Source organism: Helianthus annuus, chromosome 11 (assembly GCF_002127325.2).
Source record: "Helianthus annuus cultivar XRQ/B chromosome 11, HanXRQr2.0-SUNRISE, whole genome shotgun sequence".
Classification (NCBI taxonomy): domain Eukaryota; kingdom Viridiplantae; phylum Streptophyta; class Magnoliopsida; order Asterales; family Asteraceae; genus Helianthus; species Helianthus annuus.
This window is the reverse complement of record NC_035443.2, coordinates 138,366,958-138,439,046: the sequence shown is the minus strand read 5'-3', so window position 1 is coordinate 138,439,046 and position 72,089 is coordinate 138,366,958. Positions and strand designations below refer to the sequence as shown.

The 72,089-nt window shown below is 42.1% G+C and overlaps 1 protein-coding gene across 1 annotated transcript; it reads left to right on the top strand.

Moving 5' to 3' along the window:
• Nucleotides 1–40,026: 40,026 nt before the first annotated feature.
• Nucleotides 40,027–43,775, top strand: LOC110890179 (zinc finger CCCH domain-containing protein 30). The gene is made up of 2 exons (XM_022137751.2): nt 40,027–40,434; nt 41,145–43,775. Exon 2 carries the CDS (start codon nt 41,159–41,161, stop codon nt 43,346–43,348), a length of 2,190 nt encoding a protein of 729 aa, XP_021993443.1. The 5' UTR covers nt 40,027–40,434; nt 41,145–41,158; the 3' UTR covers nt 43,349–43,775.
• The last annotated feature ends 28,314 nt before the right edge of the window (nt 43,776–72,089 follow it).

The window sequence follows — 72,089 nt, the reverse complement described above, 5'->3', positions numbered from 1 at the left end:
CACTCGACTGGCTCATCGACTCACAGACCAGGCTGTAGAACAGAACAAACTACCAAAGCGTACTGAGACTGATACTGCATGTACTTCTAGAGATAACAAACGTAGGTGGGATGAAAACCGGAGCACGGGATTGATTTTGGTCCAGCCTCTGACGCAGATGCAAGAGACAGATGACTACCATTGGCCCGGACAGCAGTTTACTAGTAATCATGGGCAGAAAAGATATCGAGGAATTCACCCATGGTGCAACTATTGTAACAGACACCACAGTGGACGGTGTCGCAAGGAACGATGTCAGGGATGTCTCAAGATGGGTCATGAAGCTAAGGATTGTCGAAACTCACGTCCTGTAGGTCAGGAACAACAGCCTCAAGCCCCACAGGCTCAGTGGCAGCAGCAAAATTTCAGAGAATGTCTACAGTATGGTACGAAGGATCACTATGAGAGACACTATCCACAATTGAACTGGAACCAGAACCAGAACCACGACCATGGAAGCAGGAACGGCAATGGGGTTAGCAACGGGGGAAACAATGGTAACAACGACGCCCATGGCCGTGTGATCGGGATGGGTCAGGGTGATGCAAGGGACGATCTTAACGTAATAATGGGTAAGTTTCTTCTTGACGACTTCTATGTTACTATGTTGTTTGACTTGGGTGTGAATATCAATTATATGTCCTTGAAATTAGTCGAATGATAGAACATACACCAACTCCCTTAAACACCCAACGTGTCGTAGTGTTAGTTAATGGTAAGGTCTAGAAGCTGTACTTAGTTCAGGATTGTAAATCTTATCCACGCTGGTCAGACGTTCCCTACAGACCTCATTCCTATAGTTCTGGACAGCACCTATAGCTCACGCACCGTATCGCGTAACTTCAACTGAACTGGAAGAACTGTCAAAGCAGCTACGAGAGCTCTTGGAAAAGGGTTTCATTCGTCCAAGCTCTTCGCCTTGGGGAGCTCCAGTACTTTTCGTGAAAAAGAAAGACGGTACATTCAGGATGTGTATCGACTACCGTGAACTCAACAAGGTAACGGTGAAGAACCGTTATCCTCTCCCGCGCATCGACGACTTATTCGACCAGTTACAAGGGTAGTGCTACTATTCCAAGATAGACTTGAGGTCAGGGTATCATCAGCTGAGAGTCCGGGATGAGGACGTCTCCAAGACAGCCTTCAGAACTCGTTATGGTCACTACGAGTTTCTTGTCATGCCGTTCGGGTTAACGAACGCGCCTGCCGTATTTATGGATCTTATGAATAGGGTGTGCAAACCCTATCTTGACAAGTTTGTCATAGTATTCATCGACGACATCCTGATTTACTCCAAGAGTCAGGAGGAACACGAGCAGTATCTTCGCCTGATATTGGAACTCCTTCGGAAGGAACAGCTGTACGCCAAGCTTTCTAAATGCGACTTCTGGCTTCGTGAAGTCCACTCCTTAGGCCATGTGGTGAACAGGGATGGGATCCATGTCGATCCATCAAAGGTAGATTCGATCAGAAACTGGCCTGCACCGCGTACACTGACGGAAATACGCCAATTCTTGGGTTTGGCAGGATATTACAGACGGTTTATCAAGGATTTCTCGAAGATTGCTCAGCCGCTTACGCTACTGACACAGAAGGGTGTCACCTATCGCTGGGGAGAGCCCCAGGAGACTGCTTTTCAGCACTTAAAGGATAGGCTTTGCAGCGCACCTATTCTCTCATTGCCAGAGGGCACAGACGACTTCGTGGTTTATTGTGATGCATCCATTCGGGGACTTGGATGTGTGTTAATGCAGCGCGACAAGGTTATTGCCTACGCCTCTCGTCAACTAAAGGTTCATGAACAGAACTACACGACGCACGATTTAGAGCTGGGAGCTGTTGTTTTCGCACTTAAGATATGGCGACACTACCTGTACGGTACCAGGTGCACGATTTACACCGATCACAGGAGTCTCGAGCATATTCTTAAGCAGAAGGATTTGAACATGCGTCAAAGACGATGGGTTGAACTACTGAACGATTACGAATGCGCTATCAAGTACCATCCAGGCAAAGCCAATGTTGTGGCAGATGCCCTCAGTCGGAAAGACACTCTACCACGGCGCGTGCGAGCGCTACAGCTTACGATTCAGTCTAGCCTTCCTGCACAAATACGGGCTGCTCAGATAGAAGCACTAAAACCCGAAAACATTAAAGCTGAAGCCTTACGCGGCTCACGACAACGATTAGAACAGAAGGCAGACGGCGCCTACTATGTAACGGGGCGTATTTGGGTCCCACTTTATGGCGGTCTACGCGAACTTGTAATGGATGAAGCTCACAAGTCTCGCTACTCGGTACATCCAGGGTCGGATAAAATGTACCACGACATCAGTACTACTTATTGGTGGCCTAGTATGAAGGCCAACATTGCTACGTACGTTGGAAAATGCTTGACATGTGCGAGAGTCAAGGTTGAATATCAGAAACCAGCTGGCCTACTTCAGTAGCCTAAGATACCTCAATGGAAATGGGAAGAAATTTCCATGGATTTCGTTACAGGCCTACATAGATCCCAGCGTGGGAACGATGCGATATGGGTGATCGTGGATCGACTCACTAAGTCTGCACACTTCCTACCTATAAAGGAAACGGATAAGTTCTCCACTCTCGCAGACGTCTATCTTAAAGAAGTTGTTTCGAGGCACGGGGTGCCCACATCTATCATTTCGGATCGCGACGCACGATTCACGTCAGAGCTTTGGCAAGCGATGCATAAATCCTTTGGCTCAAGGTTAGACATGAGCACAGCATACCATCCTCAGACTGATGGGCAGTCTGAGCGAACGATTCAAACACTTGAAGACATGCTTAGGGCATGCGTTATCGACTTCGGCAACGGCTGGGAAAAGCACCTCCCTTTGGTGGAGTTCTCGTATAATAATAGTTATCATACCAGCATCCAAGCCGCTCCATTTGAGGCATTGTACGGGCGTAAATGCCGGTCACCCTTCTGCTAGGCAGAGGTGGGGGATAGTCAGATCACGGGTCCAGAGATTGTAGTGGACGCCACAGAAAAGATTGCACAAATACGACAACGCATGGCGGCAGCACGCGACCGTCAGAAAGCCTACGCGGACAAGCGTAGAAAGCCTTTGAAATTTCAGGTCGGGGACCGGGTTTATTAAAAGTTTCACCCTGGAAGGGTGTGGTACGTTTTGGCAAACGGGGCAAACTAAATCCGCGGTACGTCGGACCATTCGAAATCATAGAAAAGATTGGCAAGGTAGCCTACAGATTGAACCTACCAGCTGAACTCGGGGCAGTTCACAATGTCTTTCATGTATCGAATTTAAAGAAGTGCCTATCAGATGAAAACCTCATCATTCCTTTTAAGGAACTCACTATCGACGAGCGGTTGCAGTTCGTCGAGGAACCAGTTGAAATCACGGACCGGGATGTGAAGGTCCTCAAACACAAGAGAATCCCTCTTGTTCGAGTTCGTTGGAACTCCAAACGTGGCCCAGAGTACACCTGGGAACGCGAAGACAGGATGACAGAAAAGTACCCCCAGTTATTCGTAACCAAAGCTACCACTACTGAGGCTGAAGCTACTACTTCGGAATTTCGGGACGAAATTCCAGATCAACGGGGGGAGGATGTGACACCCCAGGAAAATCAGTGAACAATACAGTTTACCTAGCTTCCTCAGTGAGTGCATACCAAATTTCGGGACGAAATTTCCAATTAGTTGGGGATAATGTGACAACTCGAACTTTAGACTTGCTTAGATGTAACGTTACGTGCTTATATGACACTTTGAGTTAACGAATGTTATGATGTTACGTATTATGTGAACTTGATTATATAATTATGTGAGTACGTGTGTTATTATGTGCATTGTGTGATATATGTTTGCATGTTAGTCGAGCCAAACCCAAACCGCACATTATAACCGGTCACACAAGCCTTGTGGGCCACACCTTGTATACGGATCCATTAGGCAGCCGAGTGGGCTCGGCCCACTCCCCACTCGCAAACACAAAACCTTTTGGTAAGGGTTTTGATTCTCATTGTTGTTACAAATCACACACACACAAACCCTAGACACCTCTCTCTTGTTTGCTTGGAAACCGACGGCAATAACATTCTTGGTGATCGAAGATCAAGTGCTCGGATCACCCTCTCCTTCGTAGATCATTCCTTGCTTCGGATCAATCCCTTGTTCCCATCCTTATTCGGTTAGTATGTTGCTTATATGATTGATTATTGTGTATTGGATGATGAGATTTAATGTTCATGATAATCGGTTTGCATGCATAGTAGATATAAATCATTGTAGATTTGAAAATAGTATGATGTTAGGAATCGGGTGTTTGATCAATCGGTTGAATTATTTTATGGCTATGCTAGTGTGTATGCTAGTAATAGGAATCACTGTTAATGCGATTGAAGGTCTTGCATGTTCGATTATTGTTCATGATTACGTGTTGATTAGCTTAGGGTTCATATGAATTTGATACTTGATTTCCTTGTTTGATCGATAATTGGTGGTTTAGAAACTGTTAATTGATTTCTATAAATTCGGAAACGTGTTAAATGATTGTAACCGATATGCTAAAGTATGGAAATCAGGAAATCTGTTACAAATTGATAGACCCACACGGTTGCGAGTCGGTACCTCCAGTTGCGACTCGAAACCTCACACCGACACAGCAGCACGAGCCGAAACCATGGTTGCGAGTCATGTTGCGACTCGTAACCAAACCGTGATGAGCCGAGACCACGGTTTCGAGTCCCGTTGCGACTCGTAACTGGACCATGATGAGCCGGAATCATAGTTGCGACTCGTAACCTTCTTGCGACTCGTAATTCTCCGTTGCGACTCGAGACCACCTTTGCTCGTACACTGTTTTGGGCTTTCACTGTCACGAGCCCAATCGTTTGGGCCAAATAATTGGACTTATGACTGTTATGTTATTGGACTGCTTATCTGTTTGGGCTGATATGTCATTTGGGCGGATTACCTTTCGGGCTTAGACATCGGATCGCACAAGGTTACTATGTGGTATATAATTGGGCCGGGTTATGTTGGGCCAGGGTTAGAACGCACAAGTATGCTCCTGACTGCTAAGTGTTACCATGTTCTATGCGTGCTCGAAACATGTTATCTTGTATGTTCTATACGTGTTTTACCTCAGCCAAAACCTGACTTGCATAATAACCATGATAGGACGTGGTTGACCATTTACTTGCTACCTGTACTCTTTGTGTATCTGCCGAGCAAACCAAGGTGAGTTCACACAGCCAAGGCATGGGATTCCCGGGTTGGGAATTGGGTTGGATATGTTGAATATGGAATGATTACTCGTACTTACGCATTCTCTAGACTATAGACCATCGTCCTCAGGTTAGTCAGGACACGTTACGTAAAGCCTGCGTAACCCAGTATTTGCCATTTGTCTCCCGGGTCGGGAGGACACGTTACGTAAAGCCTACGTAACCCAATACCATCCACTGGCTTCCGGGTCGGAAGGCCACGCTGCGTAAAGCCTGCGTAGCCCCCACGCGTACCATGTCCTCGGGGAAGGGCACGTCACGTAAAGCCTACGTGACCCTGTACGTTTTCCTGTTCTCGGTAAAGAAGAACACATGGTCGGAAGTTAGTCTAGTAAGTACCATAATGGGAAGCCCGTTATAAAGGATAAACGTGAGAATTCCTCACCAATAAAATACACTTGCTTGGGAAGCCTTATCAGATGAACTTACGCATGATTATTACAAACTTACTTTCTGTGAACTCGCTCAACTAGTTGTTGACTCTCTGCTGCATGCCTTGCAGGACCTTAGGTACATATGGAGCTTGCACAAGGAGGAGCAGGTCGTTGTGGGATACGGATCGTAGACGTTACGATAAACAATTGAACTTATAACTTTACTTTGGGTTTTCAAATTATGCTTCCGCTACTTAATTTACGTTTTGTTGAACATCAATCATGTCGTGATGAAATACATTAACTACTTTTATTATTAAATGCTATGTTCGATATGATTGGTGGCTTGATCCTGGTCATGTCACGCCTCCAAGCGGTGGTACTCCGCATGTGGATTTTGGGGGTGTGACACCACCCGTTAGCGCGGATCCTCATTAACCATGTCATGATTTCTCATGAATTTTTCTTTAGTTCACATTTAAACAGCTTACAATAATGAGATTTCGAGTCGCAACTACGGTCTCGACTAATGACGTTATGGTTGCGAGTCGCAACTACGGTCTCGACTAATGACGTTATGGTTGCGAGTAGCAACCTCATGGTTGCGAGTAGCAACCTCATGGTTGCGAGTAGCAACCTCGTGGTCTCGAGTAATGACGTTATGGTTGCGAGTAGCAACCTCATGGTTGCGAGTAGCAACCTCGTGGTCTCGAGTAATGACGTTATGGTTGCGAGTAGCAACCTCATGGTTGCGAGTAGCAACCTCATGGTTGCGAGTAGCAACCTTGTGGTCTCGAGTAATGACGTTATGGTTGCGAGTAGCAACCTCGTTAACAGCTGTTAATTGTGATATCATAACCGAAAATTCGAAATCTAAGGGATTAAGAGATATTCTTTCCTGTTTTAAGCTGATCTAATTTTGTCAACATATTTCGAAAATAATAACTGTTTATCTAATAACAGTTTCGAATAAAATTAAAAGATAAAATTAGATCAAACATGGAAAAAAACACCCATTAATCCTAAATCATTCCAAAACATAACAGAATACTTCGAATTTTCTCATGAACATGATGAACCCTAATCATAAAAAATAAAATTCTGGAACCCGAAACCTGAATTTTTTTTAAGACTTCTAAACAGATTTCGGTTGTAAAACATGAACCCAGTTAAAATCGAATGAACATATGATTATTTTTCACGAAAACTAAGATCTCGAGTCGATGTTCATGACTCGAAACGGCTGTTAATTTCATAAAGTTTCAAAATTCCGTTTTCCAAGTTTCAATCCCAGAATTATGGATACAAAACAGAACTGACTAATCAACATATGCTCTGATACCACATGTTGGTTCAGTTCTGTTTATGCATGAAGAAAACAATATAAATCATACCTGTCACAGCAGATAGTGCAGAGGAGAATCCAGTAATGGAGTTCGACATGCCTGTCATCTTGATCTGGTTCCTCCTTAGGGTGCTGACTGATGATGGGGACGTAGAGAACCGAAAAGGGGTATCGGTTATGGAGAGGAGGTTTCGTGATGATGTTATGGCTAATGGGGTGTGTGAATTGTGTAACTGAGTAACCCCTAAACCTCCACATAACTCTCCTTATATAAGCACCCAGGAGGAAACCTAATTAGTTACTAAGGGTAATATGGTCCATCAACAATTACCAACTAATTAAATAATAGGTTATTATATATTTTGATCTCTATAATGTAAATGATTAAGATGGCTATAGATTAAATATTAATACGTAATATATTTAATCTTACAGTGCGCCGTTATGTAATGATATATCAGCCTCTTGGAAAGTATGTGCTTGAAGTTGCAAAGGTAATCAAAAGGCCATGGGCCAGTGCCCGTTGTTTAAGAATAGACCATTTTGATTGTTTACCCTTGGAAAAATATATGCATATAACTTTTTAGTGTTGCAAATGTTATGTGGACTTTTATTATGTAAATTATTATCATTTGTAGTTTTATATAGCTAATACGAGTCCTCAAAGGACATCAATTGGTTGTAACCAGTAAGTTGCATCTTTATATATTTGTTTCAAAAACAAGACTTTACTTTGTTAGTTATGAATTAAAGAAATGTTGTTACCATGGGCTTTTTTTATTAAGTATATTGTATACATACGACTAATGCATTAGGATTTTACGTTGCTTATTATAATATGAACACCGAGAAATGCTTATAAGTTCTCATTTGCTTTATATCTTATATTAAAAGCATTTTAGAAAATAGTAAAAGATTTTGGATCTTAGTTTAAATTAATCATGTAGTTTAAACCCTTACACGTGAAGCCTAACTTTGGAAAGGCCTAGAACAAAAATAATGATCTACATGGGCTTTAATGCCAGTAGATATTATATGTTTCGTTCGGATCCGTGTCCATCTAAAATTAAATAGGTATTTTGTAGAGAATTAATAGTATTGCAATTTCTATTACTTATTGCCATATTGAAGTAAATGCCCTAAGTAATTCAATTTTTGTTTTTTTTTTTCTTATTGGTAAGGTTTGCCAAACATGGGTGTTAGTATGAAAAAGATATCAGCTTATAAATCATAAATAAAAATACTTTTATAGACAGATTTTTTTAACATAGCCCATAACCCGTGAAGGTCATGGGTATATAAACTGTTGGGTGTGCTTTGAGGTTGAAACATTAAGCGTGGGAGGGTATAAAGAGGAGACATTAAGCGTCACGTAGCAGTCACATTAGCAAGGCGGCGTGATAAGAAAAACACGTGGTAGAAAGGACGTTAAAGTGGTGTTTTAAAAAAAAATTCAAAAACCAATAAAATGTTATTATGAAGAGGTTATCCAATTATATGAAATCAAAAACCAGACAAGGAGTTAAACTTCTGATTTTGGACAATGACGGCAAACCTACTAATAAAACGACAAATGTAGTTTACAAAGAAGTATTTCGTGACTTGTGATCTCCATGTACTCATTCATCGTTCGATCATTCATCCCATGTAACTGTTCCCTAAAAATCATCATAACATTTTTTTGAAGTCATTTAATGTTTATTTTTTGTTGTTTTTTAATCAATTTTGTTAATGTAATACAAAACATGTATACTCATACACACACTTAAATATTAACCTAAAATTCTACATAAATAAACAGTACGTTCACTTATAATTCGCTATCCATTATCTTCCATAAACACAATATTACACAAATTTGCATCATCATGTATCTCGAGATATTACATTATTTGTCTCATTGTAGTTTACTAATTTATTATTACTTGAACGGTTATTTAATTCAAACGATTACTTCAATAAATTAAACTTATTCATTTGTGTTTTAGTCCACCCGCGAACCTCGCGGGTTCTTAAACTAGTTAATTATATATGATTTGCATTACATTTTCATAGTTGTCCTAATAATATCAAAATAATAAAGATGATTCATAGTATCCGACCACGTATGGAATGACACTTTATATGCCCCACATCACTCTCATTGTGGATACTACATGGCTCCACAATTGCCACATGTGCGACTCTACTTGCATCATATTGGTGACTCCAAGCATGCCACCACACACTTACATTACACAAACATTATCTACAATATATTGTGTACCACCTCAAAAATCTTTTTATGTTACCAAAATATTTCGTACACTTTTGTTTACAAACGTTTTGTTCCTTTTCACCTTTTTCCCAAATGCCTTTTTTATAAACATATATTTCATTGTTATACTTGTTAAAAAGGATGGGTTAAGACAATAAACATATTGTATAATATTTTTTTAGAATTTTTTTTTAAATTTTAAATTACCACTTATACTATAAACAATATACGTATTTAACTCATTTAAAACTTGCGTTCGTTAATTTAGAAAAATGAATATGTAGCTGTGTTTAACTTTTTTTTTTCTATTAAGGTATAATTTTGTTGAAATCGTAGTTGTATTCAAAATAAAGTATTTTTTATAAGTGTCGATACTTTTGACGAACTTAACCAATTCTGATCTAACATTGCCACCGGTATTCCTAGTGATATGTAATCTATACTATATATAATGCATAAGGCAAAGGATTTTAAGATATCCAAAAGCTAAGATTTTTTTTCATTTAATGCATAAGGTACAACCTAAAATAAGGGTAAAATAGTCTGTAAAATACTACTAATTACATTTTAATCCACTCATTTTTTTTTAACAGAGAACTTCATTAGAAAAAAGGGCAGGCCTCAAACCGAGGACCACCACAACCAACAACTACATCATATACAATGGATATCTAGACCAATCTTTCCATTCTATCCTAGCGAAAGAAGATCTATTCTTTAACCATAAAAACGACCATGACTTTATCAAAGCCAACGCCTCAACAACCTTATGTCTCACTTTGTTAAAAACCTTATCATTTCTCAGCTTCCAAATAACCCAAGTAGCGATATACACAATCCCTCTAATCACCTTTTTCGGCCACTTATTACTAATCTGATCAGAAACTTCCAGAAGATCTTTGAAATCAAACACCAAAAACATCGAAACCCTGCACCACGACCCCACTGCCGACCAAACACCATGTGCGAACACACAACCAGTGAAAAGATGCAACACAGATTCATCTCCGGCTTCGCACATCGGGCAGGAAGCATCATGAATATTAATTTGACGTCTGATCAGAGCATCTCTGGTCGGTATGCGGGCCATTTCAGAACGCCACACGAAAATATTCACCTTGATAGGAACCCATGATTCCCACCTCATAACATGTTCCCTCCTGACTTCTGTACCGTCCTTAATCCATTGTTTAACACTAGCCACTGACATCGGGTCCTTCTCTTTCTCTCCCCAGAACCATCTATCCTGATCACCAGTCAGGCCAACATTATTAAGAATAAAGTCTACATCCTGCATCTCCGAGAGATCCTCCACAGAAGACAAACACCGCTTCCACTCCGGAGCCAACCGCCACCCTCCACTTTCCCACACCAACCTATCCGCAACAAATGATTGTTTATTCCGCTCCAAAGCGAAAAGCCTAGGCCATCTATCTTTTAAGACCGTCAATCCCACCCAACGATCAGTCCAAAACTTAACAGAGCAACCGTTACCCACCTTTACCAAGAGAAAATCTCTAAATTTCCTACCATTAATGATCCGATTCTCAATCTCGTGAACCAAGGTATACCAGCAACCTGTAAACCGCCGATTAGCCGGCAAGAAAGACCACCTGCCCCTCCCTCCATGCACCACCTCCACCACTTTAGTTGACCGTTTGACCAAATCAGCCCACTTTTTGCCCATACGAGAAGACTACAAGGTAGAACGACTAGCCCGAATCTACACCGACGAGATCATTTGTAATCATGGTACGCCTTGTGACATCATCTCTGACCGTGATGCTTAGTTTACCTCGCGATTGTGGGAAACGTTTCAAGCAGCTCTCGGTACGTCGCTTAACCTAAGTACCGCATTCCATCCTCAAACCGACGGACAGACTGAAAGAACGATCCGTACTCTTGAAGACATGCTCCGCGCGTGTGTCATAGACTTCAGTGGTAGTTGGAACAAATACCTACCATTAGTCGAATTCTCGTACAACAACAGCTATCATGCCAGCATACAAATGGCACCATTCGAGGCCCTATATGGAAGAAGATGTCGATCGCCTATTGTATGGCACGAGATCGGTCACTCGCAATTAACTGGTCCGGAGCTATTACAAGAAACGACTGACAAAATCCTCCAGATTCGAGACAACTTGTCAAAAGCCCGGGATAGACAGAAAAGTTACGCCGGTAGAAGACGCAAGCCCCTTGAATTTGACGTTGGCGACTACGTACTCCTAAAGGTATCACCTTGGAAGGGTGTGGTCAGATTCGGCAAGAAAGGGAAACTAGCGCCTCGATATGTTGGACCTTTTAAGATTCTGGAAAGGATCGGAAAAGTCGCCTACAGACTCGAACTACCGAAGGAACTTAGCAACGTCCACCCAACTTTCCAGGTGTCGAACCTCTGAAAGTGTCTAGCTGACCAAGATCTCATTGTACCTCTTGATGACCTTCAAGTAAACGAAACGCTACACTTCGTGGAAAAGCCTGTCGAAATCATGGATCGCCAAACCAAGCAACTCAGGCGCTCGCGCATACCTATCGTGAAAGTCCGATGGGAAGGCAAACGAGGCGTAGAGTTCACTTGGGAACTCGAAAGCGACATGAAGGCGAAGTACCCGCAGTTGTTCAAATGAAAGTTTTGATCTGATTTTCAACTTCGAAGCCATTGCGAAACGACCATGCGACATGCGGAATCCGTGAACGTGCGAGACTGAACACAAGAACGTACAATTTAACGTGAATCACGGTGCTGTGCAGCTTTCAGCCTAATTTCGGGACGAAATTCCCTAAACAAGGGGAGGCTGTTGTAGGATCGGATTTCGACCTAAATGAGTCGTTCGGAAGAGCTCAAATCCGTTTCAGCGGCGGAAACAAAGAAACGAACGTATACACAGCTTGTTTCACACTTTAATCCTCTTATATATTGATATTACAGCGATTACAGTAAGAGGAAATACCGGCAGCACCTCGGTATCAGTTCTGAACTTGGTTACAAATGAAATGACAAAACAACCTATATATAGTAGCTGTGAACCGCTCAAAAGACATGCCATAAAGGCGGTTCCACACGTTACCGAAAAAGCGGTTCCACATGAATGACCATATACGCGATTCCACCATTTGTTGTATAAGCGAATCACATGTTGCTGTATCATCCTTTTGTCCTCTTGTGAAGATTGATTTCATTGGCCATTTAATAGGTGAATCCTCATTGGACCATCATTTGGTCCAATCAACACAAGGCTTGAATATGACATTTTATGAATATGATAATTTCTTGTGACTTTAGTAATTAAATCGGCCAACATCATTTTTGTGAAATCATGACATCACTTGTGATGTCACTTGGGTGATGTCACTCGTGATGTCATGGCTGACCGGATCCGCATCGCAACCAGAACTCGACATTAGACGTAGTCGACAGATGACTGCACCAACAGCTGTAACACCCCGTGTTAACGAATGTCAAAGTCAAAGACAAGATGGACTTCTTTGACTATAGTTAGTCTACTTTAGGTGTGCTTTTTCGTTAGTTGTATTATGTGGAGTAAGTGTTATTAATCAAAGTAATCGAATGAATCGAATGTTTATCAACGCGAAACGCTAAACGACTGTGAATAGTAGGAACTAACAATGCGATAAAGTCAATCAATCAATAATCAAGCTAATCGAATCATCATCAAACTCGAAACTCGAATTGTGCAAACTTTGGTGTAGTTATACGTGTGTGTGTGCCTTGTGTGTTACTTGTGCGTGTTTACTTTATGTTATGTGTGGTGCTCAATCGAATCGAAACTCGAACTCAATCGAAATCGAATCATGATAATTGGTGGAGAAGAGACAGTGCAAGATGTAGATGCTTGTATGTAGATATAGTGGTTGGGATTAAAAGTAATTTGAATAGGAAACTCTATCGTATTATTATCGTCTTCAATCGAAATCGAAATATCAGAAATCGTCGCACCGAACGCTCAAAACAGGTTGTTGATCGATCAAGCTCCTAGCCGATCGAACAGCCCAGCCGATCGGACGGACTGTCTGATCGAGCAGGCTGTCCGATCGGGATGCCTGGCCGATCGGCCAGCCCTTTCCTCTTTGGGAAGCCTATAAATAGCCCTGTCATTGTCATTCTTTCCACTTTTGGAAACTCTCTGACCGACCAGCTTGTGCTCCCCTTCTTTTCTCAGATTTCTCTCGATTTCGGTAAGATTTCATCCTAAATCTTGTACTTTCTTGATCAATACACACTCCTACACCTTTCTATCTTTCAAATCTTAACTTTTGACCGTGAAATCATCAAGATTCAAGCATTCAAGGATGATGTCATCATGGTGTTCTTGAAGAACTTCATGTTTTGGCCTCAATCCACCAAGAATAACTTAGATCTAACCGATTTCCACATAAACAAACAAAGATCCATCCTAGATCTAAACATTTACACGATGTAAAGGATTGAAAGATGGATTTTCCATCTTTCTTTCAACTCTTTTACACTCAATGCCTTCAAACCGGTAGAAACGGAGCTTGAGCCAACTCACTAATCATTCTAATAGTTGTGTGGTCCAAGATTCGGATTCTATCTACGAGGTTCACCGATTTTGGGTTAAACTATAAACTCCGTTTCGAACCGTTCACCGGCCGGACTTGGGTGATTCCTGTCCGAGCAGGGGAAACAAGCAAGAACAAAGGTTCCATTGTTCAACTCGTTGTCAAAATACTTCAATATAACGTCAAACCATCACAATAGCCAAGTGTTAGACGAACAGGCCGACCAGGTCAGGATGCTGACCGATCGGACAGGCTGTTCAGCCCAGCCGATCGGACATGTCAGCCGATCGACCAGGCCAGCCGATCGGCTAGCACATGGCCCCACACTTTGACAATTTCATGAAGTCTAGTATTGAATGAAGTGTTGTTCGATCGAACTACGGTTTGGGTTGAATTACTCTTCGGATCATGAGATACTATGCTTCAACACTTAATCGATTTCCAACTCGTTCGACGTATTGGAGTGCCAACCGAGCGAACATGGTGTCTGATCAGGTGACATCCTGCTGAGGACTTATTACTGAAGTACCTAACCGATCGATCGACTTGAAATGTAAGGACACTTCAATGTTCTCAAATACTACAACGAAAACTTCAAAAGGTCAAGCCATCATACACAAACACATCCTACTCAGAGGAAGAAACAATCCACTCGAACAGCCCAACCGATCGAGCCTACCGGCCGACCAAACAGGCTGTCCGAACGGACTGTCAAACCGAACGAACAACCTGTCCGATCGAACCTACCGTTCGATCGACCAGGCTGTTCGACCCATCAACACTTGTAATCATTTTACGCGTTACTCATTGTTATGCTATCGAACTATTCAGGCTAACCCTACTCTCAAGCGTTCCCTTCAATCCATCAATCGCCGTGAGTATACTTGATCCCTTTTTGCTTTTAGCACTTTTGGGTGTTACATACGTTGCATATCTAAAATCACAATCGAACACACTACTCAATTACTTTAAACGCTAACCGTTCTGCATGTATTACGTGACTAAATGAATGCTTGTTGTTATGTTTACACATGGACTGCTGTCTACCTGCCTTAACGACGATAGTACTATAGTTTGGACTCAACACTCGTTCACACGGGGGTTGGTAAGGACAATTACTTGCATGGATTACGGTGGTAATCATGTATTGCGAACTGCCTCGGGCAGTCAACCCACAGTCATTGGTATCGATAGTTCCATGTCGATAATTAACATGCTTCGTTTTCCTCTGTGTACATGCTGGTTATGCGTAAACTATTTCGAACTCTATATGGTATTATCAAACTTGTATGCTCACCTTTACATTTTATGTATTGACTTTATTTTAACGTATGTGACAGGCAATTAGGATGCTTATCAGCTAGGAAGGCAAGCTTAGAATAAGCGTCTAGAGCATAGTTGTCTGTAGACCTTGCAGATCGAGTCTCTAGAAGCATTTGAATAATTTTTATATTTGAATCTGAGTTGTCGGAACAGAACATTTGACTAGTTGTTCTCTGTAATAATTTGTTTTACTATTTGGGATACGGTATGGGACGTATTATTTAAACTGAATGGTAATGATAGTTGTTGTGGAAACTTCTGGACAATCTGTTTCGCTCAGTGCCATGCCCCGATGACTCCGCCATCGGTTGGGGTGTGACGTTGACCCCAATCCCAAACAAAAAAGACTTCTTAAGGTTAATTTTTAGACTCGAGCAAATATAAAAAAACTCTGAGCAACCGATGTCACACCCCCAAAAATCCACCCGCGGAGTACCACCGCTTGGGAGCGTGACTGACCAGGATCAAGCCATCAATCATATCAAACACAGCATTTAATATAAAAGTAAGTAATGTAAGACACCAAGACATGACTGATGTTTCAAAACCAAATACTGATTTAAGTAGCGGAAGCAATGTAAAGTAAACCCAATAAAGTTATAAGTTCAATAATGTTCATGATCCATCTGCCCACAACGACCTGCTCCTTCCTTGTGCAAGCTCCATAAATTACCTAAGGTCCTGCAAGGCATGCAGCAAATAATCAACAAACTAGTTGAGCGAGTTCACAGAAAGTAAGTTCATAACATGCATAAGTATAGCTAGTGGGGGCTTCCCATACTAGTGTGTACTAAAGGTGGGGGTTTCCCATGTTCATCCTGGCTAATGAGGGCTTCTCATTAACGGTACTTACTAGACTAACTTCCGACCATGTGTTCTTCTTTACCGAGAACAGGAATACGTACAGGGTCACGTAGGCTTTACGTGACGTGCCCTTCCCCGAGGACAGTGGTACGCGTGGGGGCTACGTAGGCTTTACGCAGCGTGGCCTTCCGACCTGGAAGCCAGTAGATGGTATTGGGTTACGTAGGCTTTACGTAACGTGTCCTTCCCGACCCGGGAGACATATGGCAAAAGATCTGGGTTACGTAGGCTTTACGTAACGTGTCCTGACTAACCTGAGGACGATGGTCTATAGTCTGGTATATGCGTAAGTACGAGTAATCATTCCACATTCATCATATCCAACCCAATTCCCAACCCGGGAATCCCATGCCTTGGCTGTGTGAACTCACCTTGGTTTGCTCGGCAGATACACAAGAAATATAAGTAGCAAGTAAATGGTCACTCACGTCCTATCATGGTTATTATACGAGTCAGGTTCGTATATAGCGCGTATATAGAAATCACGTATAGTCATGGCAAACATGTACGCACGTAAGCAGATAAGACATAGCATGTGAGGATCCAATTATCTAAGTCCAATCATACCCGGCCCAATGACATAAGCAGCCCAATAACAAAAACAGTCCAGATTCCCAATCGGCCCAGATAGCAAATACATTCAAGTCCATTAATAAACAGCCCACAAATCAAATCATTGGGCTCAATAGATTGGGCCCGTAACAGTGAAGGCCCAACAGTGTGCACGTAATTGGTGGTCTCGACTCGCAACGGGGTTACGAGTCGCAACGAGGATCTCGAGTCGTATCGGCTGGATGCGAGTCGCAACGAGGATCTCGGTTCATCCCGGTCTGGTTACGAGTCGCAATCTGACTCGCAACCGTGGTTGCGGTTCGTGCGGTTGTGGTCTCGAGTGGGGTTCCGACTCGCAATCCGAGTCGCAACCGGACGTGTAACTGATTTCCATACTTTAGTCAATTAAATCCCGTGATTTCAGCTAACAGTTTGGTCAGTTTCGGTAACCAGATCAATTAACATAATTTTCAACAAATCATTAGCATGATATCGATCAATTAGGATAATTGCAACACAAATTCATAAGAACCCTAATTAATTCCATATGAACAACATTAACAATTCGCATGATCCGGTCCGATTACTAGCATACACATTAACTTAGCATAACATCCATACATGAACACACATCAGTCGATTAGCACACGTACAATCTGATATCATCATCCAAATTATCCGATTCACAACAAACATGAAGCCGATTACATTTATCAACATTCAACCCGATTCCTAACATATTATCTTGTAACCACTATTGTTCATCATACAATTCCAACCGGATAACATCAAGTAACACGTATAGCACAACAGAAATCACAAATCCAAAGGTAATACACTAACCGATTACAAGTGAGGTGTGTGATCCGGGCAAGAGTGCTTCTTGGTGCCGTCGGGTTCAAGCAGCCGAGAGAGAGAGGTAGAGAGCAACGCTTCTAGGGTTTGTGTGTGAGTGCTTGATTTGCAAAAGTGGTAAAACAAAACCCCTAACTTGGTTTTGTGTGTGTTGCGAGTGGGGAGTGGGCCGAGCCCACTCGGTTACCTAATGGACCGAATGTAAGGTGTAAAGCCCAAAGGCTTGTGTGACCGGTTATCGTGTGCAATTTGGGTTCGGTTCAATTAACATACAAATGTATCACACAATTCACATAACGACATCTCATAAATCACGTAATATTCATTAGCTCAAAGTGTCGCATAAACACGTAACGTTACATCAAGTAAGCCTAAAGTTCGAGTTGTCACATTATCCCCAACTAATTGGAAATTTCGTCCCGAAATTTGGTATGCACTCACTGAGGAAGCTAGGTAAACTGTACTGTTTACTGATTTTCCTGGGGTGTCACATCCTCCCCCCGTTGATCTGGAATTTCGTCCCGAAATTCCGAAGTAGTAGCTTCAGCCTCAGTAGTGGTTGCCTTGTTCCCGAATAACTGGGGGTACTTTTCTGTCATCCTGTCTTCGCGTTCCCAGGTGTACTCTGGGCCACGTTTGGAGTTCCAACGAACTCGGACAAGAGGGATTCTCTTGTGTTTGAGGACCTTCACATCCCGGTCCGTGATTTCAACTGGTTCCTCGACGAACTGCAACCGCTCATCGATAGTGAGTTCCTTGAAAAGAATGATCAGGTTTTCATCTGATAGGCACTTCTTTAGGTTCGATACGTGAAAGACATTGTGAACTGCCCCGAGTTCAGCTGGTAAATTCAACTTGTAGGCTACCTTGCCAATCTTTTCTATAATTTCGAATGGTCCGACGTATCGTGGATTCAGTTTACCCCGTTTGCCAAAACGAACCACACCCTTCCAGGGTGAAACTTTCAATAAGACCCGGTCCCCGACCTCAAATTCCAAAGGCTTTCTACGCTTATCCGCGTAGGCTTTCTGACGGTCGCGTGCTGCCGCCATGCGTTGTCGTATCTGTGCAATCTTTTCTGTGGCGTCCACTACAATCTCTGGACCCGTGATCTGACTATCCCCCACCTCTGCCCAGCAGAGGGGTGACCGGCATTTACGCCCGTACAATGCCTCGAATGGAGCGGCTTGAATGCTGGTGTGATAACTATTATTATACGAGAACTCCACCAAAGGGAGATGCTTTTCCCAGCCGTTGCCGAAATCAATAACGCATGCCCGAAGCATGTCTTCGAGAGTTTGGATCGTACGCTCAGACTGCCCATCCGTCTGAGGGTGGTATGCTGTGCTCATGTCTAATCGTGAGCCGAAAGATTTGTGCATCGCTTGCCATAGTTCTGATGTGAATCGTGCATCGTGATCCGAAATGATAGACGTGGGCACCCCGTGCCTCGAAACAACTTCTTTAAGATAGACGTCTGCGAGTGTGGAGAACTTGTCCGTTTCCTTAATCGGCAGGAAGTGTGCAGACTTGGTGAGTCGATCAACTATGACCCATATCGTATCGTTCCCACGCTGGGATCTAGGTAGGCCTGTAACGAAATCCATGGAAATTTCTTCCCATTTCCATTGAGGTATCTTAGGCTGCTGAAGTAGGCCAGCTGGTTTCTGGTATTCAACCTTGACTCTCGCACAGGTCAAGCATTTTCCAACGTACGTAGCGATGTGGGCCTTCATACTAGGCCACCAATAAGTAGTGCTGATGTCGTGGTACATTTTATCCGACCCTGGATGTACCGAGTAGCGAGACTTGTGTGCTTCGTCCATTACAAGTTCACGTAAACCGCCATAGAGAGGGACCCAAATCCGGCCCGTTACATAGTAAGCGCTGTCTGCCTTCTGTTCCATTTGCTGTCGTGAGCCGCGTAAGGCTTCAGCCTTGACGTTTTCGGGCCTCAGCGCTTCTGTCTGAGCATTTCGTATCTGTGCTGGAAGGCTAGACTGAATCGTAAGCTGTAGCGCTCGCACGCGCTTCGGTAAGGTGTCCTTTCGACTAAGGGCGTCAGCCACAACATTGGCTTTGCCTGGATGATACTTGATAGCGCATTCGTAGTCGTTAAGTAATTCGACCCATCGTCGTTGACGCATATTCAAATCCTTCTGCTTAAGAATATGCTCGAGACTCCTGTGATCGGTGTAAATCGTGCACCTGGTACCGTACAGGTAGTGTCGCCATATCTTAAGCGCAAAAACAACAGCTCCCAGCTCTAAATCGTGCGTCGTGTAGTTGCGTTCATGAATCTTGAGTTGACGAGAGGCGTAAGCAATAACCTTGTCGCGCTGCATTAACACACATCCAAGTCCCCGAATGGACGCATCACAATAAACCACGAAGTCATCTGTGCCTTCTGGCAATGAGAGGATAGGTGCGCTGCAAAGTCTATCCTTTAGGTGCTGAAAAGCAGTCTCCTGGGGCTCTCCCCAGCGATAGGTAACACCCTTCTGTGTCAGTAGCGTAAGCGGCTGTGCAATCTTCGAGAAATCCTTGATAAACCGTCTGTAGTAACCTGCCAGACCCAAGAATTGACGTATCTCTGTCGGTGTACGCGGTGCAGGCCAATTTCTGATCGAATCTACCTTGGATGGATCGACATGGATCCCATCCTTGTTCACTACGTGGCCTAGAAAGTGGACTTCACGAAGCCAGAAGTCGCATTTAGAAAGCTTAGCGTACAGCTGTTCCTTCCGAAGGAGTTCCAAAATCAGGCGAAGATGCTGCTCGTGCTCCTCCTGACTCTTGGAGTAAATCAGAATGTCGTCGATAAATACTATGACAAACTTGTCAAGATAGGGTTTGCACACCCTGTTCATAAGATCCATAAATACAGCAGGCGCGTTCGTTAACCCGAATGGCATGACGAGAAACTCGTAGTGACCGTAACGAGTTCTGAAAGCTGTCTTGGAGACGTCCTCATCCCGGACTCTCAGCTGATGGTAACCAGACCTCAAGTCTATCTTCGAATAGTAACACGACCCTTGCAACTGGTCGAATAAGTCGTCTATGCGTGGAAGAGGATAACGGTTCTTCACCGTCACCTTGTTGAGTTCCCTGTAGTCTATACACATCCTGAACGTCCCGTCTTTCTTTTTCACGAAAAGCACTGGAGCTCCCCAAGGCGAAGAGCTTGGGCGTATGAAACCCTTTTCCAAGAGCTCTTGTAGCTGCTTTGACAGTTCCTCCAATTCCGATGGAGCTAGACGATATGGTGCACGAGCTATGGGTGCTGCTCCTGGAGCGAGTTCGATCTGAAATTCGACCTGACGATGAGGCGGTAAGCCAGGTAAGTCTTCAGGAAACACCTGAGGGTAATCACGTACAATTGGAATATCCTCCAATTTCTTTTCCTTTACTGATGCGTCTGTAACAAGAGCCAAAATGGCTGTGTGACCTTTTCGTAAGCACTTCTGAGCCTTTAAGAAAGAGATGATGCCAACCACAGCACCACTCTTGTCACCTTGCACTTCTAGAGGTTCCTGACCAGAACGAGGAATGCGAATAACCTTTTCGCTGCATAAGATTTCTGCCTGGTGTTGGGACAACCAATTCATCCCAATCACGACGTCGAAGCTACCCAAAACTATGGGAATGAGATCAATAGAGAAGGCTTGGCCAGCTAGGATAAGATTACAACCCTGAACTACGTGCGTGGCTTCTAGACTTTTACCGTTAGCTAACTCTACTACATGTTTGGTGGGTAAAAGTGTTGGTGCACGTTTTAGCAGTTGACACATTTTCACAGACATATAGCTTGTATCCGCACCCGAATCAAACAAAACAGTAACGTAAATATTGTCGAGGAGAAACTTACCCATAACAACGTTGGGATCGTTCACCGCGTCGCCTCGACCTAGCACAAAAGCGCGACCACGAGCTTCATTGCCGTTGTTGTTGTTGTTTCCACCGTTGTTGTTCCCGTTGCCCTGGTTGTTGTTGTTGCGATTCTGGTTCTGGTTCAACTGAGGACAATCGCGTTTGAAGTGACCTTCAGCCCCACACTGGAAACATCCCCGGTTTCCACGCTGTGGCTGCTGCTGCTGCTGGTTCTGTGGAGCTGGTTGCTGAGGCTGCTGATTCTGATTTGCAGGCCGTGGACTCCTACAGTCTTTGGCCTCGTGACCCATCTTAAGACACCTTTGACAGCGACCCTTGTTACATGGGCCGTGGTGATGCCTGTTGCAGTTGTGGCACCTAGGTTGACTACCCTGATATCTCCTCTGTCTGTGACCACCAGAGGATTGCTGACTGGGACTCTGATAGTGATCGATCTTCTGCTGCTGAGCTTGTGGCTGAACAGATGCTGAACCTTTGCTGGAATCCACATCCCATTTTCTTTTACTGTCACCAGATGTAGCAGGAGTAACTGAGGTGGTGACGTTAGCAGTAGCATTAACACGCTTGGGCAGTTTATTCTGATCCACTGCCTGATCGGTGATACGGTGAGCGAGACGCTGAATCTCCTGGATGTTTTCGAGGTTAGCCGACGTCACGTGGCTCTGAATTTCTGGCGCCAATCCCTTGAGATACAACTCAATGCGCTTGTATGGAGGGTCCACCATAGTTGGACACAGAACGGCCAGCTCATTAGACCGTTTAGTATACGCCTCGATTTCCGATCCAACCATTTTCAAGTTATACAGCTCGTCTTCCAGCTTGTGTATGTCTTCCCGCGTGCAATACTCACGCTTGATGAGTTCCTTAAAGTCGTTCCATGGGGTGGCGTTAGCAGCTGCCAACCCTAAGATCTGGACTTGGGCGTTCCACCAAGTCAGTGCTATCCCTTCCAAAGTGCCAGTAGCAAACTTGACCTTGCGAGCCTCAGGGCACTCGCACATTTCGAATACTGATTCTAGCTTCTCGAACCAGTGGAGGAGTCCAACCGCTCCTTCTGTGCCGCTGAAAGAGTTTGGACGACAGTCCATGAAGTTCTTGAACGTGCAGACAGGCTGCTGCGCGTGTTGACCTATTGTGTACGAATAGGACGAAGTTAAATACGAGTGTTAATGTAGGATCTAAAGATCCTAGTGTGTGCCTATACTGCAGGATATACTACCTGCTTGAGCTGCTGCAACTGCCGCAGCAACTTGAGCTTGAACGAGAGCCTCTAGCTGGGCTTGTGTCATGTTGATTCGTCCAGACATGATCTTCATAGTAACAAGTAGCATACGTAAGAATGGTTCGCGAGTAGGGCGATGACAGAAAAGTGTAGGCATATAGGTGTTCTCATGTAATCAAAGCATGTGTATCTAAGCGTAATGCGAGCAAAGTTCTAAGCAGTTCTAGCAAACAGGCAATAAACATAAACCTTATTACCTAAGATGTCGAGTCTTGCACGTGGAGCGAAGCGTCGTTGTGGATCGTTGAGAGCACTGTACTGGTTATAGTCCGGTTTTAATAAAACGTTTTCCCCATATTAAAACCAAGTTCTCTATAACCAATGGCTCTGATACCAATCTGTCACACCCCCAAAAATCCACCCGCGGAGTACCACCGCTTGGGAGCGTGACTGACCAGGATCAAGCCATCAATCATATCAAACACAGCGTTTAATATAAAAGTAAGTAACGTAAGACACCAAGACATGACTGATGTTTCAAAACCAAATACTGATTTAAGTAGCGGAAGCAATGTAAAGTAAACCCAATAAAGTTATAAGTTCAATAATGTTCATGATCCATCTGCCCACAACGACCTGCTCCTTCCTTGTGCAAGCTCCATAAATTACCTAAGGTCCTGCAAGGCATGCAGCAAATAATCAACAAACTAGTTGAGCGAGTTCACAGAAAGTAAGTTCATAACATGCATAAGTATAGCTAGTGGGGGCTTCCCATACTAGTGTGTACTAAAGGTGGGGGTTTCCCATGTTCATCCTGGCTAATGAGGGCTTCTCATTAACGGTACTTACTAGACTAACTTCCGACCATGTGTTCTTCTTTACCGAGAACAGGAATACGTACAGGGTCACGTAGGCTTTACGTGACGTGCCCTTCCCCGAGGACAGTGGTACGCGTGGGGGCTACGTAGGCTTTACGCAGCGTGGCCTTCCGACCTGGAAGCCAGTAGATGGTATTGGGTTACGTAGGCTTTACGTAACGTGTCCTTCCCGACCCGGGAGACATATGGCAAAAGATCTGGGTTACGTAGGCTTTACGTAACGTGTCCTGACTAACCTGAGGACGATGGTCTATAGTCTGGTATATGCGTAAGTACGAGTAATCATTCCACATTCATCATATCCAACCCAATTCCCAACCCGGGAATCCCATGCCTTGGCTGTGTGAACTCACCTTGGTTTGCTCGGCAGATACACAAGAAATATAAGTAGCAAGTAAATGGTCACTCACGTCCTATCATGGTTATTATACGAGTCAGGTTCGTATATAGCGCGTATATAGAAATCACGTATAGTCATGGCAAACATGTACGCACGTAAGCAGATAAGACATAGCATGTGAGGATCCAATTATCTAAGTCCAATCATACCCGGCCCAATGACATAAGCAGCCCAATAACAAAAACAGTCCAGATTCCCAATCGGCCCAGATAGCAAATACATTCAAGTCCATTAATAAACAGCCCACAAATCAAATCATTGGGCTCAATAGATTGGGCCCGTAACAGTGAAGGCCCAACAGTGTGCACGTAATTGGTGGTCTCGACTCGCAACGGGGTTACGAGTCGCAACGAGGATCTCGAGTCGTATCGGCTGGATGCGAGTCGCAATGAGGATCTCGGTTCATCCCGGTCTGGTTACGAGTCGCAATCTGACTCGCAACCGTGGTTGCGGTTCGTGCGGTTGTGGTCTCGAGTGGGGTTCCGACTCGCAATCCGAGTCGCAACCGGACGTGTAACTGATTTCCATACTTTAGTCAATTAAATCCCGTGATTTCAGCTAACAGTTTGGTCAGTTTCGGTAACCAGATCAATTAACATAATTTTCAACAAATCATTAGCATGATATCGATCAATTAGGATAATTGCAACACAAATTCATAAGAACCCTAATTAATTCCATATGAACAACATTAACAATTCGCATGATCCGGTCCGATTACTAGCATACACATTAACTTAGCATAACATCCATACATGAACACACATCAGTCGATTAGCACACGTACAATCTGATATCATCATCCAAATTATCCGATTCACAACAAACATGAAGCCGATTACATTTATCAACATTCAACCCGATTCCTAACATATTATCTTGTAACCACTATTGTTCATCATACAATTCCAACCGGATAACATCAAGTAACACGTATAGCACAACAGAAATCACAAATCCAAAGGTAATACACTAACCGATTACAAGTGAGGTGTGTGATCCGGGCAAGAGTGCTTCTTGGTGCCGTCGGGTTCAAGCAGCCGAGAGAGAGAGGTAGAGAGCAACGCTTCTAGGGTTTGTGTGTGAGTGCTTGATTTGCAAAAGTGGTAAAACAAAACCCCTAACTTGGTTTTGTGTGTGTTGCGAGTGGGGAGTGGGCCGAGCCCACTCGGTTACCTAATGGACCGAATGTAAGGTGTAAAGCCCAAAGGCTTGTGTGACCGGTTATCGTGTGCAATTTGGGTTCGGTTCAATTAACATACAAATGTATCACACAATTCACATAACGACATCTCATAAATCACGTAATATTCATTAGCTCAAAGTGTCGCATAAACACGTAACGTTACATCAAGTAAGCCTAAAGTTCGAGTTGTCACAACCGAGCCGTTTTCACTATATTTTCTTTAGACCACTCCCCCAAAATCAAAGCATCATCCGCATAAAGAAGATGAGAAAAAGAGATACGTTCGCTAAGCACCCGCATATCCTTTATCTCCCCCAAATCACAAGCCTTTCGAAGAAGACTTGAGAACGCCTCCATAGCAATCAGAAAAAGGAACGGGGACAGAGGGTCACCCTGTCTCACCCCCTTTTGGCACTGAAAGTCAAACGTGGGCGAACCGTTAACCAGAACAGCCGATCTCGCCGAAAGAAGAATCCCTTTCACCCAAAGACACCATTTACTAGGAAACCCCATTTGGTCTAAAACCGAAAGAAGAAACTCCCAATTCACATTATCATATGCTTTCTCAAAATCAATTTTTAACAAGAAAGCTTTCCTCCTCGACTTCTTTATCCACCCATACAACTCGTTTATAATTAATGGACCATCTAAAATGAACCTGTTCTTGAGAAAAGCCGTCTGAGTCTCTGAGATGATCTTTCCCATAACCACCTTTATCCTTTCCGCGAGAACTTTAGAGATGATTTTACTAATGACGCCAATCAACGTAATTGGCCGATAATCCTTCAAACCAACCGGGGAACTAATCTTCGGAATAAGAGTAATAAAAGTTGTACTACAACCTCTACTAATCTCCCCCGTCTCATGGAACCTGCTGAACATCTTCATAAAATCGCTCTCCAAATCATTCCAAAAGAACTTTATAAATTTAAAATTAAAACCATCCGGGCCCGGAGCTCTATCCGACCCACACTCAAACGCCGCCCTCCTAATTTCCTCTTTTGAGAAAGGCCTAATCAACATACTCGCATCCTCTGAAGAGACTGAAGAAAGGTTATCACACAACAAAGTTGGCCGCCTTACATACTTTTCAGAAAAATGATTTCTAAAAAATTTCAAGACTTCTCTCTTAACCAAATTGGGCTTTGTAATCCACTGATCTTCCACAATCAGACTTGGAATGTCATTAGCTGCTTTTCTCCCATTTATCACCCTATGAAAATAAGCCGAATTTTCGTCCCCCTTGGAGGCCCATCTAACCCGAAACTTCTGATGTAAATCTCTAGCTTTCCACTGATTAAACTGCTCAATTCCCTTTCTACATTCCTCCCAGACCCACACATCCTCTTCCTCCAACTCCCTATTCTCCATAATCACATCTAAATCGTGCAGATCTTTCTTATAATTTTCCATCACATACCCTTCATTTTTTACCTCCTCCTCCCACCACAGCCTCACCGCCTCCCTCACACATTTCAGTTTACTAGAAATAACCCGGTCTGGCCGCCCCTCCTCAGTACAATCCCTAAGCGCCTTCAACACCACCTCTCTACACCCCTCTTTCTCTAGCCAAGAATTAAACCATCTAAATGGCTTATGCCCAAAATTAGTGTCCACCAGAGTTAGGAGCAACGGGTTATGATCCGACAACTCCTTCGGAAGAGAGCGAAGACACGCCCGCGGCCACGTATTGAAAAACTTATGACATACCAACACCCTATCAATCTTACTAAGCTTAAACGAGTCTCCATTAGCAGCCAAAAAAGTAAATTTACTCCTCCTCATACAATATTCCTGTAAGTCTGACTCATCAATAAAATCATTAAAATCCGAGGCGCTCATATGATTAAAAGAGGAATTTTTCCTTTCTTCGGCCCTACGAACTGCGCTAAAGTCCCCCAACACCACCCACTTACCTTGTAAATTCCCAATCAATGATTTCAATCTATCCCACAGACACCGTTTAGCCATCACAGATTGTGGAGCATAAACATTTAGAACATTAATCAACACCCCCCTTCAATCAAATAACCAGAAGTAAGCAAAAAATTGGGATCGTGTACCACCGAGTTCTTTCTAAACACCTTTGCGTCCCACACACTCAAAATACCTACTGATCTACCCACCACTTCAACCATATCAAAATCAAAAGACCCCCTCCCCCAACAAGAACCCCCATCAAACCCCTCCGCAATCGTAATCTTAGTCTCCTAAATAGCAAGGAAATCAACCCCATTTTTTACCCTTAATTCTTTGACCCACCTTTTTTTTCTCCTGCTCCCCCAACCCCCTAACATTTACAGACAGAAAGTTCATATCTTACCTGATTGTACCCCTTCTTCTCCCACTGTGTTAGATACTAAATCCCTGAAACCTTCAAAATTAGCACCCATTATCGTCCCCAGCTTTATCGTGTTCTCAATCTCCTCCGTGAAATCCCTGTTACCCTTTGTATTCGCCGTCGGAACCTCATCATAGCTGTGGTTATCTTCGTCAGGCTCTACAGTAACCAACGGAACCTCATCATTGATGCGAGTATCCTCATCGTGTTCTAGATTATCCATCGGGATAGTCTCTCCTCTATTATCTTCAACCGGTCTGTCTTCCGCCACGTTGAGCGTCTATGCTGATGAATCAGCACTACCATTCTCCTCTTCTTTATCAAGAGTATTATTCGACTCGGGCTCTAACTGTTGACCAATACTCAGGCCCAAAAGAGCATTAAGCCCAAATGGATCTAATCCATTTGGGTCCACATCCAACCTTGGTCTTTTCCTAGAAGTGGGCCTATCATCCACTGAAATCAACTTGGCCTGCCTAGGACCTACGCGACCTGAACCCACCTTTCTTGGAACCTTCCTATTATTCTTAACTGAGGGACCACTTTCTCTTTCCACATCATTCCTTTCCAAAAAACCATCCCCATGATATACGTAAGTTTCTTTATCTAGCCCCTCTGTATCTTTCAAAATCTTTGAAAAATTTGAATTCCCAGAATATACTGATTGATCTTTCGCAATCCCTTCCATACTTACTGACGGATCTTTCGGTCTTTCCAAATCCATCAACGGAGCAACTCCGGTCAGGATTCCGTCCAGCTGCGTTCGACCCTGGTTACCCTGCTCAACTTTTTCCGATGATTGAGAATGGACTTTACTGGTCAGATCCTCCTCTACTCATCTATTTTTACCCAGAAATTCCGGTTCCCAATCCCCAATTTGTTCCTCCACCCATACCACTGGATTACCACTTCCTCTTGTATCCTCTTCCCTTCCGACACCAGCACCCCGACGTAATCATAAGACAGATCCGAATCCCATATCCCATGTTGACCACCCTGTATTATTTTCCCCAACTTTTCACCTATACCATTTATGACTTCATTCTCCAGGAGGTGAAGAGGGATTCCTTGTATCCTTAACCATGCAATCCTCTCGAACGGGAGCGTTTGGCCAGACCATTTTTCCACCGATTGAAACTTTTCACTCTTATCCTTTGCCAAAAGACAAAAGCGTTCCACCTCTTCACTGCAATTAAACGATACCATGATGGACCTCCCACCCACGTACTGTACCACCCCTGCCCCTGCCATCAACTCACTAACCGTATCTCCTGCTTCCTTTAAGGCCTTGAGATCCTTCAAAATTGTGATCACCGCCTTGCCAAAACCATGTTCATTCACTTTAAAATCCTCCTGAATCAGTAATGTTTCCCCCCCTTACCACTTGTATTCCTACCCAACATCGCCTCTTTAAACGACCCCATCCCAACAAAAGAATTCCCGGTAACTTCCTTCACTCCTGCTGGAATTCCAGTCGCTCCCGTCATCCTCATCGGGAACGGCCTCTCCGATTTACGATCGCTGATTTCCCCTTCCTCTAACGTGAATCTGGCTACATTAAAACCAAGTTTATAATCTCCCAACCTAATATCAGACAGTGTTTTCGCCAACTCCCCCGAGTTTTTCACATCCAACAATGATACAAATCCAAACCGATTCCCCTTCTTATCCTTCTTCCTTGCTATGTAGATGTCATAAATCTCTGCATGCCTTCGTACCGCCCCTGCTAAATCATTCCCACTACAACGGTCTGGGAGATTGGATACAAAGAATTTCGTTAACCTCTTTTGAATATTTGCCGGAATAGATTTCCGGTGATCGCCCATCATGCCCGCTAAGAAACCCGAACAATAAACTCATTTAATTACCCTATAATTTCCTAATCTATAATAAAGTTATAAATAATTAATTAGTAGTTACACGTTTTCCCCTTAGGCCTTTGGGTATACTTTAACCTAACTTAACTCACCCTAAGTGACACATCAACTTTTTTTCCTCATTTCACTTTGTCCCACTCTAAGGAAATGGTTTAACATGTTAACACATAACTCATTTAATGCACTTTAACATTGGGTTTTTTTTGTCTAAAAAAGAAAATAATAACTAATTCAATCTCTTAACATTGGGTGAACATGTTAACACATAACTCATTTAATGCACTTTAACACAAAGAGGGAGTGGTTTGCAATGTTAGTTAACATGTCATGTCATTGTTAACACTCTAGATATTAGAGTACACCCCATGGCCTTATAAAAAACTAAACACCCCACGATTTTTATACAAACATAACTTTTTCGTATGTTAATAATTTTTTAAAAAATACACCATAAAACGAGCATTTTATTTGTAACAACCCGACTTTTTGGATTGTTATCCGTTTTCTTTTGCTTCGATTTGTAACCATCTTGTATTCCGAGACTCGATATAAATAAAGGGTTATGTTATACTAAATACATTTTCATCACACCGCACTACTGCATGTTTAAACGCTTAATATTTGCAAGCGCTTACGCAACACGAATTAAAGAGAATTATGCTATTCAAATTGCCGAGTGTGTTTGTTTGTTCGGTAACCACTCGCGCCTTCGCATCCGCTTATCACGACTAACACGCTAAATCGCAAACGTTGTTATTAGTAGTAGCAATGTTATGTTGTGTGTTCTTATATGCTTTACTTGTGTGTGCTTATTATGTGTATTTTTACTCGCAAATGCTATTGCAACCCAAACTTAACGCTACTCGCACAACTCGATTTATCACTCTAAAACGCAACGCAACCCGAAACTCAATGTTACGCTAAAATACTTAAAGTACTAATACTAACTAACGTACAAAACGCATTAAACGAGCATCCTATACGTGAAAATGAGAATTTTCCACGCAAAACAGGCCCCTCATACGACGCCATGCAGCCTCGTACGAAGGCAACAGGTTCGAACCAGGCTTCTTGTGCGATCCCACCATCTCTATAAATACCCAGCCCCTCCTCATTCATTCTCACTTGCTGACTTTCATACATTTGGGTGCTGTTTGTTTTTTCAGAGGTAAAACGTCTGCAGTCTGCGGACCACATCTGCAGCTGAAGAGGTGGACCAAATCTCTGCAGTCTGTAAGAAGAAGACTGTTTGTTTTTTAACTTAACAAAGCAAAGATCTGCAGAAAATTCCGAACAATTCTCACAGTTTAACATGATCAATTTCCGAACAATTCTCACAGTTTAACAAACTTATGAACCTAAATTATAGGTCAAAAAATAGCCCTAATATCGACACCATTTAACCAAAATCAAAGTCTGAAACCCTAAACTCCCAATAATACGAAAGGGGAAAGTGTGAAAACAAAACACACATACAAACACATAAAACATTCTCAATTACTTATAAATTACTAGTAATATGATGTAGTAAACAGTATAATTAACACCTAGTCAATCAGTCAAAAGTGCAAAAACAGATTCAAGAAAGTCGTATGAATTGGTAAAAGAAGTGAATTCATTACCTCTTAAGGAAATAACGAAATCAGACCGGAAGAATTGCAGGATTTAAACAGCCATTGCGGAGAAAGCACAGCGAAAGGGAAGTTGCAGGAGCCGACGAAGTTGCAGGTGCGACGTCGAGGGGCTGAGGTGATCGTCGAGGGGCTGTGGTGCGACGTAGAGTGGAGGCCGGCGTGGTGGGGGCGGCGCCAGAGGTGGAGCAGGCTGATGGCGGGCGTGGAGAGGGTGGGAGAGGAACTGGGTGCGGCTGGTGAAGAGATTAGGGTTTTATTTTTTGATGGAGAAGTTTTGTGAAGAGGCCAGAAGACATAAGGTCACCTCTGCGTGAAAAAGAGGTGAGGAAGAGGTTTTTAATGAAAACCCTTCTAAAAACAAACAAGCTGCAGACCTGTATGTCTGTGTGTGGGGAAGAGAAAAGAGGTTCTGAAGTACTTTTCTAAAAAAACAAACACTCCCTTGGTTTTAAAATCCCCTTAACCATACATTTGGTTTCGGCAGAGACTCAAAACCCAACAAACCAACAATTTTGTGTTTTCAGTCGCATCACGCGAGCACCCCACAGGTGGTACTTAACTCGTGAGCATGCCAGTACCGTACCAGTATCGTAATGAACCGAATGATTCCGACCGATCAAGGTAAAACACATATCGATATCTTTTTGGTCGTATCACTTTATTTTTTAGGTATTCTCTATCGGTCGTTATATCATTATATTAAGTACCAATACCATAACAAACCAAATCAATACCAATCGAATTCCCAATCAAATCAAATGAAAATCCACTAGCTCATATCAATACCAATTTAGACACACATACACTGTTCTTAATATTTATCTATTTTCTAACCACTTTAATTAAAAACTTTGATCAAATATAATAATATGAATTCAACCTTAATGTATCTCAAAACAAATAAAAAATCTAATACTAATAAATAAATAAATATAATTCCATATGACATTCTCTAATTTAATTTATTTATATAATGCCATGTGGCATTCTCTTATTTAATTAATTTATTTATATATGAAATATGAAATTAATACTATATTAATTAATATAGTAGATAGATTAATCTCTAATATTATTAATTATTGTTATATCTAGTTATATATAAATATAAAGAATTGCTATACATTATCCAATTTATTTTTGTGTTAATTTCTTAAACTTTACTTTTAAAGAATACATGGATTTTGTCTTTGTTTTCTTTTTTTTATTAAAATATTTAAATTATAAACTGATAAATAATTAAATGAGTATTTAAATTAAATTGATAAATAATTAAATGAGTATTTAAATTAAATTTATATAATCCTTAACTTATATTTTAATTGATGATGAATAATAATTAAGTTATTTCTAATTATTGTAAAGTATATTTATATAGCATTTTCAGTTTACATTTGATAAACTAACTGGACATATTTGATTTATTTTAGTTATTAACAATAATAAATATATAATTAGAAGAATAATTACTGAAATCTCTTGTGTGATTCGGTGGGAATTCAATTTCGATTGATATGGGTTTGGTTCATTATGGTAATGACACTCTGTATAACTATGAAAAGAAAAAACCAATGAAATAAAGTCGTTAAACTTCAGAGTATAAAAATTTTGTGGTCATTTTAAAAAATGTTTAAACTTTAATATTCCTGTCACAAAAACACAAAAGAAAAGAAAACATTGTATTAAAGTGAAAACCGTTAATGAAATCTATACTCAAGCTGATGTTTAACATTTAGAAGCATTAGCTTATTATTCATGTTAGTGTTCCATTTCAAATTGTTTATAATTCAAATTGTATGGTTTAACTTATGTTTTTTTAATGATAATTAGCAATAATTATTCGTTATATATTGGCTTTTTAATATGTATAAGGGGCTGTTTGGTAGCATCTGAATGGTCATTAAGAGGCCACCTCTTAATGGAACCATTAAAAATTTTACCAATGAGAAGGTAGAAGAATGTGACATGTGATGATTTACCATTCAGATGTTACCTCTTAACCATTCAGACTTGAGGTTACCTCTTATTCATTCAGAGGTTTTAAACTATTAAGAGGTAGCATCTGAATGGTCATTAAGAGGCTACCAAACAGCCCCTAAATTTATTTCAAAATTCTCATATTTTTCTTTAAATTTCAAAGAAAAAATTGACATTTTCTTGATTATGGGTGATTTAATTTAAGTAATTTTTATATGAAATTTATCATCTTTAGCTTATGTAAGATATTTTATTTATTCGACTCTTACTTTCTCTCTCTAGCTCCTAACTCTCCAAAGATCCAAATGTCAGAAGTTCCAAACTAAGACACTACACTTTTATTTATAGGCTAAGGGGTTTAATGAGACTTCTGATTAATTATGATATTGCCATCAAACAAAAAAAATGCATAATAAATAAATTATTATATGTGGTACTTGACTACTTTCAATTAGCATATTTTCCATAAATTCTGGTCATTTAATAACCAATCCAAACAAGATTTAGAAACTGAGTGCTCCATGCCTCCTTTTTCTCCGGACTTGAACCCCAAAACTTTATCCAATCCACTTCACAAAACCCTTTCACGTCCGCTTCTTTCTCTCTCATCCCGGACTCCAAACCAACATTTCAATTCAGTTTATTCAACCAAAGTTACCTTAGTGGACCAACCGGTAACCGGTTGAACCAGTCACCACCGTCTCTCACCTAAACCCTCAAATCTGTCTCCCCTTTTACCGACACCACCGGTCCCATTCTCCACTATTTTATTTATTTAGTTTTTTTACTGAAAAGCCTCGAACCAAAGTAGGAATTAAGAATTGATACTGGTAATGAATTTTTAGTACCGAATTTTTTTTTGGTATCGGTATCAATTTTTTGTTATTTTTGGTGTTGGTTTGGTATGACACCGGTAAAACACCGAATACTACCTTCAAATATCGGTACCATACCGTACCGTATCGAATATTTCGATACCGGTATCCAGCTTTAACGAATTTCGATACCGGTCCGGTACTGGTACCATGCTCATCCCTAGACCAAAAGAGAAATGATCTAGCGGTATTTGAATGACTTTGGTTGGAGTCTCATTAGTAACAAAATGTTATGTGCAAGCCAGATGTTCTATTAAGTGTGCCTTCGGACGGTAGTATTCTCTGGAATTGGTGACGGGCTGGGTCATCGGCCACTGTATTGATTGCAGACGTGGGTGACCTTTTTTACATATGGGTATACCCTTGTGATCGGGCATTATTGGACGTTCAATAAAGAAAACAACAAAGACCTAGACACCCGAGATTATCCTGACAAATGAATCACCCTTCGCTTCGAAAAACATAGCATAGTGACGCAACATACCCTCCCGATAGGAAACCCGCAGCTAAGAAAACCTCTGACTTAACCCAAACAAAACTTGTCTCGTATGAAACTCGGAAACTACATCCGCTTTGAAAAGTCATAAGGCTACCACTCAAACAAAGTGAAGAGGAAGACTTGGTGGGCCCACTCTTCGCTACTCTTTTTTTTTTTTTGAACGGCCAACAAAAACGTTTTATTAATTAGCAAGGAGCTACACCAAAAATATACAAGCCGGCTAGAGCGGCACACCAAACAACCATAAAACAAGAAAAAACAATACAGGACCCTACTCGAATTTAACCGAAATCATCGAATCTTTTCCAGCTCTCCAACGTAATCGCAGCATCCTTTGAACGATTTTTGACCCATAGATAACTCATAACCTTCACTTCCTCCAAAATCTTTGATACCTCTGGATAGGAACCATCAAAAATGAGTTTGTTTCTTGCAGCCCAAATACTCCAAAATGTGACATGAACAATGGCCTGGATAATCTTCTTTTTCTTTGTAGAACTTTTCACGAATAAATGCAGATCTAGAATGTCCTTTATGCCAAAGGCAAAAAACACGGGTATTTTGCACCATTGTGTAATAAGAGCCCAAACCGTTTGTGCAAGGTGACATGATACAAATAAATGCTCGCTCGTCTCCGCATAGTCTCCACATATGGCGCACCTATCCGAATTTACTTGAATATTTCTTTGAGCCAAAGCCATCCTCGTGGGAAGACGCTCCTTTTCAGCTCGCCAAGCAACAAAACCCACCTTTTTCGGCACCCACTTATTCCATACGAACGAGTAATGTGGCTGCAGCCTATTACAAATTTTTAATACTGATTTCACACTTCGAACTGAGAATACAGCCGATGTATCTAAGCCCCACCTGAGAACATCCTGATTTTCCGAAATTGAGACCGAAATCAGCAGGTCCGTCAACTCCGAAAATTCAGCAATTTCTTGATCTTGCTCAAAGGGTCTGGTCCAGTCCCAGCTAGTGTGCAGACCCCCACCGACCCGGATGATACGGTCCGATACATAACACATTTTCAGCCGTTCTAAGCTGAAAAGAGTTGGAAATCTGATGTGAAAAGGAGTGTTCCCGATCCATAGGTCCAACCAAAATAACGTATTTGACCCGTTCCCCACGACATTTCTAATGGCTTTGAAGAGATCTATCCCCTTTTGCTGAAGCGAATGATGAATATTGACTATTTGCTTCCATATACCCGGCATAGAAATTTTCGCCGGGATAGCCGACCAAGATCGAGAGTTATGATGTATGGCCCAAATCACTCTCCTCCAAAGTCCTTTGTTTTCAACCTTGAAACGCCACCACCATTTTGCCAACATAGCATGATTTGCATCCTTTAACGAACCAAAACCCAAACCACCGTATTCTATAGGTGCAATAACATTGTCCCAGGCCACCCAGTTCATCTTCGCTTTCTCTTCAGATCCACCCCAAAAAAACACTCTTCTCAATCTATCCAAAGCATCGATCACTTGATTCGGGGCTTTATATAAGGAGAAGAAGTATGTTGGAAGTGCATTCAACACCGACTTTAGAAGTGTGACCCTACCTCCATAAGAGAGTTGTTTCGCTTTCCAAATAGCTAGCCTGTTCTTGAATAAATCAATAATGGGCTTCCAATTTTTAACTAAGTTCATATTTGCACCAACCACCAAACCCAAATGCTTAAACGGAAAACTGCCAGACTTGCACCCAAGGAACGTTGCCATGCTTTGAACCTCATGTTGATTTATACCCACCCCGTAAACACTACTTTTGGCAAGATTCACTTTCAAGCCCGATGCCAAGTAGAGGCATCTAAGAATGCGCCTTAGGTTGCTAGCATTTTCCGTCGACCATTCCCCAAGAAAGATTACATCATCGGCATATAAAAAATGAGAGATCACCGGTCCGTCGTTAGTACACTTGATACCCTTAAAAAGATTGACCATTGTGGCTTGTTTCATAACCCCGGTTAAGGCCTCCATAGCAATGACGAAAAGGAAAGGCGAAAGTGGATCACCTTGTCGAAGGCCCCGTGTGCATTCGAATTCCATTGTCGGGGATCCATTCACCAGAACAGAGGCCCTAGCCGTATTAAGAGTTGTTGAAATCCATTTCCTCCATCGGGCCGGAAAGTTCATTTGTTCCATTATTGAATCGAGGAACTTCCAACTCAAGGAGTCATACGCTTTATTGATATCAACTTTAAAAATCATCCCAACCTTTTTTTTTAACCTTCAACCATGAGACAATTTCATTGAGAATAAGAGGCCCATCCATAATATTTCGTCCCGCCAAGAAAGCCGATTGTTCCTCGGAGATTATTTTCCCCATAATACCTTTAAGACGGTTCACCAAAACCTTCGAGATGACCTTATTAATTACGCCAATAAGGCTTATAGGGCGAAAATCCATAGGAGAAGCTGGATCCTTAACCTTGGGAATCAAGGCTAAAAACGACGATGTGCAACAACTATTTAACGTTCCATCTGCGTAAAACTTGTTAAATAGAGCAATAAAATCATTTTGAAACCCTTCCCAAAATCTTTTAATAAACTTAAAATTGAAACCATCCGGCCCGGGCGCCCTATCCCCGTCGCAGTCCCAAACAGCATCCTTTATTTCGATTAGCGAGAACGGAGCTATCAGATGTTCCGCTTCGCCATCCGAAATACTAACCAAATTAGGACATGTAAGTTGTGGACGCACTTCCCACGGTTCAGTGAATTGTTTAGAGAAGAAATCAAAAAAATTTTCTTTTATCTCCCCCGGATTAGAAATCCAACCCCCATTATCATAAATACCATTAATTCTATTGTTTGACAAATTAGAATTAACAACGCTATGAAAAAAGGAGGAATTTTCGTCACCTTCTAGTGCCCATCTCGACCTCGATTTTTGTCTAACATCCATTTGTTTAAGCCTTTCCATTTCTAAGACGAACTGAATGCACTCAGTTCGAGTGTCCAGTTCTTCCTGCCGAAGTGGTCTTGATTCAGCGATGTGTTCTAGATCACCGATAAGCTTCTTTTTTGCTAGATAAACCCCCTCTGTCCTCTGTTTTTCCAGAGCCAGCCAATCCTTAATTTTGTTCTTTAGCCATCTTAACTTAACCGCCAATCTCAGATCCGGTGGACCCGAAAAAGAGAAAGCTAAGCATAATTGTGTCACGTGCTCTTGGAACCCATTTATTTCAAGCCAAGAATTATAAAACCTGAACGGCGTGTGCCCAAAATCTGCTGGCGTGGTATTTAGAATAATCGGCCTGTGGTCCGAGATGTCCCTGTTAAGGGCAAGGACCGAGGCATTTGGCCATCTTTCTAAGAAACCTAAGCAAACCAAAAACCGATCGAGTTTGCTTAGTTTTGTACCATTATCCGAAATGTAAGTGAATCGCCCTCCACCCATGTTGTATTCATGTAGTGCAGCTGCCAGTATAAACTGATTAAAGGCATCAGCCTGCGACGCCACAAATTCAGAATTTTGACGATCTGCTGGTTCCCTTACTTCATTGAAATCCCCCATCATAACCCAAATTCCTTGAAGAGAATTCCTGACCTGCAATAAATTGGACCAAAGCTCTCTTCGCAACACAGCGTCATTAGGTGCGTAGACGTTGACCAAATTGATTCTACAGTTTTGATGAATCAATCGGCCTGCTACTACCAAAAAATACCGGTTCTTAATTACATTATCACAATCAAACATTGATGGGTTCCATAGACACGCTAGACCCCCTGACCTTCCTTGTGCGTCGACTGTCGCCAAATGAAATGCAGATCTGCCCCAAAAATTACTAAACAGAAACTTAGAAGAATCACCTAGTTTGGTCTCTTGGATAGCAAGAAAATGGATGCCATGACCCGTTTTAATACCCCGAACCCAATCAACCTTTGTAGAATTCTTCACCCCCCTTAAATTTATGCTCAAAAAATTCATTGAGAAACCTCAAAACCTCCATCACCAATAATAGCCTTTGCCGTGTCATCTTCAAAGCCGCGTAAGTCGAAACCAACCTTTTCGCCCACTGTTGTAGTGGCGTATACTTCTCTGGAAATCGACCCAGATTGGCGACCACCATCTGTCGTTGTAGAAGGGTTTGGCAACACCTCCTCCATCTGCTGATGATGGAACAATCTAGTTGGGGGGCCTTGGGTGGAGCCTACAGAAGGGGGGCTCCTGGTATCCCTATTTCTTTTTCCCAACATGTTCAAGGGAGTAGGCCCATCACAGGTATCCTTTTTATTCAACCCACAAAAATCCTCTCGGCCCAATTGCTTACCCAATCTTTCCTCACATTGTGTTTGGTTATTAAGCCCAGGTGTATTAGCAGGCCCAATATCTTCTTTTGTCCTGTTTGAATTACTTCCCTGGTGAGGCCCAGAGCCGTTGCAATTGCCAGCCGCCAATTCCTCTCCCACATCATCATTGTTACTTGGAATCCTAAAAGTCTTTTCATTTTCCCCATGCACATTGTCCCCATAATTTTCATTCCTGGGAGAATGTGTGGACATCTCCACTTCCCCATGCAAAATACTGCCCTCCGGCGGCTCCTTGTTGCTTTGCTTATTCCGGCCGCCGTCCGGCGACAAGTCAGGCCTGATCTCACCTTCTTCGGTGTCGTCCATCATATTTGGCTCATTATCCTTATTGTTTGGCTCCCATCCCGAGACGTTCGTCGGTTTCTCGCCGTCTAAATCCGGTTTCCAAACTCCTGCATTTTCAGTAACCCATATAACGAACCTCCTTTCTTTCCACTGTACGACCACCGTCTCCTCTATTCGTTTCCCGAGAGGTGCTAGCACCATGACGGAGCTATCAGAGTTATCAGATTCTAACCAAGAGAATGGCGATTCCTGAACAACTTTCCCAAAAAGACCCCCAATCTGGTCGAATAGAGAGTTATCTCTGAGGTGAACTGGCACACCAGTTATCCGAAGGGACACGACCCGTTCCATGGGAAGGTCCTCTCCATTCCAAACGTGGAACCGACTAAAAACATTAGATAAGCAGTCCGAGTGGTTACTCATAATGTCCTTAACTATCTCCGGATTTCCTAACGTAAGTAGCACACTTAAACCCCCAACATACGATAAGCCGTAGTTATCCAAACCACCGTCCATAAGGATATGATGCAAATTACTAAGGGTGCTCAGATTTTTTGCTATGCCATGGATTGAACGACCGATGCAATGTAGTGGATACTTTGAACCGTTACTGTCTACCGAAATCGTCTTTGAGCCCATGTTTGTAACGTGGGAGTTATCTTGAAACAAACTTGCAAATGATTGACCTTCCTTTACCGTCGCTCCCCCGAAAAAAGCCCCGCCGCTGTTCGGTTGATTTGTTTGTGTGGGTACCTTCGGCTTCCAGGTCTTTTCACCGACTACCTTTGATGTGTAAATGAATCTTTTGTGATTTTTATCGTACTTAGCCAAGGATACCGACACCTTTGCTTCGAGTATCTTAACTGTGTTCATATCCGCTAAGGTTGCATCGACATTCTCTACACCCACGTAGCGGATGAATCCGAAACTATTCCCTCTCTTGTCTTTCTTACGAGCCACGTATGCATCAGTGACGAACCCGTGCGGTTGAAATGCACGCCAAAGAAGCATTTTAGAGGTACGATCTGGTAGGTTCTGCACCAGGAAGGTCATCTCCACGCCATTACCTCTACTTTTCCGGTACTTTTGATACTGAACTTCCGTCCACGGGATGTCGTCGCCATCCATATCCCCCTTCCTACTTAGAATGTTTGGTCAACTTGTTCTTCTTCGCTACTCTTTTAAAAGTCTTCATCTTTATTCACATTTCGTTCACATTTACATTTACATTTCATTTCATTTCAGTTGCATTTCAAACTCATTTCAATTACTGTACGTTACACACACATAATCCCTGTCTCACTAACTTTCCGTTTCATCTCTCTCTCTAGAACTGATTCACTTTCTCTCTCTACCTTCGCTTTCGTTGTTATATATACACACACATATTGTATGTATATATAATATATAAACTATACATATATTTGTATGTATCATAGGTTGTATCGTCTTCTTTTGCATCTATCCGGATCAGTCGTTTTCGAGTAAAAATGGAGTTGGAGGTAGCGATTTGCTTCCGGTTTTCGTCTCTATTATCTTCGATCTCACTATAACTGTCTCATTTTTATTCTCGTCAAGATCTGTGATTGGAGCTGGTTTTCTGAGTAATTTTATCGGTAAGTTTTTGCAGTTAGGGTTTCGAACTTTCGATCGATCATTATATGTTCGTTGTAGTAGTGAATAAATGTGATTTTTGTGTGTTTGACTTGAATCTAGGGTTTCAGATGCGATTTTTTCGGTTTTTTGGGATATCATATTCGTAGATCCTTTTTTGTGTTCCTGAAAATTTGCAGGAATGATCTATTTTGTGTTATCTTGTTCGTTAAGTAATTTTTTATAATATATGTAGATCACCAATAGAATCGTAGATTGATCTCAAAATAGATGATATATTGATCTAGAATGAAAAAGGATTTGAATTTTTTTTAATGTGTTGCATCTGAAAATAGATGAGATATTTAGAATGAAAATGATTATGACTTTTTTTTTTCTTTGTTCTTTTTGTTGGATGTGTTGAATCTAAAAATAGAATATATATTGATTTATAAATGAAAATGATTTTAACTATTTTTTTTGGATGTTTTAGAATCTGAAAATAGATGATAATACGTGGAACAATGAATTTATATTGATTTAGAATGAAAATTGTTTAAAGTATTTTTTTCTTCTTTTTTTGGATGTGTTGAATCTGAAAATAGAATATATATTGATTTATAAATGAAAATGAATTTAACTATTTTTTTGGATGTTTTAGAATCTGAAAATAGATGATATATTGAATTAAAATTAAAATGATTTTAAGTGTTATTTGTTCTTGGATGTGCAGACGCTGTTTGAAGAATGTGTAGTGGCCCTGATCAGAGTAAATCTGGTTCTTCATCTACATCAAAAACAGAAGATAAAAAACCTAACAAAATGGTCATGAGTTCACTAACTGTGGAAACTGAGGATTCTTTTTCCAGTTTACTTGAATACGCTGCTAACAATGACTTCGAGGGATTCAAACGGTCAATCGAGATCGACCCGTCAGCGATTGACGAGGTTGGGCTGTGGTACGTACGTAAGAAGGGTTCAAAGCAGATAGTTCTTGAGCATCGGACTCCGTTAATGGTTGCTGCAACGTACGGAAGCGTGAGTGTTTTGAAACTGATAATTTCTCAACCCAAGGTGGATGTAAACTTCTCTTGTGGCCCGGATAAGTGCACTGCACTTCATTGTGCGGCTTCTGGTGGTTCTGTTGATGCTGTTGAAGTTGTTAAGTTGCTTCTTTCTGTGGGCGCTGATCCGAACATTGAAGACGCAAATGGTCATCGGCCGGTTGATGTTATTGTTGTACCTCCAAAGCTATCTGGAATTAGATCTTCTCTCGAAGAGCTTCTCATGAACAGTTCATCCGATGGGTCGGTTGGGTATAGTAAGCTAACTGTTTCCGTCAACACATCAAGCTCTTGGTCTCCAACCCTATCGTCATCACCGGATAACGGTTCACCCTGTTCTCCTTCAGAGTTAGTATCATCTCCAACAATGTCAAAGTTTAACGATGTTGTCCCGGTTAACTCCAATTCGGAAAAGAAAGAATACCCAATCGACCCGTCTCTGCCCGACATAAAAAACAGCATATATTCTACCGACGAGTTCCGGATGTTTTCATTCAAGGTCCGACCTTGCTCGAGGGCGTATTCTCATGATTGGACCGAGTGCCCGTTCGTTCACCCGGGGGAAAACGCGCGCAGACGGGACCCAAGAAAGTTTCACTACAGCTGTGTACCGTGCCCGGATTTTCGAAAGGGTGCTTGTAGACGAGCGGATATGTGCGAATACGCTCATGGTGTGTTTGAGTGCTGGCTCCACCCGGCTCAGTACCGTACGCGGTTGTGTAAAGATGGTACAAGCTGTGCGAGACGCGTTTGTTTTTTCGCTCATACACCCGAGGAGCTTAGGCCGTTGTATGTCTCAACGGGTTCGGCTGTCCCGTCTCCTAGGTCATCCGCTGCCGGTGCTAGTGTCATGGATATGGCTGCGGCTTTGAACCTTCTTCCCGGTTCACCGTCTTCATCGGTCATGTCTCCTAGTTTCAGTCAACAGATGTCACCATCTGGAAACGGTGGTCAACACTGTTCAGCTGGATGGTCTCAGCCTAATGTTCCAACCCTTCATCTTCCCGGAAGCAACCTCCAGTCGAGTCGACTCAGGTCTTCTCTTAATGCGCGTGATATTCCAGCTGATGATCTGAGCATGTTGCAAGATATTGATCCCCAACTGCTAAACGACCTGGCCTGTTACTCCCAGTCTCGACCCGGTTCGCTCTCATTGAACCGTTCGGCCCGGTCTAAAACACTCGCTCCTGCAAATCTAGAGGATTTATTCTCCGCTGAACTTACTTCTTCACCTCGGTTTTCGGACCAGGCGGCATCTCCGGGTGTTTTTTCACCGTCACACAAATCAGCGGTTCTCAACCAGTTTCAACAGCAGCAAAGCATACTCTCTCCTATTAACACAAACGTGTTCTCACCGAAAAATGTTGACCATACATTGTTGCAGGCGTCTTTCAGTGTGTCATCGCCAGGAAGAATGTCTCCAAGAAGCATCGATCCGATATCGCCAATGGGTGCTCGGCTTTCTGCCTTCGCACAGCGCGAGAAGCAGCACCAACAGCTACGCAGTCTCAGCTCAAGGGATCTTGGAACAACAAATGGTCAGTTTAATGTCGGATCGCCTGTCAACACTCCCACTTCTTGGTCAAAATGGGGATCTCCAACCGGGAAAGTTGACTGGTCCGTTAACAACGAGTTTGGGAAATTAAAAAGGTCTTCTTCTTTCGAACGCGACAACAATGGCGTCGAGGAGCCCGACCTATCATGGGTGCAATCACTTGTGAAGGAATCACCACCTGAGATGATGAAAAACAAGGCGGCTGCACCACATTCTGGTAACGGTAGTGGGGTGGCTGCACCATCCGGTGAGGGTCCTGATCATTCAGTATTAGGCGCTTGGCTCGAGCAGATGCAACTTGATCAGCTCGTCGCTTAAGCAAAGAGACGATTGATGAATTGAATTCGTATTCATTTTCACTTAACAAAACTCATTTCTAGGTAATTAAGTATATATTCTTTTGGGCATGCGGTTTGGTATAACAAGAAGCAGGCTGAAGTATTTTCGGGGCGGATTTTATATTCTTTTGGGTTCAAAGATAATGTTCTAATGGCAGCAGGATGAAGAAACAGTTCCTCTGGTTGTAGGGTATTGTTTCTTACTTCATTATTCTAGCATATCATTATTGCATTTGTTTACAATTTTTATTATATGTTGAAACAATTTTCAATATGTCTTCAATGTTTCCTTCCATGGGGATGCATGCAATTTGTGCTCACTGTTTAATTTCTGGTCACAAAATGTATCTGCCTTTTAATATGTAAAACATATATTATTATAGCTATTATTTTGTTTCTTATATTCATTATATCTTTTGATTGTATAATTCTATGGGTGTTTAAATGTTTACCAAACCAGTCTTTGGATTATTCTGATGATGGTAATGGTAATGGTCTTTGGATTATTCTGATGATGGTAATGGTAATGGTAATGGTAATGGTAATGGTAATGGTAATGGTAATGGTAATGGTAATGGTAATGGTAATGGTAATGGTAATGGTAATGGTAATGGTAATGGTAATGGTAATGGTAATGGTAATGGTAATGGTCATCGTCATCGTCATCGTTTTGAATAGGGTGTTATTGTATTTTGATTTAAACTAACTAGTGGTGTGATCTAGTATTAGCAAATGCGTTTATTGTTCAATTAAATAATGCGAAATGTTTCTGGTAAGACATGAACGTTTGATGATTTTTTGTTGGTCTCTATCCGACTGTGATTCCTCTCGACTTTTAAGTGCTTCACATTTACTGGTTCAATGACTTGAATCATAGGACAACAATTGAGACATTTGGCATGGGTAACGAGACAAATTGCAAAACTTTTCGTGATAGAGTATGATGTCAGGTGTACCTGTGATTATTTGAAACGATCCCATACCCGTTTAGATGTATTTGACTGATTATACTAATATATTGTATAACTTCTAAAGCATAACGAATGGCATTTTAAAATTTTTACAGCTCAAAATTACTGTGTAGAAGTGTAATCGAGTGTTTGATATTTTCAAGTCGGGTTTTTGATTGAGCTTAAGACAAGGTTTCAACCCTAAAACCAATTTAATCCGAAACAGTTTGGGTCAAAGCTGTTTGAGACCAAACTAAAAAATCCGGGTGGATTGTAAACCGCACCTGGTTGGGCCCAAACCGGATTTTGTACGCTCCTACCTTTAAATAGATACATCCTCTTGAATCATTTTTTTTTTACAAAAATTGGATCCACTCCAACTGTTTTAAGAAGTAAGTACATCCTCTTAAATCCACTCCAACTATTTTAAGAAATAAAATTGGATGCAGAAAGTGTGTGGGTCAGCAAAACCCAACCCACTTTGCCTTGCTAGGTAAATGTTTCAGTTTGGATTATGTATCAACACGTCAATGAGTACAACAAAATTTGGCAGATACAGTTACGTGTTGAATGAATTAATAGTCACCAAAGTGATTTTAATACTTACAACCTCCCAAATTGTTATCTATTATAGGAAAATGAATTATCATTTCACACAACTATTTTCAAAGGAAAATTGAAAACACATAGTATTGTGGGTCAAAACAACCCAATGCATTCTGACTTCCTATCAAAATAAACCATTTTGACCGAACCGTTTACTTATTAATGGATCATTTTGGGTTATGTTTGATTTTAAGCAAGTCAAATGGGGGGAGATAAAATGTAGATTATTATTGTAAAGACAGTTTTTGTAATTATATTAAGCACCAACAGTTTTAGGAAAATGAATTGAGCACAAAAAGTGTTATTCAACTTGCCTGACCCATTTGCTGATATTTGTTTTAACAAAACAAAAGTGACTGCTGCATCTGAGAAACAAAAAGTGTATGGAGGTTCGGATATTCGTATTAATTGTCCGGGTATTATTATTTCTATACTATTTCGAAATGACCAAAAAGGTGGGTCGAACTCATGGAGACACGCCATTAATGTTTTAATCGTTTCTTTAATGGCCAATAGAATCAATCCCGAGCATTCTCGGAGCACCCACTGGGTCAAACGGAGTACTCTGAGAGTAACCCGAGTCCACCACCAATTCCGCCCGTAGGTATGACATTGAAATTACCGTTAAAACCCGTTTGGCTCAAAGATCGAACCCAAGTTTCACTGGATCTCCTATCATTGCCTACCAGTGACTCACTCTGCACCAAGTGGGAGTTGAACTTGCATCTCCCAGGAGAAATGCAAGCCTTCTACCACTTGATATAGAGATCATTGGCAATAATGTTTTAGGGTCTGTTTGGTATGGGGTAATGGAATGGACGGGGAAATGGAATGGACGAGGTAATAGAATGGATGAGGTAATGGAATTGAACATTACCATTTCATGTTTTGTTTGGTTACCATGTGTGAATTGAATGAATAATTACTTTTTGTTGTTTGGTATGCGAATAAAGACGAAGGAATAAAATCAGATGGTGGTGGTCAGTGATGGCGATGATGGTGCGTGGTGCTAGGTGTCAGTTGTAGCAGCGACGGTGGGGGGAGACCATGGCGGATGGTGACAACGGTGGTGGTGGATGACAGTGGAGGAAGGTGGCGGCGGTAGCGGTGGCGATGGTGGTGGCGGGGGTGGTCGGAGGTGGTAGCTGTGACAACTGGCACAAAACCGGTAATTTCCGTACTATTCTAATAATTATTTATTTCCTGGATTTATGTGTTTACACGTCAACATTATATGCTTACATGTTATGCATTTGAATTCATGCATGTTTCATACATTAATTGTCACACTATACAATACTTTAACCGTTGCGTCAAAACAATTAGCAAACTCACCGGTTAGACAAGCAGTGTCAGCACAACTTCAGAATGCAGTTAAACGATATATTTAGGACTTAGATGTAGGTCCAACATAAAAAATACATTAAAACCCAAGTGTGTGAACAAAGGATAACATAAACACTTTCCGGAAGCTAAAATAAGCACTAAAACCTGTCCGCAACGCACTTTAAATGCAGAATTCTGCAGAGTCAGCAAAAATCAGCATTAAAACACCAAAATAACATGCAGAATTAATGATTAAGTGCCCATAATAACTTGTAAAGTGTCGGGAATGAAAACTGTCACAAAAGGGTACTTCATACTTTGTAAAATTCACTATTTAGCACTTTAACGAACCGACAACCGAACGAATTGTCACACCCTGACTTTTGCGGAAGCGTGATTATGTGTGACTTGCTTAATATCATTGTATTCAACCATAACAAACAACTATATGATAAAACCTTGATGTTCATCCATAAATAAGATTTCAAAACATTACAACCAACATTGTTTTAAATCCAAACACAGACTTCATGTTTAGAATACAACACAACCCAAGTTTTAAGTTCCAAAAAGGACTTAACAAAAGACACTATTAAAAGCTAGGCTTTGAACTATGTATCCTATCCAGGATAAGATACACAATCCAAACCCTTCGACACTGGATGGCATCTTTTATTTGAAGACACAACTTGAAACTCTTCAACGCCCACTAGATCCATTTCAATTCCCTGAAATACATGTTTGAAAACATCAACAAAAGTTGAGCGAGTTCATGTGTTTTGTATGTGAGCTCGTAATAAACTTTGTAACCATAGTATGTATGTAATTGTAAACCAGTATGAAAGCAAACAAGGAAATAGATCAATTACTGGTTTGCAAGAGCATTAATATGTGTGCAATGGCGTAGGAAGGCTCAAACCTAGCGGAGTTGTACCGGGCTTCCGGCTGGAAGACATAGTCACCACCTTCGGCCACTTCCGGCCAAGGGGTGAGGCTCGCAACACTCAAATAGATCTATCAATCATCTCCCTTGGTCCTTATACAAGGATTAATGGTCTCAAGTGTGCGCCTACCCATTCACATGATCTAACAGTTCATTCCTTAGCTAACAATACCATTTGTAAACGTTTGTAAACATTTGTAACATGTATTTCACCCCCAAAATTATAAAACTGAAAACAGTTAAAAGAAAAGGGGGACATAAACTCACAGTCTTGCGTCTCGAATCCGGTGTAACTCAAAACAGTTAAAAGAAAAGGGGGACATAAGCTCCGGTTTAAGAATATGGGTAGTGCCTTGACTTTTAGTCTTAATTAGTATCTTTGAGTTACGTTTCTTTGTGTCTTAATATTATCCTAAAATATATAATTATTTGTTAAAATAATAAATATTTTAACTTAAATTATATTTATTAAATTTTGGAACATTAGTCAAAATAATATATTTTAACTTGACACATTATGTACTTATACATGTATATCTTCCCAAAGGATGGGTCTATTCATACTCGTATTCTTAAACTTGTATATTTTTGCCAAGTATCGGTGGCGTATTCCGGTGTATTTATACGTACAAGAATACGTATTTTTATTGTGTTTATTAAGTATTCTTATACTTAATTTTTGTATTTATTTTTCTGGAATATTATTATTTTCAATAAAAATCACCAATGTACATATATTCTTAAAATATATAAATATTTTAAGAAAACTTGTATAGAAAATTATTTATATTTCTTCCTTGGCAAAAATATTTATATTTTCATATAAACCTCAAAAATAATATATTTTCAAGATTAACTTAGAAAATATATATAAATTTATTTTTCATTCCAAAAATAATATATTCTGAATTTGTTTAAGAAAATATATATTTTCTCCAAAAATAATATATTTTCTAGTAATTCAAGAAAACACATATATTTTTTTCTTTGCTCAAAAATAATATATTTTCTTTTTGTCAAAAATATGATATATTTTTGTAATAATTATAAAAATCATATTTTCGTTTTCTTGGTTTCCAAAATACTGTTTACCAAAATTATACTTATGAATTTAATTCCGGAATATTTCTGTAGTTTACATTCCTTGTTCGGTTTGTTCCAACTTTTGGGTGTGATTTTTATATTTATTTTCTTGGAATTTTGGTAATATTTTGTGTTATAATTCTTGGTATTTTGGTGAGTTATATTATTTCAAGTCCTAAAATAATATAACTAATACACATAATATAGAAGTAATCACACACATTGTGACATCTAAATATATATTTTCCTAAATACATATTTAGTCATTTTTATTTATCAAAACCTACCTCCAATATTTATAATTTTTGTAACAAAAATTATGGCAATTTTTGTATGAAAATTTATGGTTAAAATACACTTGTAAACACTTGTTTAAAAATATTTTTCTAAGTGTTTAATTTCTAGAAAATTTTTTCCCTAGTTTCCCTCTTAAAAATGGAGGTTTCCATGCTTTCAAAGCATATCATTTTCTTTTAAAAATCATCACAAATTATCAACAATTCAAACAATACTTAACAAGTGCCAAAATCAAGCTATTTACACTACTTCATGACGTGCTACTATCTCCTTGAGGTAAAGCTCAGCTAGCTTACCAGTGTTATCCTTTTCTCGAATCGGTAAGAAGTGTGCAGACTTTGTCAACCGATCTACGATTACCCAAATCGTATCATGTCCTCTAGGGGTCCTGGGTAGCTTTGTTATGAAGTCCATCGAAATCTGTTCCTACTTCCACATGGGTATTTCCGGCTATTGCAGAAGACCTGAGGGTTTCTGATACTCAGCCTTTACCTTGGCACAAGTTAAGCAATTTCCAACATAGATGGCAACATCACTCTTATGTCTTGGCCACCAGTAGTAATCCTTCAAATCTTGGTACATTTTGTCCGATCCTGGATGGAGCGAGTACCTCGATTTATGAGCTTCATCGAAAATAACCTATCGAATACCACCATAAAGCGGAACCCAAATGCGTCCCATAAAATACAAGGTTCCTTCCTCGTTAGGCTTCAACTTCTTTTCCATTCCGCGGAGATATTCAGCCTTAATGTTCTCTTTCTTAAGAGCTTCTCTTTGTGCAGCACGAATACGAGAAGTGAGATCCGTTTGAATAATCATCTCCAAAGCCCGAACCCTTATGGGCTTAATCCTTTCTTTTCGGCTTAAGACGTCTGCCACCACATTCGCCTTTCTGATCAAATATGTGCTGAAGGCTCTTGTGGTCCGTAAAAATAGTACATCGAGTACCATACAGATAATGTCGCCAGATCTTCAAAGCTAACACCACTGCGCCTAGTTCCAAATCATGCGTGGTATAATTCTTCTCATGGACCTTCAGTTGCCGCGAAGCATAAGCGATAACCTTTTTTCGTTGCATAAGCGCCTAGTTCCAAATCATGCGTGGTATAACACCACTACGCCTAGTTCCAAATCATGCGTGGTATAATTCTTCTCATGGACCACGAAGTCGTCGGTGCCTTCGGGTAGGGATAATATAGGTTCATCGCATATCTTATTCTTGAGCAGCTGAAAGGCTTCTTCTTGTTTATCTCTCCATTCATACTTCTTATCCTTTTGAGTAAGGGATGTGACAACCTCAAAATCCTATGTATTCCGTACAATTTATTAATAATAATTAATGTGCTTGACGACTGTGTGGAATTACGTAACTGCTTTCTGATATCTGTGTTATATTTACATGTGCATGTTGACACACTAATAGTGTACAGAAAAGTCATTAAATAGTCTGTTATGACTTCCTGAGTGTTAAAAATTAAAAACGTTGCAAATATATATATATATATATATATATATATATATATATATATATATATATATATATATATATATATAGGAGGCTCTACGAATTAATTAAGCGCTTTAACGGAACAGTGTCGAACCGAACAACCGGACTTTACCCGGGACATAAAAATATTGTTAAACACATTGTTTTTATTTTTCTGAGCTAGTTATGGTCCCTGAACATCCTAACACCTCATAAAAATATCTAGTAACCAATAAACCTAACTAATACTTGATTTCTAACTATTTAAGTAACTAACTAGTTGGAACCTAAGCCTAGACCCCCCCCCCACCTATAATCGGCCAACATACATGGCCCACCCATGATTTTAATTGATTATTTTATAAGATCTTGTCTCTTGCTTTTAAAACATATGAACCGTTGGTTCTAGCCATGATGGAGGATATATATCTTAACCATTAGAAATTAGCACCTCACTTTCATCATAACACACCACACAAACTTCCATCTTCCCTTCCCCTTACCTCACGGCCGAATACCCATCTCCTGGTCACGTCACGCCTCCAAGCGGTGGTACTCCGCATGGTTGATTTTGGGGGTGTGACAGATTGGTATCAGAGCTAGGTTATTGTGACTTGCGTGTCTAAATGTCGAGTATGCTATCCGTGAATGATCTAACATGTTATATATGTTATGTGCATTATCGCATGCTTGATTTTGAGTGGGGAATGGATGGGAAACTTAGATGGGCATAAACCGTTAAAACGATGCATGTTGTGTGATAGATACGTGTAGGAACTTTGTGTTCTATTTGAAAGCCACTAAATGACTAACTGGTAAATTATATTAGGACGTGATTGACTGACCTTGACTGTTAGCTATATTCGAGAATCTAACCGAGCAAACCGAGGTGAGTTCACACACTTTCTAAGACATGGGATTCCCGGTGGTTTGGGAATGGGTTAAAGAATTAAAACGGAATCTACATATCTTACTTAGGTAGGATATGTACGGCCATCCTCCTCGGGTAGGATGCCAGTATTAATCCTGCGTATTCTCTTTGGGAGAACTACGTACGTTCGTCCTCCTTGTGTAGGACAACAACCTTTAACTTACTAGACAAAACTCTATCATAAGTCCCTCATTTTATATCGACTTAATCGCCGAGGCCAATGGCGAGCGGGTCATTAGTTAATAGCGCTATTAGGTTTAACAAACCTCACACCGTGCCAGTCGGACGGGCGTGTACTAATGGACTATGGCAAACCATCAGTGATGATAGACACTGATGTAGGGCACAACTTACTTGCGTAGTAGTCGATATCATACGGTCTAGTAGTTCACATGGGGAAGCCCCCACTAATCATGAACAGGGTATGGGAAATAAAGAATGAATTGGTTAAAACTTTCTTTCAACTAAGGGGTAACCCCCACGACAATTACGCCAACGAAAGACAAACCACGTTTTCGGAAAACAACTTAAAACTAAACAACCAAACGTGAACTCACTCAACTTTGTTGTTGACTCGTCGTTACATGCCTTACAGGTCGTTAAATGCTTGGAGCTTGCATATGGAGGTGGTCGTTGTGGGATGCGAACTGATATGTCCCGTATTTAATAAATAAACTTTATGAACTTATTAAACCTACGTTTTGGACTTTAAACTTATGAACTATGGACTATGTTTTGAACTTATGTTTTATGCTTCCGCTGTTAAACTAAAATCGGTTTACCTCCTTTTGGTCACCAATCGTATTGTGGTTGGTTTTATTTACTTAATTATGTTGTTCGATATGATTGGTGGCTCGATCCTGGTCACGTCACGCCTCCAAGCGGTGGTACTCCGCATGGTTGATTTTGGGGGTGTGACAGATTGGTATCAGAGCCAGGTTATAGTGAACTTGGTTTTAAAAAGGGAAAAGATTTTTGATAAAAACAATGTTTAGAAATCAAAACATTGGTGGCTCGATCCTGGTCACGTCACGCCTCCAAGCGGTGGTACTCCGCATGGTTGATTTTGGGGGTGTGACAGATTGGTATCAGAGCCAGGTTATTGTGACTTACGTGTCTAAATGTCGAGTATGCTATCCGTGAATGATCTAACATGTTATATATGTTATGTGCATTATCGTATGTTTGATTTTGAGTGGGGAATGGATGGGAAACTTAGATGGGCATAAACCGTTAAAACGATGCATGTTGTGTGATAGATACCTGTAGGAACTTTGTGTTCTATTTGAAAGCCACTAAATGACTAACTGGTAAATTATATTAGGACGTGATTGACTGACCTTGACTGTTAGCTATATTTGAGAATCTAACCGAGCAAACCGAGGTGAGTTCACACACTTTCTAAGGCATGGGATTCCCGGTGGTTTGGGAATGGGTTAAAGAATTAAAACGGAATCTACATATCTTACTTAGGTAGGATATGTACGGCCATCCTCCTCGGGTAGGATGCCAGTATTAATCCTGCGTATTCTCTTTGGGAGAACTACGTACGTTCGTCCTCCTTGTGTAGGACAACAACCTTTAACTTACTAGACAAAACTCTATCATAAGTCCCTCATTTTATATCGACTTAATCGCCGAGGCCAATGGCGAGCGGGTCATTAGTTAATAGCGCTATTAGGTTTAACAAACCTCACACCGTGCCAGTCGGACGGGCGTGTACTAATGGACTATGGCAAACCATCAGTGATGATAGACACTGATGTAGGGCACAACTTACTTGCGTAGTAGTCGATATCATACGGTCTAGTAGTTCGCATGGGGAAGCCCCCACTAATCATGAACAGGGTATGGGAAATAAAGAATGAATTGGTTAAAACTTTCTTTCAACTAAGGGGTAACCCCCACGGCAATTACGCCAACGAAAGACAAACCACGTTTTCGGAAAACAACTTAAAACTAAACAACCAAACGTGAACTCACTCAACTTTGTTGTTGACTCGTCGTTACATGCCTTACAGGTCGTTAAATGCTTGGAGCTTGCATATGGAGGTGGTCGTTGTGGGATGCGAACTGATATGTCCCGTATTTAATAAATAAACTTTATGAACTTATTAAACCTACGTTTTGGACTTTAAACTTATGAACTATGGACTATGTTTTGAACTTATGTTTTATGCTTCCGCTGTTAAACTAAAATCGGTTTACCTCCTTTTGGTCACTAATCGTATTGTGGTTGGTTTTATTTACTTAATTATGTTGTTCGATATGATTGGTGGCTCGATCCTGGTCACGTCACGCCTCCAAGCGGTGGTACTCCGCATGGTTGATTTTGGGGGTGTGACAGATTGGTATCAGAGCCATTGGTTATAGTGAACTTGGTTTTAAAAAGGGAAAAGATTTTTGATAAAACCAGACTATAACCTGTACAGTGCTCAACGATCCACAACGACGCTTCGCTCCACGTGCAAGACTCGACACAATAGGTGGTATGATATATGTTATACTTTCGGTTAGATAGTTCACACTGTGCATTGGATAATGTGATAATTGCTATTTGAACCTTGTGTGCTTACTCTCTACTGTCGTCCCACACTTATGCACTTTCGCGACACTTCCTCACTTACGTTGCTTCATTATGAAGATCATGAGCGGACGCAGAGGACGTATCAACCTAACTCAAGCCCAGCTGACGGCTTTGATCAACGAACGAGTTGCTGAGGCACTCGCAGTTGTTCCTGCAGGAGGTATAACCTGCCATATCAACCCATCTTAGGACGTTTAGATCCCACCTTCGCGAACCAACTCTTGTGCTTAACCTTGTCCTTTATTATCGCACCACAGGTCAACATGCCCAACCTCCCGTTCCTTCGATCCGTAACCGATATAACGAAACGCTAACAACCACACCGCGATTTCCACCAATCACAAGATTACCCCCTAATTACCTTGTTGGGTAGTTAATTATCTTATTTTGATCTACACCCTCGTATACCGAACTTAGCAAGCGGATGCCTCCTAATGATGGGATAGTCTTCGGGACATTCGAGGACGGCGATACGGATTACTCAACTTACATACGGACACGACGAGCTACACATTTACCTCACCCCTTTTTCCCCCTTACACTACAAGAGTCGCACTTTGATCCTACGATGGTTTATCATAATTATGTGAAATCTTTTCGCTAGCCTTTGTACCGACCTATGCTTGTCGAATAATGCAATATTTCTACTATTGACTTAGACAGAACCATCATTCCTTTACCACAGTGACGCTAGACACTAATGCGAACACACTCTAGTTTAGAGGGTTTGGAAGGCTCGAATTTCTATCATTGGTGATCACTTATTGAAACCTTGAGAGTGATGATGTGTTGTTGGTACGATTATACTCTCTCGAACACATTTTCGCGTCCTTTCTTTGGAACCTCACGATTACACAAACGTATATTTTTTTTTTAATTCATTCGCACGACCTAAGGAAACTCCTCTAAATTTGGTTGCTTACCGACTCGATAAATGCAAACTCATCTAAGTTCATCGATCAAGGTGAATTATTTCCCCTTCGCATGAGGGGAGCCCAACAACTTTGATGGGAACCTTAACACTACAAACCTGTACGACGGTCATCCTTCTTCAGCTAGTTCTTGTGGTGCCAACCATATCGATGTAACACTCCTATCAGTGAACGACGTTGTTATTAGGATGGATTGGTTATCTCATCAACAAGCGGAAATTCTTTGCAATAAGAAGATTGTCCGCATCCCTCGTTCTGGTGAAGAACCCCTCGTGATTCGTGGCGATAAGAGTGGTGCTGTAGTAGGCATCATCTCTTTCCTTAAGGCCTAGAGATGGTTGCGAAAGGGCCACACTGCTATCCTAGCCCTCGTTTCCGATACATCCTCGAAGGAAAAGAAGATTGAAGACATTCCTATTGTACGCGACTTTCCAGAGGTATTTCCTGAGGAATTACCTGGTCTTCCGCCCCATCGCCAAGTCGAGTTTCAAATCGAGCTAGCTCCTGGAGCAGCACCAGTAGCTTGAGCACCATATCGTCTAGCTCCATCAGAACTCGAAGAACTGTCTACGCAACTACAAGAACTTCTGGAAAAAGGGTTTTATACGTCTTAGCTCTTCGCCTTGGGGAGCTCCAGTGTTATTTGTGAAGAAGAAAGACGGTACTTTCAGGATGTGTATAGATTATCGCGAACTTAACAAGGTGACCGTGAAGAATCGTTATCCTCTCCCATGCATTGATGACCTATTCGACCAGTTGCAAGGGTCGAGTTTCTACTCCAAGATTGACCTGAGGTCAGGCTACCATCCACTGAGAGTCCGGGAGGAGGATGTCTCCAAAACAACAGTCTGAACTCATTACGGCCATTACGAGATCCTGGTTATGCCTTTCGGGTTAACGAATGCACCTGCGGTCTTCATGGATCTCATGAACCGAGTGTGCAAACCTTACCTAGATAAATTCGTCATAGTCTTCATTGACGACATCCTGATCTATTCTAAGAGTCAGGAAGAATACGAGCAACATCTGAGGCTTATTCTGGAACTTCTTCGAAAGGAGCAGTTGTATGCCAAATTTTCGAAATGGGACTTCTGGCTTCGCGAAGTCCACTTTCTAGGCCACGTGGTAAACAAGGATGGAATTCATGTTGATCCATCCATGGTTGACTCGATCAAGAACTGGCCTGCACCCCGCACACCAACAGAAATCCGCCAATTCTTGGTTTTGGCAGGATATTACAGAAGGTTTATCAAAGATTTCCCCAAGATTGCGCAACCTCTCACTTCACTGACTCAGAAAGGTGTCACCTATCGTTGGGGTGATGCACAGGAGTCCGCATTTCAGCACTTGAAGGATAGACTTTGTAGTGCACCTATCCTCTCATTGCCTGAAGGCACAGATGATTTTGTGGTTTACTACGACGCTTCCATCCAAGGACTTGGTTGTGTGTTGATGCAACGTGACAAGGTCATTGCCTACGCATCACGTCAACTTAAGGTTCACGAAAGGAACTACACTACTCACGATCTGGAACTGGGAGCAGTTGTTTTCGCGCTTAAGATATGGAGACATTACCTGTACGGTACCAAGTGCACCATTTACACCGATCACAGGAGTCTCGAGCATATCTTCAAGCAAAAGGAGTTGAACATGCGTCAACGCCGATGGGTTGAACTCTTGAATGACTACGAATGCGCGATCAAGTATCATCCGGGCAAGGCCAATGTGGTGGCTGACGTCCTCAGCCGGAAGGATACTATACCTAGGTGTGTACGTGCGTTACAGCTTACCATCCAATCCAACCTTCCAGCTCAGATTCGTGATACTCAGGTTGAAGCATTGAAAGCAGAGAACATCAGGGCTGAGTCCCTACGAGGATCGAGGCAACGGCTAGAACAAAAGGAAAACGGCGCCTACTATGTTAACGGACGCATCTGGGTTCCACTGTATGGAGACCTGCGCGAGCTTGTGATGGATGAAGCGCATAAGTCTCGTTACTCAGTACATCCTGGTTCGGACAAGATGTACCATGATCTCAAGACTACATACTGGTGGCCTGGTATGAAAGCCAGCATAGCAACCTACGTTGGTAAATGTTTGACTTGTGCGAGAGTTAAGGTCGAATACCAGAAACCATCAGGCCCACTCCAACAACCAGAGATACCTAAATGGAAATGGGAGCAAATTTCCATGGATTTCGTTACCGGCCTGCCCAGACCTCAACGCGGAAACGATACCATTTGGGTGATCGTAGATCGACTGACCAAGTCTGCACATTTTCTGCCTATCAAAGAAACGGATAAGTTCTCTACTCTAGCAGACACCTACTTAAAAGAAGTGGTATCAAGGCACGGAGTGCCAACCTCCATCATTTCTGATCGTGACGCGCGTTTCACCTCTGAACTGTGGCAAGCTATGCATAAGTCTTTTGGCTCACGATTAGATATGAGCACCACTTATCATCCACAGACGGATGGGCAATCAGAACGCACCATCCAAACTCTTGAAGACATGCTTAGGGCATGTGTAATCGATTTTGGTAACGGCTGGGAAAAGCATCTCCCGTTAGTGGAGTTTTCATATAACAACAGTTACCACACCAGCATCCAAGCTGCTCCATTCGAGGCATTATATGGACGTAAATGCCGATCACCTCTCTGTTGGGCGGAAGTTGGTGACAGTCAAATCACTGGTCCAGAACTAGTAGTAGATACAACAGAAAAGATTGCTCAGATACGACAGCGAATGGCGGCAGCTCGTGACCGTCAGAAAAGCTATACCGATAAGCGAAGAAAGCCACTCGAGTTCCAGGTTGGGGATTGAGTGCTACTCAAAGTCTCACCTTGGAAAGGTGTAGTCCGATTTGGCAAACGGGGCAAGCTCAACCCGCGTTATGTCGGACCGTTCGAGATCATTGAGAGAATTGGCCAAGTCGCTTACAGGCTGAACCTACCTGAAGAACTCAGTGGAGTTCACAACGTATTCCATGTGTCGAATCTGAAGAAGTGTCTGTCAGATGAGACCCTCATAGTTCCTCTCAAAGAGCTCACAATTGACGACAAGCTGCGATTCGTTGAGGAACCTGTAGAGATTACGGATCAAGACGTCAAGATTCTCAAGCACACCAGAATACCTCGGGTCCGAGTTCGTTGGAATTCCCGTAGTGGCCCAGAGTATACCTGGGAACGAGAAGACCAAATGAAACTCAAGTATCCCCAGCTGTTTAAGAAAAATGCAACCACTACTGAGGCTGAAGCTACTGCAGAATTTCGGGACGAAATTCCAAATCAACGGGGGGATGATGTGACACCCCAGGGAAACCAGGAAAAAAACGCAACATAACTAGCTTCCTTAGTAACCACGTGCTAAATTTCGGGACGAAATTCTCTTAACATGGGGAGAATGTGACAGCCCTCAAAATCCCATGTATTCCGTACAATTTATTGATAATAATTAATGTGCTTGACGACTGTGTGGAATTACGTAACTGCTTTCTGATATCTGTGTTATATTTACATGTGCATGTTGACACACTAATAGTGTACAGAAAAGTCATTAAATAGTCTGTTATGACTTCCTGAGTGTTAAAAATTAAAAACGTTACAAATATATATATATATAGGACGCTCTACGAATTAATTAAGCTCTTTAACGGAACAGTGTCGAACCGAACAACCGGACTTTACCCGGGACATAAAAATATTGTTAAACACATTGTTTTTATTGTGACAACTCGAACTTGAGACTTGCTTTAATGTAACGTTACGTGTCTACGTGATACTTGACTAATGAATGTAATGTGAATCTTGTGATTATGTTTCTATGTGAGTAGTGTTTACTATATGTGTTTGTATATTAAATGAGCCAAACCGCACAACATACACATCACTCGCACAAGGCCGTTTGGGCCTCAGCATTGTACACGGACCAATAGGGCGGCCTATGAGGGGTTTCGGCCCACTTCCCTTTCACGTGAACAAACAAAGGGTAAGGGGTTTTGTTTCTCATTTGTTACAAACATATCACACACACACAAGTTCTCAAAACCCTAGCTCTCTCTCGGCTTGCTTGGGACCCGACGGCACAAGACCATCCGATCCTCCTCTTGTTCGGATCACCCTCTCTTCTTCTCTAATTCGGTTAGTACTTGTCATGTTTGAAATTGTTGGTGTGTATGTTGATTGTGTTCTTGTGAATCGACTACTGTAAATGGTGATCATGATTACATATGTAATAGGTTGCATGAGTGATTTGTTATTCGATCCGTATTGATGTTTGTAACCGGCTGTGATGATTCTATTTGCACATGTGTTTTAATTGGCATGTTAGTATGATGATACGGTTCATAAGTTAATGATGTTCATGGGCTGATTACTGATTGAATTACCGAGAATATGTTGTTAATCGGCTAGGATGCATGATAGTTAAGGATTCGGTATAAGGCTTGTGTGGTATTCCGATTTCGTGTGGTTTGAATGGATTGTTACTGTTCTTAATAATATGAAATTGCTATGAACATGATCTATTGTTGATACGAAACTGTTGATAAAATTCTGTGATTGATCTGATTTCGAAACTGCCTTAGATGTTTGCTAGAATCACGGATAAGTCAATGCAGGAATTATGGAAACCAGTTACACACACGGTTGCGACTCAGATTGCGACTCGAAACCTCACAGTCTCGACTCGAGACCACAACAGCACAAGCCGAGACCATGGTTGCGAGTCCCGTTGCGACTCGTAACCGGACCATGATGAACCGAGACCAACCATTGCGACTCGCAACCTACTGTTGCGACTCGTAATCTCCTGATATGACTCGTAATCCTCGGTTGCGACTCGAGATCGCCGGTTGCGACTCGAGACCACCATTTACACGCACACTGTTTGGGCCTTCACTGTCACGGGCCCAATGATTTGATTTGTGGATGGTTTGCTATTGGACTTTTACTATTACAGGCCCAACTGATTGGGCCGGACACTTGGCTATTTGTTTAACTGTTCTGCTTTGGGCTGCTATTGAAATACGTGTTCATTGCCATGATCAATACGTGTTAGTAATCTACGTGTTTTATACAAACCTGACTTGCATAATAACCATGATAGGACGTGAGTGACCATTTACTTGCTACTTGTACTTTCTGTGTATCTGCCGAGCAAACCAAGGTGAGTTCACACAGCCAAGGCATGGGATTCCCGGGTTGGGAATTGGGTTGGTTATGTTGAATATGGAATGATTACTCGTACTTACGCATACACCAGACTATAGACCATCGTCCTCAGGTTAGTCAGGACACGTTACGTAAAGCCTACGTAACCCAGTATAATTGCCATTTGTCTCCCGGGTCGGGAGGACACGTTACATAAAGCCTACGTAACCCAATACCATCTACTGGCTTCCGGGTCGGAAGGCCACGCTGCGTAAAGCCTACGTAGCCCCCACGCGTACCACTGTCCTCGGGGAAGGGCACGTCACGTAAAGCCTACGTGACCCTGTACGTTTTCCTGTTCTCGGTAAAGAAGAACACATGGTCGGAAGTTAGTCTAGTAAGTACCGTTAATGAGAAGCCCTCATTAGCCAGGATAAATGTGGGAAGCCCCCACCAGTAATATGAACACAAGGTTTGGGAAGCCCCCACCTTTAGCCCACACTAGTATGGGAAGCCCCCACTAGCTATACTTATACACTACGTTATGAACTTATTTTCTGTGAACTCGCTCAACTAGTTTGTTGATTATTTGCTGCATGCCTTGCAGGACCTTAGGTATTTATGGAGCTTGCACAGGGAGGAGCAGGTCGTTGTGGGATACTGATCATGAACTTATTCTGAACTTATAACTATTTTGAGATTACATACTATGCTTCCGCTATTTAAACGATGTTTGGTTTTGGAACATCAATCATGTCATGATGATTTACATTGATTACTTTTATTATTAAATGCTATGTTTGATATGATTGATGGCTTGATCCTGGTCAGTCACGCTCTCAAGCGGTGGTACTCCGCGGGTGGATTTTGGGGGTGTGACAGATTGGTATCAGAGCCATTGGTTATAGAGAACTTGGTTTTAATAGGGGAAAACGTTTTTATTAAAACCGGACTATAACCAGTACAGTGCTCTCAACGATCCACAACGACGCTTCGCTCCACGTGCAAGACTCGACATCCTAGGTAATAAGGTTTATGTTTATTGCCTGTTTGCTAGAACTGTTTAGAACTTTGCTCGCATTACGTTTAGATACACACGATACTTTAGCATGAGAAACCCTACGTGCTTACACTTTTCTGTCATCGCCCTACTCGCGAACCATTCTTACGTATACTACTTGTTACAATGAAGATCATGTCTGGACGAATCAACATGACACAAGCCCAGCTAGAGGCTCTCGTTCAAGCTCAAGCAGGTAGTATATCCTGCAGTTTAGGCACACACTAGGATCTTTAGATCCTACATTAACTATCGTATTTAACCTCGTCCTATTCGTACACAATAGGTCAACACGCGCAGCAGCCAGTCTGCACATTCAAGAACTTCATGGACTGTCGTCCAAATTCTTTCAGCGGTACAGAGGGGGCAGTGGGACTCCTCCACTGGTTTGAAAAGCTAGAATCAGTATTCGAAATGTGCGAATGCCCTGAGGCTCGCAAAGTCAAGTTTGCCACCGGTACTTTGGAAGGGATAGCATTGACTTGGTGGAACGCCCAAGTTCAAATCTTAGGGTTGGCAGCTGCTAACGCCACCCCATGGAACGATTTCAAGGAACTCATCAAGCGTGAGTATTGTACACGTGAAGATATTCACAAGCTGGAAGACGAGCTGTATAATTTGAAAATGGTTGGATCAGAGATCGAAGCGTATACTAAACGGTCGAATGAGCTGGCCGTTCTGTGTCCTACTATGGTGGACCCTCCATACAAGCGCATTGAGTTGTATCTCAAGGGATTGGCGCCAGAAATTCAGAGCCACGTGACGTCGGCTAACCTCGAAAACATCCAGGAAATCCAGCGTCTCGCTCATCGCATCACCGATCAGGCAGTGGATCAGAATAAACTGCCCAAGCGTGTTAATGCTACTGCTAATGTCACCACCTCAGTTACTCCTGCTACATCTGGTGACAGTAAAAGAAAGTGGGATGGAGATTCCAGCAGAGGCTCAGCATCCGTTCAGTCTCAAGCTCAGCAACAGAAGACTGACCATTACCAGAGCCCTAGTCAGCAATCCTCTGGTAGTCACAGACAGAGGAGATATCAGGGTAGTCAACCTAGGTGCCACAACTGCAACAGGCATCACCACGGCCCGTGTAACAAGGGTCGTTGTCAAAGGTGTCTTAAGATGGGACACGACGCCAAAGACTGTAGAAGTCCACGGCCTGCGAATCAGAATCAGCAGCCTCAGCAACCAGCTCCACAGAATCAACAGCAGCAACAGCAGCCACAGCGTGGAAACCGGGGATGTTTCCAGTGTGGGGCTGAAGGTCACTTTAAGCGCGATTGCCCTCAATTGAACCAGAACCAGAATCGCAACAACAACAATCAGGGCAACGGGAATAACAACAACGGGGGAAACAACAGCGGCAATGAAGCTCGTGGTCGTGCATTCGTGCTAGGTCGAGGTGACGCAGTGAACGATCCCAACGTTGTTATGGGTAAGTTTCTCCTCGACAATATTTACGTTACTGTTTTGTTTGATTCGGGTGCGGATACAAGCTATATGTCTGTGAAAATGTGTCAACTGCTAAAACGTGCACCAACACTTTTACCCACCAAACATGTAGTAGAGTTAGCTAACGGTAAAAGTCTAGAAGCCACGCACGTAGTTCAGGGTTGTAATCTTATCCTAGCTGGCCAAGCCTTCTCTATCGATCTCATTCCCATAGTTTTGGGTAGCTTCGACGTCGTGATTGGGATGGATTGGTTATCCCAACACCAGGCAGAAATCTTATGCAGCGAGAAGGTTATTCGCATTCCACGTTCTGGCCAAGAACCTCTCGAAGTACAAGGCGACAAGAGTGGTGCAGTGGTTGGCATCATCTCTTTCTTAAAGGCGCAGAAATGCTTACGTAAGGGTCACACAGCCATTTTGGCTCTTGTTTCAGACGCATCAGCAAAGGAAAAGAAATTGGAGGATATTCCAATTGTACGTGATTACCCTCAGGTGTTTCCTGAAGACTTACCTGGCTTACCGCCTCATCGTCAGGTCGAATTTCAAATCGAGCTCGCCCCAGGAGCAGCACCTATAGCTCGCGCACCATATCGTCTAGCTCCATCAGAATTGGAGGAACTGTCAAAGCAGCTACAAGAGCTCTTGAAAAAGGGCTTCATTCGTCCAAGCTCTTCGCCTTGGGGAGCTCCAGTACTTTTTGTGAAAAAGAAAGACGGTACGTTCAGGATGTGTATCGACTACCGTGAACTCAACAAGGTGACGGTGAAGAACCGTTATCCTCTTCCTCGCATAGACGACTTATTCGACCAGTTGCAAGGGTCGTGTTACTATTCGAAGATAGACTTAAGGTCAGGGTATCATCAGCTGAGAGTCCGGGATGAGGACATCTCCAAGACAGCCTTCAGAACTCGTTACGGTCACTACGAGTTTCTCGTCATGCCATTCGGGTTAACGAACGCGCCTGCTGTATTTATGGACCTTATGAACAGGGTATGCAAACCCTACCTTGAGAAGTTCGTCATAGTATTCATCGACGACATTCTGATTTACTCCAAGAGTCAGGAGGAACACGAGCAGCATCTTCGTCTTATTTTGGAACTCCTTCGGAAGGAGCAGTTGTACGCCAAGCTTTCTAAATGCGACTTCTGGCTTCGTGAAGTCCACTTCTTAGGCCATGTAGTGAACAGGGATGGGATCCATGTCGATCCATCCAAGGTAGATTCGATCAGAAACTGGCCTGCACCGCGTACACCGACAAAAATACGCCAATTCTTGGGTTTGGCAGGTTATTACAGACGGTTTATTAGAGACTTTTCGAAGATTGCTCAGCCGCTTACGCTACTGACACAGAAGGGTGTTACCTATCGCTGGGGAGAGCCCCATGAGACTGCTTTTCAGCACCTAAAGGATAGACTTTGCAGTGCACCTATTCTCTCATTGCCAGAGGGCACAGATGACTTCGTGGTATATTGTGATGCATCCATTCAGGGACTAGGATGTGTGTTAATGCAGCGCGATAAGGTTATCGCTTACGCCTCTCGTCAACTCAAGGTTCATGAACGCAACTACACGACGCACGATTTAGAGCTGGGAGCTGTTGTTTTCGCGCTTAAGATATGGCGACACTACCTGTACGGTACCAGGTGCACGATTTACACCGATCACAGGAGTCTCGAGCATATTCTTAAGCAAAAGGATTTGAATATGCGTCAACGACGATGGGTCGAATTACTTAACGATTATGAATGCGCTATCAAGTACCATCCAGGCAAAGCCAATGTTGTGGCTGATGCCCTCAGTCGGAAGGACACCTTACCGAAGCGCGTGCGGGCGCTCCAGCTTACGATTCAGTCTAGCCTTCCTGCTCAGATACGAGCTGCTCAGACAGAAGCACTGAAGCCAGAAAACATTAAGGCTGAAGCCTTACGCGGCTCACGACAGCAAATGGAACAGAAGGCAGACGGCGCCTACTATGTAACGGGGCGTATTTGGGTCCCACTTTATGGCGGTCTACGCGAACTTGTGATGGACGAAGCACACAAGTCTCGCTACTCGGTACATCCAGGGTCGGATAAAATGTACCACGACATCAGCACTACTTATTGGTGGCCTAGTATGAAGGCCCACATCGCTACGTACGTTGGAAAATGCTTGACCTGTGCGAGAGTCAAGGTTGAATATCAGAAACCAGCTGGCCTACTTCAGCAGCCTAAGATACCGCAATGGAAATGGGAAGAAATTTCCATGGATTTCGTTACAGGCCTACCTAGATCCCAGCGTGGGAACGATACGATATGGGTAATCGTGGATCGACTCACTAAGTCTGCACACTTCCTACCTATAAAGGAAACGGATAAGTTCTCCACTCTCGCAGACGTATATCTCAAAGAAGTTGTTTCGAGGCACGGGGTGCCCACATCTATCATTTCGGATCGCGATGCACGATTCACGTCAGAACTTTGGCAAGCAATGCATAAATCTTTCGGCTCACGATTAGACATGAGCACAGCATATCACCCTCAGACGGATGGGCAGTCTGAGCGAACGATTCAAACTCTCGAAGACATGCTTAGGGCATGCGTCATAGACTTCGGCAACGGCTGGGAAAAGCATCTCCCTTTGGTGGAGTTCTCGTATAATAACAGTTATCACACCAGCATTCAAGCCGCTCCATTCGAGGCATTGTACGGGCGTAAATGCCGGTCACCCCTCTGCTGGGCAGAGGTGGGGGATAGTCAGATCACGGGTCCAGAGATTGTAGTGGACGCCACAGAAAAGATCGCACAGATACGACAACGCATGGCGGCAGCACGAGACCGTCAAAAAGCCTACGCGGACAAGCGTAGAAAGCCATTGGAATTTGAGGTCGGGGACCGGGTTTTATTGAAAGTTTCACCCTGGAAGGGTGTGGTACGTTTTGGCAAACGGGGCAAACTGAATCCGCGGTATGTCGGACCATTCGAGATCATTGAGAAAATTGGCAATGTAGCCTACAAGTTGAACCTACCAGCTGAACTCGGGGCAGTTCACAATGTCTTTCATGTATCAAACTTAAAGAAGTGCCTATCAGATGAAAACCTCATCATTCCTTTTAAGGAACTTACTATCGACGAGCGGTTGCAGTTCGTCGAGGAACCAGTGGAAATCACGGACCGGGATGTGAAGGTCCTCAAACACAAGAGAATCCCTCTTGTCCGAGTTCGTTGGAACTCCAAACGTGGCCCAGAGTACACCTGGGAACGCGAAGACAGGATGACAGAAAAGTACCCCCAGTTATTCGAAACCAATGCTACCACTACTGAGGCTGAAGCTACTACTTCGGAATTTCGGGACGAAATTCCAGATCAACGGGGGGAGGATGTGACACCCCAGGAAAACCAGTGAACGTTATAACTTACCTAGCTTCCTCAGTGAGTGCATACCAAATTTTGGGACGAAATTTCCAATTAGTTGGGGATAATGTGACAACTCGAACTTGAGACTTGCTTTAATGTAACGTTACGTGTCTACGTGATACTTGACTAATGAATGTAATGTGAATCTTGTGATTATGTTTCTATGTGAGTAGTGTTTACTATATGTGTTTGTATATTAAATGAGCCAAACCGCACAACATACACATCACTCGCACAAGGCCGTTTGGGCCTCAGCATTGTACACGGACCAATAGGGCGGCCTATGAGGGGTTTCGGCCCACTTCCCTTTCACGTGAACAAACAAAGGGTAAGGGGTTTTGTTTCTCATTTGTTACAAACATATCACACACACACAAGTTCTCAAAACCCTAGCTCTCTCTCGGCTTGCTTGGGACCCGACGGCACAAGACCATCCGATCCTCCTCTTGTTCGGATCACCCTCTCTTCTTCTCTAATTCGGTTAGTACTTGTCATGTTTGAAATTGTTGGTGTGTATGTTGATTGTGTTCTTGTGAATCGACTACTGTAAATGGTGATCATGATTACATATGTAATAGGTTGCATGAGTGATTTGTTATTCGATCCGTATTGATGTTTGTAACCGGCTGTGATGATTCTATTTGCACATGTGTTTTAATTGGCATGTTAGTATGATGATACGGTTCATAAGTTAATGATGTTCATGGGCTGATTACTGATTGAATTACCGAGAATATGTTGTTAATCGGCTAGGATGCATGATAGTTAAGGATTCGGTATAAGGCTTGTGTGGTATTCCGATTTCGTGTGGTTTGAATGGATTGTTACTGTTCTTAATAATATGAAATTGCTATGAACATGATCTATTGTTGATACGAAACTGTTGATAAAATTCTGTGATTGATCTGATTTCGAAACTGCCTTAGATGTTTGCTAGAATCACGGATAAGTCAATGCAGGAATTATGGAAACCAGTTACACACACGGTTGCGACTCAGATTGCGACTCGAAACCTCACAGTCTCGACTCGAGACCACAACAGCACAAGCCGAGACCATGGTTGCGAGTCCCGTTGCGACTCGTAACCGGACCATGATGAACCGAGACCAACCATTGCGACTCGCAACCTACTGTTGCGACTCGTAATCTCCTGATATGACTCGTAATCCTCGGTTGCGACTCGAGATCGCCGGTTGCGACTCGAGACCACCATTTACACGCACACTGTTTGGGCCTTCACTGTCACGGGCCCAATGATTTGATTTGTGGATGGTTTGCTATTGGACTTTTACTATTACAGGCCCAACTGATTGGGCCGGACACTTGGCTATTTGTTTAACTGTTCTGCTTTGGGCTGCTATTGAAATACGTGTTCATTGCCATGATCAATACGTGTTAGTAATCTACGTGTTTTATACAAACCTGACTTGCATAATAACCATGATAGGACGTGAGTGACCATTTACTTGCTACTTGTATTTTCTGTGTATCTGCCGAGCAAACCAAGGTGAGTTCACACAGCCAAGGCATGGGATTCCCGGGTTGGGAATTGGGTTGGTTATGTTGAATATGGAATGATTACTCGTACTTACGCATACACCAGACTATAGACCATCGTCCTCAGGTTAGTCAGGACACGTTACGTAAAGCCTACGTAACCCAGTATAATTGCCATTTGTCTCCCGGGTCGGGAGGACACGTTACGTAAAGCCTACGTAACCCAATACCATCTACTGGCTTCCGGGTCGGAAGGCCACGCTGCGTAAAGCCTACGTAGCCCCCACGCGTACCACTGTCCTCGGGGAAGGGCACGTCACGTAAAGCCTACGTGACCCTGTACGTTTTCCTGTTCTCGGTAAAGAAGAACACATGGTCGGAAGTTAGTCTAGTAAGTACCGTTAATGAGAAGCCCTCATTAGCCAGGATAAATGTGGGAAGCCCCCACCAGTAATATGAACACAAGGTTTGGGAAGCCCCCACCTTTAGCCCACACTAGTATGGGAAGCCCCCACTAGCTATACTTATACACTACGTTATGAACTTATTTTCTGTGAACTCGCTCAACTAGTTTGTTGATTATTTGCTGCATGCCTTGCAGGACCTTAGGTATTTATGGAGCTTGCACAGGGAGGAGCAGGTCGTTGTGGGATACTGATCATGAACTTATTCTGAACTTATAACTATTTTGAGATTACATACTATGCTTCCGCTATTTAAACGATGTTTGGTTTTGGAACATCAATCATGTCATGATGATTTACATTGATTACTTTTATTATTAAATGCTATGTTTGATATGATTGATGGCTTGATCCTGGTCAGTCACGCTCTCAAGCGGTGGTACTCCGCGGGTGGATTTTGGGGGTGTGACATTTATTTTTCTGAGCTAGTTATGGTCCCTGAACATCATAACACCTCATAAAAATATCTAGTAACCAATAAACCTAACTAATACTTGATTTCTAACTATTTAAGTAACTAACTAGTTGGAACCTAAGCCTAGACCCCCCCACCTATAATCGGCCAACATACATGGCCCACCCATGATTTTAACTGATTATTTTATAAGATCTTGTCTCTTGCTTTTAAAACATATGAACCATTGGTTCTAGCCATGATGGAGGATATATATCTTAACCATTAGAACTTAGCACCTCACTTTCATCATAACACACCACACAAACTTCCATCTTCCCTTCCCCTTACCTCACGGCCGAACACCCATCTCCACACTACCATCATCTTCATTCAAGTTACATACATTCTACATACATACAAAGGTGCTACGGGTCATACAACGAAGCTTGGTGCTCTCGGAAGTGGAAGGACCTTCTCCATTCGCTATTAACCACCACTTTTCTACACTCGAACTCCCCTAGCCTTGAGCTAGTGGTAAGAACTTAGATCCGATCGTTTTTCATGTTATTTAAGCGGTTAATAGTTGATTTAATGGCTGAAAATTAAAACACTAAAGAACCAAACATAAAGTCTTGGACAAAAGATGAATAAATTGGATAAAGAAGATAAGTTATGTGTGTAAATGATGTTAGAATGATGTTGTTATGATTCTTGCTAATTTCTTGCTGAGTTACTTGTTATTATTGATGTTTGATGTTGTTATAATCACTAAACATGCTAACGGAATCAATCGAACGCGTCTTAGAAGATTAAAGAAAGAAAACAGAATCTGTCCAAGTTTTACAGCCAACTTCAGTTGGCTGTAAACAGGTCATAAACTTAACAAAAAACTGATATTTTGACTCTAAAATGTGATATTAGGAAATACGGTTCTAATGGCACTGGAATCATAATTTTTGGACTCCGTTTACTATTTATAAAAGGTCATTTTGTAACAGCAGCTCAAGCTGCATTTTTGCTGCTGAAAATAGGTGTTATGTTTATGGTCGTAACTGGAAAAATATGATGAATCAGCTCATGGAATTCATACAGTAGATGACAACTGATGTATCTGTAATTACCCCACTGGAATTTCGTAAATCGGACACTCGATGAATTTTTAATAAATTGTTCCGTGGACTGTGGTCAGAAATGCATAAATCTGAGTTCAGTCAGGAATATGATTTTTTATAAAATATTGGTAGTGAACCGGACCCCAATATTTTTACACAATAAAATATGGTACTCCGCATGGTTGATTTTGGGGGTGTGACAGATTGGTATCAGAGCCAGGTTATAGTGAACTTGGTTTTAAAAAGGGAAAAGATTTTTGATAAAAACAATGTTTAGAAATCAAAACATTGGTGGCTCGATCCTGGTCACGTCACGCCTCCAAGCGGTGGTACTCCGCATGGTTGATTTTGGGGGTGTGACAGATTGGTATCAGAGCCAGGTTATTGTGACTTGCGTGTCTAAATGTCGAGTATGCTATCCGTGAATGATCTAACATGTTATATATGTTATGTGCATTATCGTATGTTTGATTTTGAGTGGGGAATGGATGGGAAACTTAGATGGGCATAAACCGTTAAAACGATGCATGTTGTGTGATAGATACGTGTAGGAACTTTGTGTTCTATTTGAAAGCCACTAAATGACTAACTGGTAAATTATATTAGGACGTGATTGACCGACCTTGACTTTTAGCTATATTTGAGAATCTAACCGAGCAAACCGAGGTGAGTTCACACACTTTCTAAGGCATGGGATTCCCGGTGGTTTGGGAATGGGTTAAAGAATTAAAACGGAATCTACATGTCTTACTTAGGTAGGATATGTACGGCCATCCTCCTCGGGTAGGATGCCAGTATTAATCCTGCGTATTCTCTTTGGGAGAACTACGTACGTTCGTCCTCCTTGTGTAGGACAACAACCTTTAACTTACTAGACAAAACTCTATCATAAGTCCCTCATTTTATATCGACTTAATCGCCGAGGCCAATGGCGAGCGGGTCATTAGTTAATAGCGCTATTAGGTTTAACAAACCTCACACCGTGCCAGTCGGACGGGCGTGTACTAATGGACTATGGCAAACCATCAGTGATGATAGACACTGATGTAGGGCACAACTTACTTGCGTAGTAGTCGATATCATACGGTCTAGTAGTTCACATGGGGAAGCCCCCACTAATCATGAACAGGGTATGGGAAATAAAGAATGAATTGGTTAAAACTTTCTTTCAACTAAGGGGTAACCCCCACGGCAATTACGCCAACGAAAGACAAACCACGTTTTCGGAAAACAACTTAAAACTAAACAACCAAACGTGAACTCACTCAACTTTGTTGTTGACTCGTCGTTACATGCCTTACAGGTCGTTAAATGCTTGGAGCTTGCATATGGAGGTGGTCGTTGTGGGATGCGAACTGATATGTCCCGTATTTAATAAATAAACTTTATGAACTTGTTAAACCTACGTTTTGGACTTTAAACTTATGAACTATGGACTATGTTTTGAACTTATGTTTTATGCTTCCGCTGTTAAACTAAAATCGGTTTACCTCCTTTTGGTCACCAATCATATTGTGGTTGGTTTTATTTACTTAATTATGTTGTTCGATATGATTGGTGGCTCGATCCTGGTCACGTCACGCCTCCAAGCGGTGGTACTCCGCATGGTTGATTTTGGGGGTGTGACAAGGGAGGTCAATGGTTGAGCTATCTTGGAAAAATTCTCGATGAACCTGCGATAATACCCTGCTAAACCCAAAAACTGTCGGATCTCGGTCGGCGTCTTCGGAGTTTCCCAGTTCTTGATTGCCTCGATCTTTGTGGGATCCACATGAATACCATTCTCGTTTACCACGTGACCGAGGAACTGTACATCACGTATCCAAAACTCGCACTTCGAGAACTTAGCGTAGAGCTTCTCCTTCATTAACAACTCTAGAATGGCTCTGAGGTGTTGCTCATGATCTTCCTTCGTACGTGAATAAATCAAAATATCATCGATAAATACGATCACGAATTTATCGAGTTATGGCTTGCAAACCCGATTCATCAAATCCATAAATACTGCCGGTGCATTTGTCAACCCAAATGGTATCACTAGAAACTCGTAATGTCCATAACGAGTTCTGAAGGCAGTCTTCGGTATACTTTCCTCTTGAATCCGCAGCTGGTGATAACCTGATCGAAGGTCAACCTTGGAATAGTAGCTTGATCCCTGAAGTTGGTCGAATAAATCATCAAGGCAAGTGATACCGATTCTTGATGGTTAGCTTGTTCAGCTCCCGGTAGTCAATACACATTCGAAGGCTACCGTCCTTCTTTTTGACGAATAGCACTGGAGCTCCCCAAGGCGAGAAGCTCGGCCTTATGAATCCCTTGTCTAGTAACTCCTGAAGCTGCTTTGATAGCTCTTGCATCTCTGAAGGCGCATGTCGATAAGGTGCCTTGGCTACAGGCGCGGCGCCTGGAACCAAGTCAATGCGGAACTCGACTTATCGTTGAGGAGGTAATCCTGGCAAGTCTTCGGGGAAGACCTCAGGATATTCCCTTACCACAGGGATATCTTCTAGCTTCGGCTCTTTTGCTTCCTTATCCACAACATGAGCTAAAAAGGCAACACATCCTTTAAGCAAAAACTTCCGTGCCTTCAAACAACTAATAATTCGCAGAGGCGTATCGTGCTTCTCTCTGTGGATCATGATCGTCTCTTCATTCGTCATCGCGGATGACCTTCTCAGGACATACTATTTCCGCCTGGTTGCTCGACAACCAATCCATCCCAACTACGACATCAAAACTCCCCAATTCGACTGGCAGAAGATCTATCGAAAACTCACGCTCTCCAAGCTCTATAACACAACCTCTAATCACCTCCTTGGCCTCTACTAGCTTTCCATTAGCTAGTTCTATTGAATACGGGGCGTCTAACTTATTTGCAACTAAACCAAGTATATTCTTAAACTCTAAAGATACGAAGCTATAATCGGCACCGGTATCGAATAGCACAAATGCATATTGTTGATTGACAGGGAACGTACCAGTAACTACGGTCGGATCCTGGCGAGCTTCCCTAGCGCCTATGTTGAACACCCTTCCGCGTGCTTGATTAT

Bases quoted from the DNA above. Each gene is read 5' to 3' on its own strand.
- LOC110890179 (XM_022137751.2), top strand. From the start codon at position 41,159: ATGTGTAGTGGCCCTGATCAGAGTAAATCTGGTTCTTCATCTACATCA.